This window comes from Sceloporus occidentalis, unplaced genomic scaffold (assembly GCF_023333645.1).
Source record: "Sceloporus occidentalis isolate IW3139 unplaced genomic scaffold, rSceOcc1.0.p SCAF_139, whole genome shotgun sequence".
In the NCBI taxonomy this organism is placed as follows: Eukaryota; Metazoa; Chordata; class Lepidosauria; order Squamata; family Phrynosomatidae; genus Sceloporus; species Sceloporus occidentalis.
The window spans coordinates 1,468,267-1,540,355 of NW_028317119.1; the positions used below are offsets into that span (position 1 = coordinate 1,468,267).

The 72,089-nt window shown below is 40.2% G+C and overlaps 1 protein-coding gene and 2 non-coding genes across 3 annotated transcripts; all 3 read left to right on the forward strand.

Moving 5' to 3' along the window:
* Window positions 1-27,788: 27,788 nt before the first annotated feature.
* Window positions 27,789-27,920, forward strand: LOC149281103 (small nucleolar RNA SNORA84). Its single transcript, XR_016278077.1, has one exon. It is a non-coding gene; the product is annotated as a small nucleolar RNA SNORA84 (small nucleolar RNA).
* A 268-nt stretch (window positions 27,921-28,188) lies between these two features.
* LOC149281104 (isoleucine--tRNA ligase, cytoplasmic-like) lies at window positions 28,189-57,272 on the forward strand. Its single transcript, XM_089499738.1, has 33 exons — window positions 28,189-28,307; window positions 32,569-32,725; window positions 33,699-33,818; window positions 34,103-34,185; window positions 35,567-35,684; window positions 35,804-35,951; window positions 37,529-37,616; window positions 38,098-38,158; window positions 38,286-38,381; window positions 39,482-39,604; window positions 40,782-40,873; window positions 41,513-41,611; window positions 44,406-44,532; window positions 44,827-44,900; window positions 45,377-45,571; window positions 45,656-45,742; window positions 46,493-46,576; window positions 47,467-47,611; window positions 47,905-48,025; window positions 48,129-48,220; window positions 48,348-48,425; window positions 48,589-48,710; window positions 48,813-48,915; window positions 49,035-49,118; window positions 49,821-49,995; window positions 50,094-50,206; window positions 50,510-50,605; window positions 51,269-51,445; window positions 53,301-53,421; window positions 53,758-53,883; window positions 54,939-55,082; window positions 55,172-55,303; window positions 57,190-57,272. The coding sequence occupies exons 1-33, from the start codon at window positions 28,189-28,191 to the stop codon at window positions 57,270-57,272; spliced, it is 3,783 nt and encodes a 1,260-aa protein (XP_089355864.1).
* LOC149281105 (small nucleolar RNA SNORA84) lies at window positions 29,460-29,593 on the forward strand. The gene has a single exon (XR_016278080.1). It is a non-coding gene; the product is annotated as a small nucleolar RNA SNORA84 (small nucleolar RNA).
* Window positions 57,273-72,089: the final 14,817 nt, after the last annotated feature.

Below are 72,089 nucleotides of genomic sequence, written 5' to 3' on the forward strand. Positions count from 1 at the left end.
CCAATATTATATATTATAATGCCTGGTTTTGTCAAAAATATTTATTTATCAATTAAGAATAATAGATGATATGATAGAAAGATAATAAAAAATGAACTTGTCCACAAATTACAGGTTTGCCTCGCATAAATGGGCAACTGTGTCAATCAACTAAACTCCAGGGTACACAGGGTAAAACAAATGTCTGCTGTGGTCCCCGTAATACACTACAGGAGTCACTACAGATTCTCGAATCCACCTCACACTACATTTTATGCACCAAAATAAACGATTAACTTGCTTTATGTAGGTGAGCAATGAGCATCAATCTCAGCCTCTGCTAAGCTAACTGTCCCTGTCTCACACTCCAGCTCTCATCACTCCGTAAGGGCTGTTACTGCCAAAAAAACACTTATATATCTAATGCTTGTCCCTTCCCCTTGTAGATGCTGATGGGCCAGGGTGAAAAAAGTTAGGAACAACTGCCACAGGTTGTTGGACCCATAAATCACAACCATAACAATCAATGAAACCATCCCTCATTTTTCCTACCATCAGTCTCACGCTCTCCTCCAACACAAGGAGTACCAAGACCACTTGTAATGGTGCCAAAGATCACTTGCAATGGTGGCTACATGTGGCAACGAATCCAAACAAATGTTCCTCAATTTTTGCAATTCGGTTCCGTTATTTTAATTGGAGATGGCCCTCGTTTTCGCTGATTCATACGAACTCAAAGCAATTTTCGTTAAAAATAAAGTTTGTACAAAAACAAATGGAGGAGTCTACTAACTGTATTAACTTCTACCACTTCTGCTGGAAGGCTGTTCCACTACCATCCTTTGAATGAAGTAAAACATCCTTACATGGACCCCCTAAGTTTAGACCTCTGGTCCTTAACATTTCTACTCATTTGATCTATACTCCCCTCTTGTACTTGTATTGAATGGCTTGTATGTATTAGCAGGTTCATGTTTCTATCACAATCCGTTCTCTGTTGTGGGACTGCAGTTCCTATCATGCTCAGTAGTTAAAATAGGTGTATCTATTGTTAGATGAACATTCAGTGTTTTTGTTGAACAAATGCCAGAGGACTAGCTCTCAACTAGCACCATTCCATAAAATATTTAATCAATTAAACATGCACCCCTTCATAGTATAATCTAAAAACAAGGAACCAGAAAAAAAGACCAGAAAAGATCAGCCATCCCATGGGCTCTGAAGTTTCATTAAAATATAAAAAAACATGTTGTTATGACACATCAAACATGCCTAGTTTGGAAATCTCCAAATATATTGGAGCAATCCAAACACACATAAATCTAGAGGACCACTAAATACTATTTAAAAGCACCTATCTGAGGCATAAATACTGGGATTCCGTCACACTATACGACCATATATTGCTATGTCAAAGTCATATATAATGCTAAAATAGCTATATTGGCTACCAAGGAGCTGAATCACTGGAATTACACTGCCTTTGTGTGTGTGTGAATATATATATATATATATATTAAAATATTTTTTTTATTATTTTTTTTTAATAATTATTATTAAATTTTTTTATTGGGTAGGTGATATCTCACACAACTGAAAATGAATGTGCAAATAATTGTGAACAGCAGAGTTGATCACAGAGCTCTGTGCCTTGACAAGCCTGATATATCTAAGCTGATTGCCTTAGGTTTGAATGGTTAGAGTAACTAGGGTCATTGTGATGCACTAGTTTCAGATATGGTTGTAGGCACGGTTGGCGAAGCTGGTTGCCTTGGGTATGAATGGTTAGAGTAACTAGGGTCATTGTGATGCACTAGTTTCAGATATGGTTGTAAGCACGGTCGGCGAAGCTGGTTGCCTTGGGTATGAATGGTTAGAGTAACTAGGGTCATTGTGATGCACTTATTTCACCATTTTCAGCTTTGTGTGGATAGACAAATGTGGTGCTAGATGAAAAGTGTCTCTTCGTCACAGACTGTACTGTACTGTAGCTAAGCACCAGCTTATGAATTTCTAGAACTCTTATTCAGTGTCTAGCAAATATCAGCTGGGCAAGGAAGCTTAGTCAAATGATCTACTAATATAACAAAGTAAAATATTTTGCCAGGAATATCCATGGCAATAGGCTCATTGCTCAGTTGGCCAGTCTATTTATTTGTGTACGTGGCATCAGACAGAAACAACTTTGTATTTGAGGTCAAAGAGCTAGATTTGGAGCAATCGCCATAAAAACACAGACTGTCACTTTCCAACTTTGCTTTGGAATTGTCTGTTACTTTGATAACCATGGTTTATATTTTCAATTTTGACACAGAGACAACAAACAAATGTACCCTTAAATAATTCCTTTTTACAACATAGTTTGTAATGTTAAGATAAAAGGGAACTCTAACGAAGTTTTTTAATCGGCTTGCCACCGGTCAAATTCCCGATCCACACACTAATTTAGCACACATTGTAGTTATTCCCAAGCCGGGTAGAGATGCGGATTGCTGTTCCAACTATCGCCTCATCTCCCTGATTAATACAGACCTTAAATTGCTGGCCAAGGTGATGGCTCTTCGCTTCCAACAGTACATACCGTCCCTGATTCATAGGGATCAGGTCGGCTTTGTCCCCGGGAGGGAGGCCAGGGATAACACCATTAGGGTGTTGAATTTGATGACTTACGCCCACGCCCATAAGCTCCCCTATGCGCTGGTATCTATGGACGCCGAGAAGGCGTTTGATAGAGTTGCCTGGCCCTTCCTCTTCCAAACGCTGGATGCTATTGGCCTGTCAGGGAATTTTCTTAATCTTATTAAAGCTTTATATTCCAACCCCACAGCCCAAATTAAGGTTAACGGTATCCTGCCTGACGCCTTACATATCCGCAACGGTACGAGACAGGGTTGCCCCCTGTCTCCATTGCTGTTCATCCTGACCATGGAGCCCCTTGCCTGTGCCCTACGGGAGAATGCCAATATCACCGGCATCACCATCGCCAACCACACCCACAAACTTGCAATCTACGCTGCTGACATGCTCTGCATGATCACGCAACCACATTCCTCTCTCACACATATCGTAGCGGAGCTAGACTCCTTCCAGACGCTCTCGAATTATAAAATTAACTTGCAGAAATCCGAAATTCTGGGCATCAATGTGCCTGATCCGCTTAGGGAGAGCCTCACGCGTTCCTTCCCCTTTAAGTGGCAACCCGTGGCAATTAAGTATCTAGGTTTGATGCTACCATCGGATTTATCCCAACCCCGCCAGCTGAACTTTGATTCCTTGCTTTCCTCTGTTATTACGGACCTCCGTAAATGGTTGGTTTCGCACATATCTTGGTTTGGCCGTATAGGAGTTTTGAAAATGAATATCCTGCCCAGATTCCTGTATTTGCTACAATGCCTGCCGATTTCTCTCCCCAGGGCGTATCTTAAGACTTGCCAGAGGATATTTTGCAGATACATTTGGGGGAATTCGAACCCCCGGTTGTCTTTTACCCATTTGATTAGGCCCAAACACAGGGGAGGCTTGGGGGTCCCCTGTGTGGAGTGGTACTGGATGGCGGTCCACCTCCGCCGCATAGTGGAGTGGTCCTTGGAGGTCCCGAAGCTTTGGGTGCCCCTGGAAAACTCCTTCCTGGTGCACCACATCGCGGCGGTGCCATGGCTTCCAGACAGTTATCACCGCCTGACAATATCTACTCACCCCACTATTTCGGCCACCTTATGTGTCTTTAAATGGCTGACCTCCCGTCGCCTCTTATCGACGTCCCCCAGTCCCCTTTTTCCCCTCTCACACAACCCCGCTATTGACTGCACTATTCAGGCAGGCCTCAAGGGTTTCTGCATACAGCTACGTACTAAGCACATACGCTTATATCAATTTCTCCAAGGTACTGCATTCCGGCCCCTTAGAGATCTCATGAGACAAGCCCCTTCTTCCTTTCCATGCGTTTTCTTGCATCACCAACTCAAACACTACATATCCACTGTGCTGCCGAACGCCCACCTTACCAGACCTCTCTCCCGTTTTAAGAACCTCTGCGTTTCACCTCGCGAGCCTTCCCACCTCCTTTCGCAAATTTACACTCTCCTGGTTGACGAACATTGCAAGACTAAGCCGTTCTTTTTGAGCCTGTGGGAGAGAGATCTTTCCCTGCCTACCCTGATTCTGAATGGGATAAGATTTGGTTGTTGACACATAAAGGCTCCATTTCTAGCAAGATACAAGAATGCTCTTTTAAATTGCTCTCCCGTTGGTATAAGGTCCCTCAGGACCTACACCATTACATACCACTGGTCTCCCCTTTGTGTAGGAGATGTGGCGTAGATATTGGCTCTTATATACATCTTTGGTGGGAATGTAAAGACATCAGGCCATTTTGGGACACGGTGGGAGCGGTGGTCAGGGAGATTGCTGATCCCGACTCCGTGCCCTCTCCTGCGGCTTTCCTCTTCCACCACACCCATTCCTCCTATGGGTCTTATAAACGGTCCTTAGCCTTCCACCTTATCCAGGCTGCTAAATCAATTATTCCTCGATTCTGGAAAACCCCGGGTCCACCTCCCGTTAGTGCCTGGGTATCTAGGGTGAACACAATTTCCCAAATGGAGGACTTAGTTGCTACTTCCAAGGGGGAGGAATATCGGAATAACCTTAGGTGGCTCTTGTGGTCAATGTTTATGTCCTTGCCACGTGTGCGAGAGCTGGGTTTGGTTTAGCTCCCTTACGCCTGATTCAGCTTCCTCTTCCATATGCTGCCATCACCACCTGCTGGGCTCCCTTTCTCGGTTAGAGCTAATGGTTGTATTTTGGAGTATTCCGCACTCCTATGTGGGATGACACGTCTTTGACGGGACTGCCGTGCAGTGTATTTCTTATTTACTTTGTTACATTTTAGTTCTGTTATTGTTTATTATTGTTTTCTCAACATCTCCAGCATCATTTGCACTTAACCACATTTCTCTACAGCGACCTTTTTCTATTTGTATTGCTGTGGACTCTGGCATGCCGTTTATACATTCATGTGACCCTGCGATATATACTTTTGTACCGATTGCAGTGTTCTGCTCTGGGTCGTTTCTTGAGCGTATTATATCTGTGTGATACATTGTGCACATTGTCTGTGTAACTTTTATGTGTGCCTATGTATTCCCATTGTGCATATTTTCAATAAAGGAGAATTGAGAAAACATAAAAGGGGACTCCATTTCTGGAGTAAATATCTTCCACACATTCATTCACATGGATAGTTAAAGCATAGTGTCCCAACTAAAAACAAATAGTATGGATTTATATTACTATGGAACATAATTGACTGTAGGCTAGAAGTTGTTATTGTTTTTAGACCTGTTGACGCCTGCTTTGTGATTATGTGTGAATATGATTATAGGTGTTTTTGATGATATATTTGTTTTTAATTTTATAGTAAACATAGCTGTATTTGCATCCAGGATTACCATAGGCAACAATGCACTCTCTAGAAAAAAATGGTAACAATGCTGTTCAAAGAATGCTTTTATATACCTCTAGGTTCATGAATATATCAGCCATAACATTATGACCACTGACAGGTGTCAGTGGGTGGGACATATTGGGCAGCAAGTGAACATTTTGTCCTCAAAGTGTATGTGAAGCAGGAAAAATGGGCAAGTGTCAGGATCTGAGCGACTTTGACAAGGGCCAAATTGTGATGGCTAGACAACTGGGTCAGAACATCTCCAAAACTGCAGCTCTTGTGGGGTGTTCCCTGTCTGCAGTGGTCAGCACCTATCAAAAGTGGTCCAAGGAAGGGAAAGTGGTGATCCACCGATAGGGCCATGGGCAGCCAAGGCTTATTGCTGCACGTGGGGGTCGAAGGCTGGCTGTGTGGTCAAATCCAACGGACGAGCTACTGTAGCTCAAATTGCTGAAAAAGTTAATGCTGGTTCTAATAGAAAGGTGTCAGAACACACAGTGCATCGCAGTTTGTTGCATATGGGGCTCCGTCGCCAAATGCACTTCTTTATTTCACTGAGTATCAAATCATTTTATAATGTATTTAAAATGCATTATTCTGGATTTTTTGTTGTTATTCTGTCTAATAACCTTCTGTTCAATAAATAAATAAACCTACCATTACAATTATAGACTGATCATGTCTGTGTCAGTGGGCAAACGTACAATATCACTGTATACATTGCTACAGTTACAGTGTTCATACTTAGACCAAAATAATACATTGTCCCCATAAAAGTACCCTTCTACAATTTTCTTAAACTACACCTGACTTAAGGTGGAGTTATGTCAGGGTAACAACATTGCATTTGGGTACAAGTGTTCAACTGGAGCACAGCATTGTCTTTACCTGCAACACATTTAGAGATTGCAATGTGTTCATGCATGCAATCAACAGTTATCGGCCCTCATTAAACACAGGACATTAGCAATTAACCCAGGATTCTACGCCTAGACAGCTTCAAAAGATAGCCATAGAATTGGGCCACTGTGAGTCGGGTGCTCTGTATGCACAAGTGACACCCATTACCAATCCTTCTAGATTAATTCACAAGAAAAAAAAAAAAAATAAAAAATATATATATATATATATATATATATATAAACAAATACAAAAGCAACAAATATAAGCAACAGTATTTAGCGTTAGGACCCACCTACATTGGAGTACTTTGGCGTAGTGGTGCACTTAGCATAATATGGCCATATAATGTGACTAAAACTCCAATTTTGTCATCTTAGAAAGGTGTTTTTAAGTAGCTTTAACTACAGTCATAAGAGTTTATAACCTATTTGATGTGAGTGTGCTGATTTAGAGATTGTATATATGTGTATATATATATATATATATATATATATATATATATATATATATTATAAGGTCAAGGCCTCGTAGATCTTTAATTATCACAAGTAGGTCAAGGATTCATTAGTTACCCAAACAGGAATATTGCTCTTGCATCAATGGTCAATTGTGAAAGGAGGTTGTGAAAAATGTCAATGGACCATTACCTAGCCTTCATGTAATGTTGCATTGTTTACATCTATTCTGGCAGAAGTGGCCTTTACCTTCTTCTGGATCAGATATGGGTGCTTGGGTGGCTTGAATTTGAGGGACTTGAGTATTTTCAACCAGAGTAGCTATGTGGTGGCCATATGTACAGCCAACCTAAATGATTTGGTATAACTTATACTAATAGATACTACTTCTTAAACAATTGCAGTTACTGCACCCCCTGTAGTATAATGTAACCTGTAAAGTACTTCTGTGACTGCTATGCAGATAAAAATATGCGTACAGTACTCTGCAAAGGTTTTAGGCATGTGTGAAAAAATGCCGTAAAGTAAGAATACTTTCAAATATGAACATTTTAACAGTTTAATTTATCATTTGACAAAATGCAGAGTGCGTGAACGGAAGAAAAGCCTAAATTAATTCAATATTTGGTGTAACCACCCATCAAAACATCATCAATTCTTCTAGGTACACTTGTACAGTTTCTTTCAGGAACTTGGCAGGTAGGTTGTTCCAAACATTTTGGATAACTAACCACAGCTCTTCTGTGGATTTATGCAGCCTTACTTGCTTCATGTAACTCGTTCTTCTTCTTTATGCTGCAGGTAGGTTTTAATGACTTTGGCTGTATGCTTGAGGTTGTGTTCCTTCTGCAGAATAAATTTGGGGGCAATCAGATGCCTCCCTGATGGTATTGTGTAACAGATAAGTATCTGCCGGTACTTCTCAGCATTGAGGAGACCATTAATTCTGACCAAATCCCCGACTCCATTTGCATAAATGCAGCCCCAAACTTGCCAGGAACCTCACCCATGCTTCACTGTTACCTCCAAACACTCATTACTGTATCGCTTCTATCCTGCCTTTCGGTGAACAAACTGCCTTCTGCTACAGCCAGGTATGCAAGTGCACCTAGAAGAATTGATGCTGTTTTTAAATGGTAACAAATAAGGCTATTTTTTAAAGCATTCTTACTTTACAGCATTTTTACACTTCCCTAAAACCTTTACAGAGTACCATACATTCCTAACTTTAGCACAATGCATATCTTGTTCCTCCACTTTCTGCTCAAAAGCAGGCTTATAGACCCCTATCACTGCATGCACCTATTATGGAGGGCCAGTACCGTTTCTCCTGCAAGGATAGAGATGATCCTGCATAATGCATAAATCAATAGGGGAGAAATCTGCTTTGACTATACATTATACAGGGCCAGCAAAAATGTTCCTGTAGCAGACATTCATAAAGGGCTGCCTTTCATAATCAATAGTAATGTAAGGGAGCTGAAACCACAAAACTCTTGCCAGCTCTCCCATTAGTGAATAAACCCAAAATAATTAGCAGATTGTTTTACTACTGTGTTATCACCACACCTGGAAACTTCCAAAGGTAACTGGGAGTTGTTCCTTTCTGGGAGAGTGACTTAATGAAGATTTGGGGCTAGTCACACATGAGGTTGAAGCTAGCCACATGTGGGGCTGGTCTTAGAAATCGTTTAGTGTGAGGACAGCGGGCAGGGAGTAGCATGCCTTGCGCCCAATACTGCTCCTCTGTCCAGAAAAGAAGAAACTGAGGGAAGTAGGGTGTCATCAATTGTGGAGACATAAAAGAGATGTTACCACTACTAGATGGTTATCTAATACCTCATTCTACGGGACCCTTACTAGAGGTGGATTTTAACTTACAAAATGCACCATTGCTCCATGATAGATGCATGGCTACTGCCAAAAAGATTTACATAATTAGCATAACACACATCCATTCATACTGCCACTAGCCCCACATACAAAGGCAATCAAAAAGACAAGCACAAATGTCACTATCCATTAGCTGGCATTCATATTATTTGGTATAAATAAGAATCCGCGCCGACAATGCCAAATGCTGGCATTGTTCATCATCATTATTATTCTTGTTGTGTCTTGTCCTCAAGTCACCATGTAAAATGAGCTAACTGCAGCCAGTCAGATACTAATCTGTATAGTGTCCCAAACAATAACAATGTATAGGAAGAGTTAGAGGTCATGGAAAAGTGGGCACAAAACCAATGTTCCAGGATTCATTGCTGTGGTAATGATTTCTGAGATGTTAAAAACGTTAGAAATGACTTCTGCTCCTCCTCCCTTTTCTCATTGTTAACTTAAAAAAACTTGAAAAATAATTGAAGGGCAGTATATAGCTGCTGAATTTGATATTGTCATAGAACGGAGGGGGCTAACAGGTAATACACCAAGTCAACCACGTCCAACCATGAATAGCAAATGCATTAACAGCGCGCCAACAAGGCATAGTAGTTGTATGGTTTTATCATCAGGTGACTTCCAAATCAAACAAGACGGCAGGTCACGGTGCCCTTGAGCTGCACGCAACAGGGAGAGAAACAGGTATCTCCCACCATTTAAAAAATACAGTGGTCCTGTACATTGTGATGCTGTTGACACAGAAGACATGATCAACCATAAAGTAGAATTAGTGGGTACCAGGTCTGCAGTCTGTAAAACGATGCACATAGGACAGGGCAGGTCTACCAGGAGATGGGGTCCCGAGGCAAGTGTTGCACAAGGGTCCTGTGGTTTCTAGTTATGCCTCTGTGTTAAATTTTATGAATTAATGAAAAATAGTGTTTGATATTGTATAAATAAAGGAAGGATATTAAGGTGATAAGGTGAAATAAACGATGTGTATAGAGATGATGAGAAGTTATGTTAGGGAGCACAAACATGGAGGGGGTGATTCCTGATAATGTTTATCCTGTAAACCATTCACCATTTTTAGTAGCAATCCTCTTAACTCTCTCCAAAATGTCAATATCCTCCTGGAGATGGGGTTCCAGAACGTCTTAAGGGAGGTCTGGCCAGAGATCTCTCAATTGGCAGAACCACCTAACTCTGCTGCTCTACAGGTGGCCCTAGCTGCACAACCCAGCACCCCCTTTGCTGCAGCAGGACTACATCTCCCATAATGCTCAGCTAAGGGGCTGGCTGAGGAGGATGGAAGATGTAGTCCTGCAGCAGCTAGAGGGCCGCAGGTTGGACGCCCCTGCTTTATAGCACTGCCTGATTTGACAGAATGTAGGGGCTTCAACAATTCAGATCATCACATAAAAAGCTCTGAATACATTGGGACACAGTTTGCCTCAGATCTCATTTAGTATGATCTTCTGTTTTGGCTCAGCGCAGACAGGCTTAGGTGTTTCTGGTGGGCAGAGTAATGAATCTAGACAATAAATCATCTTTAGGTTTTTTTGTAAATACGTGGCCTTTACCAAACCAGTAAGAGCATTATTCAGCTATTGAAATCTGCAACCAAGTGAATGACAAGACATAAGAGGAACATGTTACAATCTGCAAGACTGATCCTTACTGTAAGGTAGGTAAGGTCTTGCACTTCGTTGCTGGGCGAGGATGTACTGTCCCAGCCCTAAAGAATCTAGCACCATTCAGAAATAGAGGCAGTGGCTCTGCTAGCTCATGTTTTTAGTTATTTGCTATAACGGGTAGGTTTGGGGAGATCAGTACAGGCCTAGTTGAGAACGCCACACAGGGCCGGACTGGGCATATCGGACCTGGCACCTTAAAGCCAATAAAATGATGTAACTAGCTGGCAGCCACAGGCTAAGGGATGGGAGGTACCACACAACTACACTAAATGTATTTGGGAGACACCATAGGGTACTGTCCTGCTGGACAAACCCAAATCCTCATGAGGCTGCAGCTTGCACAGCTGCTGCAGTAGCCCAACTAAATATAATCCACAAAGGGGAAAGTTGGGGGGGGGGGGGTTAGGCAAAATGACGATCATAAAATGTGTCTATTTACACCAGTAAATTAAACCGTATATTTGGTTTTATATACCGGTACTTAAGTATTCTCCTTAAGCCTAAAACACCGTATACAGAAACGTAGCTTTGCATTGATAAAAAACCTGATTTTATAGCCTTTTGTTACAACAAAACATCCTGGAGGCTGCCGTTGTCAGTCATGGGATATTCTGGGGCCGCTTTCCCTGCTCTGTCACCACACTAAGCTATTCTTTATGGCAATGCTAATGAAAAATGTTCCTCCATAGACTTTTATGAGTCAGAGCGTCTAGCTAGGTGATTAAGACTGAGCCATTCTATTGTTTATCACAGGGTGGTATGATAAGGAGGTGAATTAATGGATGTACTGGGAAGTACAAAATGTTTTGCTATATTGTTGAAAATGTTACAAAAAAACCATACATCATATAGTTTGATTAATCCATTATTTTACAAATTTATTTACATAATGGTGTGAAAAATACAAAAACAAACCTCAAGCATAAAAATAAAGTCTACTTTTGGCAAATTGTTTTCATTTTTTTCTTAAATCAATTTACATTGCCATAGCAGGCAACAAGAAGTCCACGGACGGACACTTTTGTCAGATGAATACATACATAATAAACAAAACAGACATAAAGTAGCAAAAAACAAATATGTACAAATTAAGACAATCCCTTAGAAAATACCAGCCTCCATCACTCCCCCACACTGCTAGCTGCTGAAAATGAAGTAGTCCTGAAAAATCGTTCTTGACATTTGCGGAAGTGAAATGGTTAATGTCACGGCTCCTTTAGTTTGTTGAGCGCAAGTGGCCAAATCATAATATCTCAGCCTCACCAAATTTAACATAGCTGCAACAGGTTGACTTTACGTAAAATGCAAAAATAATATGTACGAAAAAAAACAAATCTTATAAAACAATAAAGTCCATCGGCTGTACACCAAGTAGTAACTGACCACTTGCAGATAACCTTCTGTTACCTCAAAATTGAGCAACTTTTCTTTTAGAACCCTCCAGTTCTAATTTCTTAATGTAAATCTTTAAGTGATTCTGCTACAGAACTCATTAAAATCCCTTTCCATGAAGTTTTCACTCTCTATCACATCATCCTCCGACGGGTAATACTGCGAGCTGCACTCCCCACGGAGCTCCAGCATGGCCCCGCCCCCGCGGAGCAGACGCGGTGAATGGGTGGGTGTGGTTATGTTTTTTTCGCACCTCACCTGGCCCTTCTTCTCTGCTCCGCTCCTGAACGGGCTCCAGCACGACCGCGGGGAAGGTGAAAGAGGGGAGGAAGATGAGGAACAGCAGACCCCCGCCTCCAAAGTCTCTGGGGGTTCCAGTAATGCCCCGTGAGCGTTTTCAAGCACTCCAAGGTAGGAGTCCATGTCAAGCGGGTCCATCTCGCTGTCAGACCCCCCACTGCACTCGGTACCCACAGAATCAGAGCGCAGCTTTAACAGCTGGTACTTTTCGCTCATCAGGAACTGGTTGGTGTTTCGCGGGGCCCTCATTCCAGGGGCCCGTTTGCCCATCATATTCACTGGTCGCAGGCTAAGTGGCCGGGGTCGGGTGTAAGGTGCATACCCGTGTTTGCCTCTCTGGTTCCTCCCTGCCCCTCTTCTCTGCCATCGGGATCTACCTCCTATTGGTTCTTCTGGATCCCAGTCTAGCACGCGTGGCCCCCAAGGGCAGAGCACCCCGCGGCCACACATCATCAGCCCCCCTCTCCGTAACATCGGGCTGTCTCACACTGCCATTCTCACCCCTGCGAGGGGTGCTGCTCCGCTGAATGGAAATAGGTTCTTGGACGAGATGTATAGATCTTATACGTGTTTAATCAAAGTATATATGTATATACTGCTTATGCTAGTAACTGCCCTTATTTGATCGCTTTCTTCTCTACCTTTTTACGATCCTCTCCGTCTTTTTCTTTACCAGAGCCCCTGGGCGGTGCATTCCCCGGGGGACCGGCCTGGGGGGCAGCTTGGACAGGTAGATGATCGCCTTGGCGGTGGGAATCTTCGTTGGCTGGGCGCAGACGAGCTGTGAAAGTTGGGGCTGTAGGAGGCGTGTCACACACTCGTGTCACTACTGTCTGGGATGAGAACCAAGCGGGCTGCTCACACTTCAGCAAAGCTCACTGTACTCCTATCGAATAACTTGCCTCCCCCTCTACTTTTTCATTTATATGGCTTGTGGAATGGCCCAACTGCTCGCGTGTCTGCGGGGGTGGCCATCCTAATTCTAAAAAAAAAGTCATTTTGTATTATGTTAAATTTAGGACGATTTACTAGTGAATGTGATGTGATAATATCAGAAATCTATCTTTCAGTGTTAGATTTACGTTATACGGATCAGTCTGCATACATATACAACATCATTTTTGATCTCTTTCCCCTCTTCACTCTAGCAGTGAAGCAGACTTGTTGTTCTCGCCTTCGGCAAGCTACTCTATTCTCAGTCAGATTTTACGACAACGGCAAACATAGCATACTGTACAATTCATTAAGATACGCAAATGACGCAAACGTTACTCATAAATCCCAAACTGTACTAAGCATTTCCATTATAAGACTGAAGAGGGGGGGCACGGCAGTCTTAAATTAAATACATTTTTCACTGCATGTAAAATAAGACGTTTCCTCCGAACTGGCAGAGAGCGAGAGAACTATATACAATAGTTTACATGAATGCATACATTATTGTATATAACGTTAACAATGACACACGAGATGGTTGGTTCCGGGGCTGAAGGTTTATCATGCTTGGGGACTGTATGATTACTGGTGACAGGAGTGGGTGTGATGATGCGAACATGCGAAGGGGAAGGGATGGCCAGGACTCCATGTTGCTGAGCAATGTCATTTTGTGTTTACATACAGTGTATTTTCCAACCGTAAAACAAATGCATATGAGAAGAGCGAGGGCAGCAGCTGCACACACCACGAAAAGTAAATCATGTTAATGACTGTAAGCCTTTGAGTCCTATGCGATTCTAGGTAGAACTTATTTTGCATTTCGGAAGAGAAAGGGTTACAACTACGGTGGGGTGTTTACTGTTTCCATCGATGTTTTCATACGCATTTCCTGTTTTTAATTCGTGGGGTTTGATTCGGGAACTCAAGGGGTTAAGCCGCCCGTTTCACGGGCGTCTGGCACGCAAAAGGTGTATGCTGTCAGTGTCTGGTGCCGATTGTGCTTTGTGTCTCCGGCCGCTGAGCTCTCCAATGCGCCGGAGCTCTGCATGGGCGAATGCAGCCGCAGAAATGCATGCGGAATGCAATGAAATGCTGGGCGTACGAACCCGATCATCCCTATCCGCCGAATGTGGAGATCATTAACATGGGATGGATGCCAAATCCATACAACGACACGTGCATTTTTAGCGCAATCACCATAGCAACCACAACACCGTATCTGCGGTTTGCTCCAGTTGTGCTCTTACACAAACCCCACTATACTGTATTCATAAGACACATTACATGTACACCTATCACAATGTGCCCCATCTGTTGTCTTTCAAGGTCACAATGTGAGCCTTATTGCTGTTTTGCACTTACTTTCTAAACACTACCTGTGTTTGCATCTAAAGTATATATAGTAAAGTGACAATCATTGGACAACCCTGACCATTATATTCAGAGTGCCACAAAAGTATTGGAAATATACACAAAACCTCCCCTATATGTGTATATATATATATATCATATTAGGGTATCATCATTACCATCATCAGCTCATGAGACTGTAAGAGAGCTTTCCGAGTCCATACACTTATATAGTTTGTATATACTTATAATATATAGAAATACACTTTATATATCGTGCTTACTATATGGGATTGACTTAGAGATGTCCTTCTTTACAGACACCACAAACATTTTATGTTCACTATACTAAAAGAATCGATATGTCTCAAAATAAGGCATGATTCCTAAATATCATATTTCTGTCAAAATGGGCTTGGCTGCATTGAGAGGCAATTATAATGCATTGAGACCCTATGATTGTCTTAATATTGCTTTCAAATAGTATATGATTTCTGCTAAGCTCTTCAAGAAGAGTTGGCGACATTTATTCCATTCACAGTAATGCGGATGTTTAAACACAAGGAAGAATTATTATCTCTAATGCTTTTGTATGTGCATAGGTGCGTAATATGCTGTTAGCAGGGATAACTATCCGTTATTGCGACACTGATTTAACACACACACACAATTTAGCCTTCTAAAGTGATTCAATTTCACATTTATTTTTTATTTACTTTTTTGGACACAGGGGTGAAACATCACCAAGTCTGTAATAACCTTAGCAACTGAGAATTCATATATATATATATATATATATATATATTCACACACACACATATATATACATATATACATTTTAACAGCAACACTTTGCAACAAAAATGTTAACAATATTATTATTATTATTATTAATTGTTTTATATAGCGCCATCATATTCCATAGCGCCATGCAAACAGATTAAGCATGTCTAGGGCCTCAATGCTTTATTAGGCACCTTAGATGATAAAGAGGAGATATCTATATAATTGGGACACAAAAGTACCCATAAAATTAAATATATACTGTATAACTCTATAAATAATTTAATATCATCTAATAGCATATAATACTGTGTTGACGGCATTGATGCTGCTGTTGTTTTTCTCTGTAAGATACATGATAATGTTACTAAACGGATGGAATCAGCCATAATCGCATGATAACAGAGTCTGGATGTCGGCGTGTTAGTCATTTTATTGCAGCTAATATGGTTTTTGAAACTGTGCCAAATAAACTTTGTATTTACTAAGCAACATGGTTTCTGTCTATCTGTGTACACGATTTTACTACCAATTCTACTGTAAATCAGATTTTTATATTGAAATGTGTGCAGATGCTGAGTTGTAATTAAGAGTAATGTACATGTTGGCCAATAGGCTGCACAGAAAATCAATTTTTTTAAAACATATTTCTGATTTCTTTGCAAAAGACAAGTAGACTAGTGGAACTTCTCAGGATCGTGTGTATAGAGAGGGTCATTTGCTTCTCGGAACACCCCACTTCTCCGATAAAAGCTTTGTTTGAATAGGACAGTTAGGGATTCTTCCCACGCAATGCCTGCACAGGCCCTGGCACGTGGCTTCATATTGCAGCCCCATATTGGGGGCTAAAACTGGTCCTGGCAGTTTAAGGTCAGGGGTGGATAACATGACATATGTGTAGTAGGGTGACCACATCAGCCATGTTTTCTTGGACACATATCACTTACATATTGCTGACCAGGCCAGATAAAATGCTGCCCTGTAGTATGGGGGATGTATAACTGACTAATTGGTTCCTTTCCATAAGTCTGTACATCCCACATACAACAGGGCAGCATTTTATCTGGGCTGGTCAGCAGCATGTAAAAATTATATGTGTCCTGGCAAACATGGCCGATGTGGTCACCCTACTGTGTCGCCGGCAGCTGGATTTACACATCCGCATTATATAAGCAGAGGATCTGACAGTGTAGTAGGCACAGGATACCCAGACTTTCTGCTTGGAATTCTAAGACTGTTCCATCAGAAGAACTCGTTGCAGCTCTTATCGTTCTGCCAGCATGTGTGTGTCATCATAAATCACATTTACATTCTATCTTTTGGCCATAGCAACAGTGTATAATATGCTGCAAAGAAAATCTAATTTTAACACAAATATTTACTAAAAACAAAAAGGCCTACATTCCTTCTGTATGCAAACGACTGCCAGAATTAACACACTTTCTGTCTCTCTCTCTCATACATACAAAGCAAACAGACCGGTGCTTGAAACAGGCCAGTTGACATCATCAATGTGATCAGAAATTACATATTGTGCTTACAGTGTAGGAAATGTCTAAGGTGTTTAATAACCTAGATTTAGTATGATCTGTATTCAAGTGCCAAGTGATTTTTGTGGTCTTTACTCATTTCTGATTAGATTTACTGTGAATAAATAAATATATAACATGTAAAATAAACGTGTGATGAATTTCCCATGATGCTGCATTTTTTCCAATGAATACAGCAGATCTCACTCAGAAGTGCTGAGTGACATCATGGTTCGATAAGACAGCCTCACCCTGGTATTCTGTTATCTGCTGATTTACACGCTAGAAGGGCGGGAGAAGATTGCTGCGAGTTCTCCAGGGGTCCTAGGGGTTACCAGATCACACAGCGGGCTCAGTAGACCTACATTTCTTGCTGATTACCTGTTGAGCTCCATTATTGGATCTCAACTACCCAGAGAGAAAAAGGATTAGGTGCTGTCACATGAAGGGGGTGGGGGTCAACATGGCAGAACATAGTCATATGGTATATTAACTAGAGTGAACTCTTACGGTACTTTGAATATGAGGTATAATGACTGTGATCACCATGATTAAAATGTAGACACATAAAATCAAACCAATACTAGTGTAAATAATACAGGCGTCACAACACCAGAACCCAGGAGAACACGCTACAGGAGTTATTTAACCTACTGAAGGGTTGGGACTTAGGGTAGGAGACCCAATAGTGTTGAGATTCAGGTAGAGGCAAATAACCTGCCGGACGGCTGGAGACTTCTATATAGGAGATGCCACAGGTAGATGCTCAGGACATGTACCCCAGGGTGGCAGGTCAGGTACACACAGTACAGGTAATCAGCCAAAGCCGGGTTTCGATACACTAAGCGGGTAGTAAGACGTAACTAAAGTCAGTACACAGAGCAGGTCGTCAGAAGAAAGGTAAGGTACACAGGCTAGGCTGAGTGCAGTCAGACAGGCCAGAAGTGAAACACGGCTTCAGGATACAGGATATATAGCACACTAAGGTACTTCTGTATACCAGTTCCAGGTTTTTAAATCCGGAACACACCTAGATATGTGGCCTGTGGCTTGAGTGTGTCATCAGCTTTCCATATGCTGATGAGCTCAGATCTCCTTAACTGGCCCATTGAGTAAACAGTCCACCAGCAAGCCTGATCGCCTAATGGGGTAACTGGCCTCCCTAAAAATACCACTCTAGGCTTTGACCAGATTGTGCGATTGACAAGCACTATTACCAATAGGCATTTTCCCAGTGTACCCGATTGCCAATCTGGGCCTGTTCCTGTAAATCAAAGGAATAAAAACCTTATAATTTATTGTTTATCCTTATGTTTCCTGGATAATTTTAGAGACTCAAGCAGAGAACAATAGACTTATTAGTTATAAAATGTATTTCTGAATTTTAATATGAATGCATTACTTTCGGTAAATATTTATTGGTAGTTCTTTAGCATGAGCATGTGACACAAATGGTCAAAAGGAATCCATTGTGTGCCCTATTGATAAAACAGCCGGATTAATCCGGTCCTCAGCAGAGAGGTCCCCTCCCCAGTGAAGAAAGTTGCAGTGTTGCTGTTTACTTCTCTTTGTCTTTTGAACTTTAGCATTAAGTATGTGGATTTTCATTGTCAGTGTCATCCTGCCATTGTTCTGCAATTAAAAAAGAATGGCTTGGTTTAAACCCACTAATTTAATCATTAGAGATTAGAACATCTTAATTTGTTTTCTATCTTTTGGGGAACAGGATTCAAGTCTAATTTTCATCCTAATTCCCAATATGGTGCGTCTCTATGCTAAAGGCACTGGTTATGTTTGTCTATGATATTTCTGTAAACTCCTACCTGCAACGTGAAGAGCTTCAGTATCTAACCACATAAAATGTAATTACGTTTAGCCTCCGTGTTTATCAACAATTGTCATTTTATATTATTATTTATTATATAGCACCATCATATAGTGGAGCGCTGTACAATCAGAAACCAAAACATAGCAAGTAGTGCATCACATAACAATTTGGATTCAGAAAAAAGTGAGGCCCGGTAATATGCATCCCAAACCATTTGGATAATAATATAAACTCATATTTGTCAAAATGACTGGACAGAAAGTCCTTAAAAGGAGCATGAAAGGGTTCAGAGAGGGTTTAAATGCTATCTTAAGTCATGTAGATAAACCAGAGGCTTAATGTATACATGCAAGTAAAACAAGTGGCCAAAAATGTCCAAATCGTGGCAGCTCAGGGGGTAATATACCCCATGCTTCCCTTTGCTTCCTGGACTGACCATCTGGCATACTGGGCAAATGCCCAATGGGCTGCTGGCTGACAACACAACATACTAACCCTGAACTGATGCTCCAGCTAGATTAACATAAAAATGGGACACACAGCCTGTCACATCCAGGGCTGGTTTGTTATTCCCAGTCTGGCCCTGATACCTTTAGTGTATTCCTTTATTTTTGTGTTTTATGCTCTTAGCCTTTTTAGCTTTTCTATCTATCTAGTGTGCCACTCTCTCTCCTGTGTGATTTATACCTAAATTCATGTTCTAGCATTAGGAAAACATTTGGCCACACTAGAAGGTTTCTCAATGCATGAGCAAAGTTTTCTGTTGGTGGTAGTTATTTTGTTATTATTAAGTAGTGTACCCAGCTGGGGCGGACTGCCCTGAGGGGTGATGGTGCGATCTGGACTGGTCCACTTGCAGAGGTAGGAGCATAGTTGGGTCACGTTGCCATACAGCAAAAGCGTCACCACCTGCGCAGTGTGTGATCAGCCATAAGGAAGAGGTCCTGCCAAGTTAAGGGTGTGATGGGTGTGATAGAGGAATGAGGTGTGACAAAGTGACTATTTTTTTGTGTTTCATTGTTTGTATGTGTAAGTGTATTGTGTGTGTTTGTTAGTGTGAGTGTAATTGTTATAGTGAGTGTGGGTGTTAGTGTGTATGTTACAAAGGACCTGGGGGCAACTCAGCTGTACCTGCCAGTAAGTGCCAACCTTTCCTAGCAATGTGTGTTAAGTAGGTAGTTATTACTACATAGAGTTCTGGCTTTTCCACTGTAACTACTCAGCAACAAATTCACTGCTTGCTACACTTCAGTATCTACTTTCCCAGCCAGACTTCACAGGGAGGAATTAGCCTGTCCTGACACCGTGTATTGTCTAAAATAAAGCTGTGTTTTTCAACATTATGCAGCTTGGATGTGGGTGTCAGATGTAAGTTGTGGCATCCATATTTAAACAATTATGTTGCACACTATGCTGTGTGTGATGTAGTTGATACAATGTTTTTGATCTTCAGGGGGCTTCCAGGTTGTGATGACTAGCACAAGTAGAAGATGACCATGGGCAGGTGAGATTTCATGTGAAACATAAAGGTAAGTGAGAAAATTAATATATATAGGCTTTAGAAAAATCACCTACATGCTTAACTCCCCTTTAAACCTGTTCAGGTTCCTTGGCACCATGTAGCTACTGACAAGTGAAAGTAAAATTCCACTCTTGTAACTGTTTTACTCATACTTGGCAGTGGAGGTAACTGCAACTGTAAAGCTCCAATGTACTTATCACAGTGCATAGTTTGTTCAGCTGGCCTGTCTGCTTTTTTTCCACATCAGCAGGAATTTACATGAGATCTGCTGATTTTCAGTTCAGGCTGCTACATCATGCATGTAGTCTCCTTGCCTGGCTTTGCATGTCTTTCTAGTATACAACGCCTTCTCTACATGCTGTTTAGACCTGTCAAAATGCCGTGTCCTGTTTTGGAAACCTTTGTTTGAGAAAGTGATTTAGAAATAATTCAAAGGACAGCTACTAAAATGGTACATTGTCTTACTAACAAAAAAATGGACGCAAACTGGAAAGAGACAACTGATGGCAGGAGAGATGTTACTGTACTCCGCACATGAAGAGAGTGCTGCACCCCACATGCACAGGGAGTTGGCTTCATGTTGTCTAAGCAGGATCAGAAAGAACTGATTAGATGTGAGGCACAGAACACTAGGATCGTCATATTCTTCAGAACCAAGATCATGGTTAACCTTGTCCAGTGCTACGCTCCATCCAATGACAATGAAAAGGAAAATAAAGAAAACGGTTCCAACAGACTTTTTCAGACAAAGACAGGCCCGGACTGGCCATCGGGCACACCGCGCATTTGGAGCTGCAGCTCCAGGCCCCTACCTTAAAATAGGCTCAGTCAGGAACGGACTGACTGGGCCTATACGGCCGCATTAACGCAGGGCATAAGGGGCACCTGCCCCTTAAGCCCGCAACAACTGCGACCGGGTCCGCCACTCTAGGGGGCCGGCCTTAGGGGTGCGCAGCCACACAGGGCTTAGATTAAAACATTTTTTTTTTTGTTTACTTTTTTAACATGGAGGATGTTAAATAAAGTTAAAAAAAAACAAAAAAACCCCCCGATGTTTTAATTTAAGCCCTGTGCGGCCGCGCACCCCTAAGGCCGGCCCTGGTGGGGGCTGCCCGGCCCCCTAGAGTGGCGGACCCGGTCGCAGTTGCTGCTTACTCCGGCAACAAGGTAAGTAGGATAAGGGAAGGGGGTGCAGTGAGAAGGGGGAGAGAGGTTAGATAGAAAGGGGTAGAGGGGATAGATAGTGAGAGGGGGTACATATTGAGAAATGGGGAAGGGGGTACATAGTGATAAGGGGGAACATAGTTAGAAGGGGCAGATAAGAAGGGGATGGGGAGAGGGGGTAGTGTGAATGCGTACCAGAATGAATGAATAAATGTGTGGATGAACTGTGTGAATGCGTATGAGAATTAATGAATTCATGTGTGGATGAATTGCTTGAATGATTTGTGAGACTGCATTAATGAATATGTGTTTGTGTCTATCATGAATGTTTAAGTGATTTGGGGAAATGCAAAGATGGTACATGAAGGGTGGGCTTTAACAATAAATAAATAAATAAAAATGGGCTGCTCAGTCTTAAATGCCCGGGCCTATTTTTTGTCCCAGTCCGGGCCTGGACAAAGATGTCACCACTCTTATGACTTCAACCCTAAGACTGAGCCCGACAACACAGGACACAAACAAGTTATGGAGACCCTTACACTGGGAGAGATGAGTGAAAACGGAGAGAGATGTGCGGACCAGTGTGGTCACTGGAGGCAGCATCTTTGCTCACAAGTGGATCCACAAGAGTACTGAGTATCCCATTGGTATACTCACACAGCCAACTACACACGGATTAAGATCACTCATTAACATTTAGATAATTATCTCACCTAGAGCTACCATCCAACATTAAACATTTTTTTAAAAATATTTTTATCTATTATCGACAGGGGATGTCTACAGCATAAACTTAGACAAGGGAAAAAGAGAAAAAGGCAAACATGTACTCCAAAAATAACTAGGCATCAAAACAGGTAACTTATGTTAAATATGATGACCTTTATCAATGCTGCAATGCCAACTAGAACGCATGTATGCCCTTGGTATGATAACGCACTTTTATGATGATTCCTCAAATCTTCCAGACATTTCTCCATCAGTTTTCCTCAAATATTTTGATTATTGAAAAACTGTCACAACTTACTCCTCTGAAGAAGCCAGTATTGGCAAAATGCATCAAGTCCTGGACAACAAAACTTGATGGTGTCAGACATAAGCGATTTGTCATATCTTTTAACAAACATTGTATAAATTTTAATTTTTTGGCTTTTTATTATGAAATGTATTTTTAAAAATGAAATATTACATGTATTGTTCTTATACCTCAACTATCCAGAGTTAATATTAGCGCTTACCCCAACACAATACTATTGTACTTGGGTTTTACCAGACAGCGCAACAGAGAACCAGATTGTGTCTGCATTAGCATGAAGGTCAGAAGACCCATGCAGGTGGTGGCCAGATTAAAGCTGAAGTTGAAGAAGAACTGGATAGACCTGTCAGACAGAAGAGCAAAGTACAACATCAGCTTTCTGAAGCACTTCAAGAACAAAGAAAACTTTGGACTGACAACGAAGAACAGGTTTGCAGCACTATAGGAGCTGTTCGAGGATTAAAGTACCCTCAAGAGCTGGCAGAAAATGAAAGGGACACTTGGATCATCATTCCAAGAAGTGCTCAGACTCAAGAAACACCTACAGAAAGAGTGGGTCACAGCAGAGACCTTGACCAAGATAGCAAACAGAAAGAAGAAGGTAGCACCCAACAATAGTAGGACTAAAGCAGCAAATGCCAAAACCAAAGAAGATTATGCTGAGGCCCATTAGGACAGGAGACACTATACGGACTAGCAGCAGAAGCAGAGCAGCCAGCATACAGCGGCAACACGAAACAGCTGTGCAATACCACCATGAGACTGTCTACAGTCCTGGGTGGAGGACTTTGAGGAACCCCTATCAAATCCACCAGATATCAACCCAACCAACCAACCAAGGACCTAACAATCCACTGCAACAAACCTGTGACGGCACAGGGTTAATTGGTGCCGTCTTGGTGTTGGTTATTGGTTGTGATTGCTGTATTTTCTCAAATATATGTTGTTCATGCTTTGTTCTCTCTCACGTTCTACCCTGTCTATGTTTCACAGGCCCTGCCTAAAGACTTTTGTAGCCCAGACACCATCGACCCGATCAGATTATGGAAATAACCAATGGGTGGTGGGGTATGGACCAGGGGTGGCTCGGAGAGTTCCCAGTCGCTGGGACTGCCCTGAGAGCGGAGATCAGCCGGCGCGGTTATCGTACGCATGCCGGCTTTCTCGCGGTTCGTCCCAGAGGAAACTGCTTTGAACTGCTGCCGTTCGGGGTCTCCTTGACCGATTGCGTCTGGGATCCCAGAAGGAAGCAACCGAGAACCGACGGGGGTGACCCGTCACAAAGCCAACCAGAGATGACATCAAGAAAGCCATCACCCTGATGAACTGGAAGGAGGTATCCTCATCAAGATCCCCAAGAAAGAGGACCTCAGCAATTGTTCCAACTACAGAGGAGTCATACTCCTGCTGGTGCCAGCAAAGGTCTTCCTAGAGAGAATGAAGGACTTTGTCTGGATTGAGAGACCCTCTGGAAGCTCTTTCAACACTACGGGATCCCAGCCAAGTTTGTCACTCTTATCAAGCTCACAGATTGCTTTTTGGTGCGAAATGGAGTCAGACACAGATGCTTGTTGTAACCCTTTCTCCTATTTCCGCCATTGATTGATTTATGAAGAGATCCACCAGTGAGCACAGAAACAGAATACAGTAGATGTTGTAGATCCAGCTCTATGACCTGGACTTTGCCAATGACCTTGTACTCCTTTCGCACAGAAAACTGCAAATGCAAGAGAAGACCAACATAGTGGTAGTCACATCATCACAGGTTGGTCTCCACATCTACAAAGACAAAGATCCTCAAGATAATTTCCATCGCCAATGACCCAGTCACACTGAATAGAAGCCCATTGGAAGAAGTGCAGTCCTTCGTCTACCAGAATCATCGACCAGCAGGGTGGCACTGATGTACACATCAAGGATTGGCAAAGAGAGTGGCCTTCTTACAGCCCAAGAAGATCTGGAGCCCCAGAGAGCGGTCTTTGGCAACAAGAATTCAACTTTCCAACTAAGGTGAAGTCAGTCCTTGCATGGAGTAACCAAAACAAGAATCAGGATGGTCCAGACCTTCATCAACAGCTCCAACTGAAGGATTCTCCAGATCTTTGGGAGAGGACTTTCCAACTCCCAGCAGAAGAAATCAGGAAAAGAAGATGGGGCTGGATAGGGTACACTCTACTCAAGCAGCCAACCAACATCACCAGACATTCACTGAGGTTGAACCCTCACGGCAAGCTGAAAAGAAGCCATCCAAGAAACATCTGGTGCAACCTTGAGGCTAACACCCAAAAATATGTGCTACACCCAGAACCAGCTAGAAACAATCACCCAGGATAAAGGACTCTGGAGATCTGTAGTTGGGGTCCCATACCCAGGCAGGGGTGACGTGCATAAGAAAGTGGACCAAAGAGGCATTCCCGCCTCCCTTCGGAGGGAGCTGTTGATGAAGGTCTGGACTGTCCTGATTGTTTTTTTGGTTGCTCCATGAGTTCCATGCAAGGACTGACTTCACAGGGTCAAGGCTGGGACCAAAAATAGACCTTTAGATTTTAAAACAGTAGCCTTAAAATAAACATTTACATGCAACTGAAAAAATGGTCCAGGTCCTATAACAGCAACAGGGATTACCGGTCCATATTCCCTTTTGATTCTTTCTAATGTTATTCTTGTGCTGCTTTAAAGTCCATGGTGCTGAGATATTATTTAATATTCCATACTTAACCTATCTTAACTTTTCGCTGGTTATCAGACAGAAAGCCTAAATACAGCCCAATGTTTCCTTTCTGATATTTAATACCAATCTTCACATGTTGTCAGTGTCTCTGCCATATACATAACTATCTCCCAATTTTCTGTGCCGTCAGCAATCTTTAAAACCTGTTTTGTTTTCCAGGCCTGTTGTATCTTGTTGAATGAAGGACCAAAACATGCTGGATTTTGTCTACAGGCTCTGTTACAGCGTTGCATTGTGTAGAGGTGTAGCTTGGTGCAAATTATTAGGAGGAGTGGCACTTTATCATGTTATTGTTTTCCCGGGTGACCGGAATTAAGCGACCTACCGTATGGGCACACATTTATTTATTCAAGCAGGTATATAATAGTGGATTTTACACAACAAAGTGTTTTTGGATTGAGATGCAACTATATTTGGACATCTTAAGTAAATTCTGCAGTGAGCTCTCAGTGAGTTGGCCCTTTGGAGACTTGCTCAGATCTTTACAGGGTTCAGTAAGTTGAGATGCTACAGACTTCAAACAGACACTGCTTTGTAGCTCAACTCAGGAGACTAGTCTGCGACAATGACTACAAAACCTTAGATTCCTGAGCAGTAGTTATAGGTGGTCTATAAATTAAAGGGAGTTGACAGAAGAGTTTGCAAGCGATACTTTCACCTCATCAGCTTCACAATACATTTTGGAGGTTCAACCACAGTGAGCTTTAGCAGTGATAGGAGCTTGGCTGACTCTCTATAATATGTGGTTAAATTGGTGCGATAGCTCCTAAGTCTCTGTACACATTGAATCATTAACTCTTTTATAATGAATACAACTTTCTTGCAAACCCTTCCTTGTAGTGAATAAACCATTTAGAGTTGGACTAGTATTGGCCACAGAGGATGTCCTTGGTCATGATTTTGGGCTCAGTCCTACCACACCATCAGCAGCCCGGAGACACGTTGAACATATTAATAGCGCCTTGTGTGGGAATCATAGGGAGTTATTAGTTTGATGGGATGGTCATCACAATTTACATTGAAATGCATCATGCACTTAAGCTGTAAAATACTACTTTTGTGGCTGTCTGTAGTGTTTCCATACCATTGCAAGCCTTTGAATATTGTTCACCACAACATAGGATCACATTCTATTTGGTTCGCACTACGCGATTTCTCTGTTATGCAGGCTTTTGGGTTGATCAGATAACAGTTACACAATTACTGTGGCAGGGTGATCTGTAACGGATGCAGCATTTAGTGCCCACATCCTTCCTTTTTCTGACATTGTAGTTGCCGTAGGCTAGTGTCAAAGAACACGTCACAGGCCCACACGAAAGTGACACCCACAAAATAGGCCAGGCATTGGCAAATAGTTTCGTGTTGCTAGGAGACACTGTATCCAATCGTAGCATAGTTCTCATGGGTGCTGAGAAAGTAAAGTTCTGATTGGACATCATCGACACGTCCTTCTCCGGCTTCTACCGTCGCTTCCTTTTCCGCTCATGCTTTCTTCCCGTTGCATCATATTTTCATTCACCGGCGCATAGTGTGTTCGTGATACCGGGTTGGAGAGTTGAAAGCTGGGACAGAGAAGCAGGGCGGGTGAGAGGAAAGAAAAGAAACTATGTTTGTAAAGGAGTGGGAAATAAACTAAGTGTAAAGGAATGTCAGAACCCTAGAGCAACACGGAAGAAGGCAGCGCATGGTTATAAGCGTCAGATACCCTATTCCTTGTAATACGGACCTGGCTCTTAAGTACTTGGCCCTATTGTACATAAACCCCTGTTCTTCTTGTGCAAAATGTATTTTAGTTGACAAGCCTTTCATTTACAGATTGTATTCGCATAAATGCCTGATATACATGGGACCGGTTAGATTTTATTTACAAAGAAGGGTTTAAGAGCAGACACCCCCCCCCTCCAATGCAACATAGGGTTTCTAAGGATGCTGTGGATATTATTATAAAACAGCAGTTACTGGCATCCTTTGTGGTTTAATGCAACGTTTTGTCATTTGGTTTCTTGTTTTGCTGGGATAATGTATAAAAAGTGATTCATGTGCAAAATGTAAGAAATGGGCTAATCAATCAGTGGAATCTTCTTGGTGATTTTACTCTTTGGTCCGTTGCTATGGTAATAAGATCACTTTTAACGCTTTACACCAGAATCACTTTTTGTGCATGACCGTCACAAAATATGTTGTCAGTTTGGAATAATCTTTGTACTGTTGAAGTATATGTGTTGGGTTTTTTTCTAATGATCCTTCTGGGAAGGACAGGTTTAAGAATCTAAGCAGACATCTCTTGTTCCATACAAGTAATTAGACAGAATTGACATATATGTCTTTTGGAACATGAAACACGTAATGTTTGGAGTCCCAAGAAACTACACACAAGTGCGCAAGAGAACATACAGTATGTGTGCCCAAAGCATGCAAGATGGTCATGTTCTGCGTTGGAAACTTAAGATCCTCCGGTTCGTTTTTGGCTTAGAAATGCACACATAATGGAATTTCTATGTAAGCATTGTATATGTGATTGCCCCATGGATCAGTTTGCTGGCCCAAATAGGCAGCTTCAACCCCGTCAAGACAAAGCCTCCTGAACAAGCAAAAAACCTTAAATACCAAATCCCCCAAGTTGATTCTGAGTGATTTTGTATAAAATTACCATCTTGAGGTTCTAAGACACAGACAATAGAGTGTTATATTACATAAGGTTTGGGTCTAAATAGTATTTTGGTGTCCATCCCAATGTATTTGATCAGTTACCTGTTGCATAAGCTATACTATACAAGTTTGTCTGGAATGCCACAATATTTTCCCAGCTTGTTGTAAGAAGTACATCGTAACGTGAATGAACTTATCGCTCAATAGGCCCTGTGGTTACTGGAGTCTGTGATTTCTATACAGAACTGCAGTTAAAAAAGGGCCAATATAAATACTGTGATTTTATGCATGGTGGTTGAGTTTCCTTTCAACCCCCATAGCCCGGTCACAGTAACAGATCATTACTGACAGTATATATGTATGTATATATATATATATATATATATATATATATATATATATATATATATATATACATATATATATACTAACTGTAGCAATCTCACAGTCCACATTTTTCACATGAACAGTAAAGCTTCTTCACATAAATTCAAATAGGTTCTTTTTATAAATAAATACATCACCACTTTTATAGTACATTGATTCACACTTTATTATAAGTAGACGTTTAATCTTACTTTAGAACCTTTTTTATGTAGGTTCCATAATGTCTCAGCAAGTGCCCGAGAACATCAACTTTCCTTCAGAGGAGGAGAAGATTTTAGAGTTGTGGAAATCCCTCGACTGTTTCCAAGAATGTATCAAGCAGTCCAAGAATAGACCCAGGTAAGGCTTAGTCTGGTGCATTACATTATATTTATATAGCGCCAGCGGATTCCATAGCGCTTTACAATCAGTCAGTAGGATGCAGTAAAAATCACAAACAATACCAAACTGGTACAAAAGCAGAGGAGCTTACAATCTAGTCGATTGAGGGGAAAGTGAAACCGTAAGAGAGGACTGATTGCTGGCTAAGAGCGTTTGGAGGAAAAGGTTGTATGCTTCTCGAAAGAGGTGGTTTTTCAGAGAGCTTTTGGAATTTGCATGCGAGGATGAGAATCGTGCAAACCGGGAAAGGTTATCGCAGAGAAGGGGTGCAGCACGGGTGAAATCCTGGATGCGGGCGTGGGAAGAGGTAGAAGAAAGACGAAGGTCATGAGAGGGGTAGGGGTAGAGATATACTTGGGTGCAGAGTTGTTAAGGACTCTGTAGGTCAGGGCAGGCAAATTAATTTGACTCTGAAGGGTATGGGGAGCCAGCGGACGCAGATGAGGAACTGTGACAGAGAAGGATTAGTCTACTGAATTGATGAGGACTGATTGGGAGGGTGAAAGGAGGGAGAGACCGGTTAGTTGCAATAGTCCAGGCGGGATATTGCAAGGGAGTGGATTAGTATTTTGGTCGGTTTTTTTTTTTTTTTGGTTTTTTTTTTGCCTCTTGTGCATCTTTTCTTCATTTAACAAAAATAATAGAGAGTTGCGTGGGAGAAGCTCTGGCTGATAAGTTCACTCTTTTTGTTTCATTGACTAGCAACTTTAGCTTCTGTCATAGCATTCTAGGTCTTAACAGTTTGCCTTTTTTGGTCCGGATACTAGTAACTTTTGGCTAAATTAGCATATTAAAGAGCTTCATGAATATCAAGTATTTGCACTGAGACAAAGAAGTTACACGCGCACAGTGATATAGAACAGGCTTTCTTAGCCAAGCAGCACATAGACCAAGGGTGTCCAACCTGCAGCCCTCCAGCTGCTGCAGGACTACATATCCCATACTCCTCTGCCAGCCCCTTAGCTGAAAGAGCAATATGGGAGACGTAGTCCTGCAGCAGCCGTAGGGCCGCAGGTTGGACACAGACCTTTTTGTAGTGTGGTAAAAATATGCAGACTAATGAAAGGTGTTCTCAGATTTCATGGGGGGGGGGTCATAACCATTTGGACTGCCCTGTGGTAACTGGTCCTGGCATTCCCATACAGTGCACTGGTTCTGTAGTAGGGCAGAAAGAAATGCTGTGATGATTTGCATGGGGACTGCCTTTATTTAGTAGTACCCATAGCCCGGTTGCAGTAACATATGTTGCGCATATATGTTTATATTTAGCTTTTGACAATATGCAAAGTGAGTGAGCAGAAGAAAAATCAAATCAATGTTTGCCTTTGAAACAGCATCAGATTGTAGGCTAGTTTGAGCAGGGCCCTCTTCACTTATTGTTTCGAAGTCAAATTCTTGTTATAAGCTACTTTAGTCCTGTCTACCCATTGTACAGTGCTATGGAATATGATGATATATAAAGCACTAAATAATAATTCTTCTAGGTACGCTTGCACAAAGTCAGGGTTTTTATATATACCGTATTTGCTTGATTATAAGACGAGGTTTATACCCCTCGTCTTATAATCAGGGTCGTCTTATAATCAGACCTCAAATAGGTCTGACTATGAGACGACTAAGATCCAGATCCCCGCACCGCTGCAGGGGACCTGGATCCTCCTGCTGCTAGCCACGCCTCCTTCCGGCTGCAGCGTAAGTGCGTGGGATCCACACGCTGCCCCGGCTTCATGACAGGGAAGTCAGAAGCACCGGTAAGTTTGGAGGAGGGAGGGGGAGAGATTGTTAAATGGGGGGCATAAGGCATTTCTGGAGGCAGAGTGCTCTGTGAAATGTCTTTTAACCCCCTTAATGCCACTCTGCCTCCAGAAATGCCTTTTTAACCCTCTATACGCCACTCTGCCTCCTGAATGCCTTAAACCTCCCTATATGCCACTCTTTCCCATAATATGCCTTTTAACCCTCTAAATGCCAGAGTGGCATATAGGGGTATAAGGCATTTCTGGAGGCAGAGTGGCACATAGGTGGTCAAAAGGCATATTATGGGGCACAGTGGCATATAGGGTTAATAGGCATATCATGGGGCACAGTGGCATATAGGGGGTATAAGGCATTTCTGGGGCAGATGTGCATAACTGGGGGGCAGGTTGGAAAATAGAAGGAAATAAAACCAAAATATTTTTCTAAATCATAGCTTTTATTAAAAAAAAAAAAAATTGTTTCGATGAATTAACATTTACTGGTAAAACCTTTTTCCTATAGGGTCGTCTTATATTCAGGCTTTTTCTTTTTTTCCTAAATTAATATTCAGATTTGGGGGGTCGTCTTATAATCGAGCAAATACGGTATATATATATATATGTTAGGTGCTTGATTAACCCCTTAACTACAGAGCTTATTTACTGTACCCACACAATCTATATATTGGTTTTTTGTTTTCAGGACAAAAGGGCATTTTCAATTGTTTAGATCATATCTATTTTACTGTAACTAATAATAATAATAAAAAAAAATATATAAATATGGTGAAAAATCTTTCACTCATCCACAAAAGCTAATGAAACAACCTGCTAAATATAGTCTACTTGTCCTGAGTTTAGAAATACCCAGTGCTTTTATGTTTTTTTTTTGCAAGTTTCTCTTTCAACTGGCGTTTTTAAACAACCCTAGGGGCAATCAGAAAGAGCCCCTGAAATTTTTTTTGTGTGGCTTAGTGCCTTTATGTCGGCGTTTTAGCTCCCGGCCACTGCCATATTTGAAAGGCATATACAGCCTTTCAGTATGGTGAATACAATCGCTCCTAGGAGCGGTCAAAGCAGGCCCTTACATTTTTTGTGGTGCTGAATGGCTCTCTGTAGACGCATTGCAGAAACACCAGCTGACATTTAACCCCACAACATGCCAGGCAACGTCGATTCTCATTAAAGGGAGGCATTTCGGTCATGTGTCTGGCACATCAATTGTTGTCAAGGGCTTAAACAATTAAATCAACAAGGTGCCAACGATAATCAATTTAATGTGTAGAGTTACACACAATCATTAACTGTAACAGAGACCGCTATGTAAGAGGAATAAAGCCAGGTGAGGAACAGCCAAACTCACAAAATGAGGTTGCTGAAGTCAAAAGTTATACACCATGGAGAGATTGAGCCCTTTGCATCAGCAAGATTTCCCCTCTGAATCGGATGATATCCAGCAGTGCCATCAGCTTAGCATTGGCAGAAAACAGTGGGACCCATCTACTGTCTGGAGAAGCCCGATCAGAAGTGGTCTTCATGGAAGACTGGTGACCAAGAAGCTATACCTCAGATGAAACAAAGCCAAGCAACTCAACTATTCACAAAACCACAGGAACCGGGGTGTTTTGGGACCCAATTGTTTTCTGTAATGTGTCAGCAACCCCAAATATACAGCCAAAGAACTACCTCCAGCATGAAGATGAGCAAGAAGTCCTTGAAGTGATGGCTTGCCCCACACAGAGCCCTGATCTTAACATTGAGTCTCTCTGGGATTACATGAAGAGAGCGAAGCAACTGAGGCTGCTAAATCCAAAGATGTAGAACCTACCTGCTGGGTGTCTTAAAAAACCAAACCGTGTGCGAGTGTACCTAGACGAATTGATGCAGTTTGAAGGCAAATAGTGGTTACGCCAAATATTGATTTTGTTAGATGAAAATAAGCTATTAACGTGACTATTTTTTTAAAGCATTCTTAACTTCACAACAATTACGTGGTCTTTGAAATAAGCGAGATCATTCTGCACTTTTGTTTCTAAGGTGAATACCTGCAACCCGCATTTTTCATTTTTTATATATTTTATTTTAACAGTGCCGTTGGATTTTGCAGTTGTGTTTTGGTTTTTACCCTCAAGCAGCAGATTGAGGTGCAGAGATTTTTGAAGTTTTTCTTTAGGGTGTAGCATCTTCCCAGTAAGGCATTTTGTGTCACTTTTTTTTTTGTAAACCACTACACTTGTATAACAATTCCTTCTAATGTATGTAGGATAAGTAAACTGCAATGCTAAAGAGTTTGGCAGACAAACCCAGCAGTACGTAGTGACATGGTCGAGGCTTTTAGATGGGAATTGGCTGAAAATGGTTAAGAGGGGGTGTTTTTGTAGGGTTTTCCTTTTCAGTAAAATGGTAAAGCTGCTTATAGACAAAAGTAAACGTGTATAGCACCCCCCATGCTTCATTACTTTTTTTTCCTCTCTTCCCATTAGATACACCTTTTACGATGGCCCACCTTTCGCTACAGGGCTTCCTCACTACGGGCACATCCTAGCCGGAACCATAAAAGACATTGTAACAAGATTTGCTCACCAGAGTGGCTTCTATGTGGAGAGGCGGTTTGGCTGGGACTGTCATGGATTACCTGTGGTAATGTTTTCTTCCTAAATCTTGTGGAATGGTTAATGGAGGCTGGATCACAGTACTTGTTTGGCTTTTGTGATGGTGTTACCTAAAATTACCTAAGCAGCCGTTTTGGTTTTGTAGAATTGACATTGTATCATTAATTATAACATGGATACAGCAGTATTGCAAAATAGTTGATATCCCTAGCCCACTAAAGCAGCTATTTGGTTATCGGATACTGTCGCACTCCCGCAACCTTGCCTTTCAATCTAAAGACCTTCATAACATCTATACATTTAGATTTACGAATTTAGAGTATAAGCTGAATTTACCTATTACTGTCTTTTGGAATAAAATAACTCGGTTGTCTCCAACAAAGGTTTTATTTTTCCATTAAGTATATGTACGAATGTTTCAGATGACTTTTAAATTTTACTAAAGATTCTTGGTTGTGTTTTGATTAATTTTGAATAGTTTTGCCTTATCTGTCATAGCAACATCGGTCCAAAAAAAAAATTGCATATTTCAGTTTGAACATTGTCATTGTTTTTTCTTAGAAATCTTGCAGATATACTTAAAGGAACAGAAATATTATGGCAATGAAACGTTAATCTAGAGCCTGCATTATCAACACTTTTTGGTCTAAGACATCTAGACCCAATTCCAGCATATGTATATGTGCGGACGTGCTTGATTTCCGGGGCTCTGCTTTTGTATGTGAGCGACTCCTTGTGAAAAGTACTCTGTAAACGTTGGTTTCAAAGTCAATTGGCATTTGTCGCATAACTTTCAAGGGATCAACAAGTGCTTGACGTGTAGAATACTAGTATGCTTGTGCTACTTTAATATACAGTGAAACGTATTTAATTTTTATTTTGTTTCTTATTGCTGAAACGTTTCTGTGTAAAATAAGTTAATGCGATTTGTCACCTGTGCCATCCTGGGACGTGTGTAAGTTTTTTTTTTGTTTTTTTTTTTGTTCTTTTTTACTTTTCAGGAATATGAAATCGATAAAACGCTTGGAATAAAGGGACCAGAAGATGTTGCCAAAATGGGAATATCTGAGTACAACAAACAGTGCCGTGGGATTGTGATGAGATATTCACAGGACTGGGAGGTATATCCCGGATTTAATTATTGGGCGCTGTAGCACATATTGTCATATAAAGACCTCACACTCAAGTCTGATTTAACGTTCCTTTCACATATCCAGAGGAACATACATTTTTTACCAGAGCAATAGCTAATACCTGTCTAGAACGGGATGTTAAATCCTGTGGCGATTGTCTGACGAGTCATGATGCCTTTTGCTTCCTTCAACGGAAGTTCCGTATCCTCTTCCAATAATAATAATAATAAAACAAACAAAACTAATTACTTTCCCTTCTTCTTTGAATGCAGACTAGCGTGACTAGGCTGGGCCGCTGGATTGATTTCAGAAATGATTACAAAACGCTCTATCCTTGGTTCATGGAGTCTGTCTGGTAGGTTTGTTCGGTGGGGGGAGACTTAAAGGCCACAATTTCTAAATGAAATCAATAGCATACAGCGCGTGAGCACTTTGTGTGGTTTATGCAATGTGCTGTGTGTGTTGTGGCATTCTGCGCTGGTACGTGTATGCACAGACATTTTTAGAGTGTTTCTAATGACATTGGTGACATGTTTAAAGGCCTCTACGTTTGCCCAGTTCTTGAGTTTTTGTCTATACTGTATATTCCTTTCCGATGAGTTACTCTCTATTGCGCAATCCACACCACCCCCTGCTGTCCAATCACAAGCGGTGCAGCTCACGGCGCTTCGGTAACTCGATGAGGCAGCAGAACACGCCGCAGCACCCTGCCTCCATTTTGAGAATAGGCCAAAATGTCTGATTTTGCAAGTGGGACAAATAAACCATATGAATCTTTTTTTTTTTGTAAGCTTAGAATTATTAAAATCGTCATCTAAAATTTTCAACTATTAAATTGTTCTTAATATGGAGACATGTTTTTATAGAGAAATTGATCAAGTTCATGTAGTTAAATGGAATTATAATTGCTCAAACCTCATTGTTGCCTAATAGTTCTCTTAGTGTATTCAGAGATTAGTGGAAAACGGATAAATACTGACATTACAAATGTTTTTAAAAATGTGCTTAAAGCTCTAGGTCACAATACCCCTGTTATTCTGCTCCAAAGGCTGCTGTGTTTTGGCCTACTACCTCTTCCTAGTATGTTCTCGACTGTCCCAGTAATACGTTTTTGTGTAAATGTGTCAAGGGAAAAGCTTATTTAGATGAGTAAGGGTTTGTTATGGAGCGTTGACCCCTGTTTAATTTTGTCAAAATTCAATTTAGCCATGATGTACAAAAAATATATTAGATGTTTTTATTTTGACGTTCCATGATAAAAGTGGAATTCACTTTTTTGTTTGTGTCCTTACGGAGAGAGCTTTGTTATGCAGTGTGCTCTTTTCTCTTTATTTTATTAATATGTCCTGTTATTTGTTTGTTTGAAGAACAAAAGCAATAGCAAAAGTCATGTATTAGGCATTTGGTGGTAGGTTTGATGTTCATAACATGAGCCTGGACGTGTTTCTTGAAAGCAATAATATTACAAGTTATGGATATTAGATTAATAGGGACAGAACGTTGATCCAGGGATTTATTCTGATTGCCATATTTGGAGTCGGGAAGGAATTTTCCCCCTGGTATGGGGCAATTGGCATCTGCTTCATAAGGGTTTTTTGCCTTCCTCTGGATCAACACAGTAGGGACACAATATGTATATAGGTTGAACTTGATGGACTTTGGTCTTTTTTCAACCTTATGAACTATGTTACTATGTTACTATGTTACTATAACAAGTTATTTTGTGCTGTCTTTAGGTGGGTCTTTAAGCAGCTGTATGACAAGGGACTTGTGTACAGAGGGGTTAAGGTCATGCCTTTCTCAACTGCTTGCAACACACCACTGTCCAACTTTGAGTCCCACCAGAATTACAAAGTAAGTGATTCATTTTTAGTATGATGATCTGGAACACTCGGCACACAGGAGCTGCAATAACTTTTGGAATAATGGAATTTTCGCACCCAAATACTTCAATACGTCAATTTTCATTTCAGGATGTCCAGGATCCTTCTGTCATTGTCACCTTCCCACTAATTGAAGACCCTAAAGTATCACTTGTAGCTTGGACGACTACACCATGGACATTGCCTAGCAACATGGCACTGTGTGTCAACCCAGAGCTGATCTATGTCAAGCTGAAAGGTGAGTGATAGAAGGAAAAATGCCACCCATGGAGCCATCATTAGAAGCATACGGTAAAAAAGATGTAGTCTTATTCCCTTTTAATTCTTATGCTGTGCAAATGTTTTCCTGTTAAAATATTTGTGTGCATTGGTCAGCACCCAGATTGCACCCACATGGATTTACCCAGCACGCAGATCGCACCCGCATTGATCTGTCAATTTCAGGGCTCTTGTCATTCTGGCTCAGGCACACCAAGTATTTATTCCATATTCAGCTTATACGCTTTAGGCTAAAAAAAATACACACAAATATACCCTTACTTATGCTTGCCCTTACACATAAACATTCTGGTTTACACTTACCCTTGTGTCCACACACTTGCTTCCCATTAGACATACTTGCCCTAACAGACACTTTCAAAACACACACTCTCCCCACACACACTCTCATAATTTATCTTCCTCGTTATCTTCCCTTTCTTAGCTCTTCTATTTCTTTTTATCTCTCCTTCTCTTCGGTCCCTCATTCTCTTTACCTCTACTCCTTTCTCTTTATCTCTCTTTCTCTTTTGTCCCCCATACTCATCTTTCTCTTCCTTTCTCTTTACCTCACCCTTTTTTCACTACCCCTTTTGTTTCTCCCCTACTTTTCTCTCTCCCTCCTTTTTATTTTCCCTTTTGCTTTGATTATTTTGATTATCTGGCCTTCAGTTTACTCTCTATCACTCCTCCTCTTTATCTTTCCTTCTCTTCGACTCCTTGTCCTTTCTCTCCTTCTCTTTGGTCCCCCATACTCATTCTCTTTCCTAATTTCTCGTTATCTCTTTACCACACACTTTTTCCCTATAACTACCCTTTTTGTTTCTTTTGATTCTTTTGATTATCTGCTCTCCAGTTTACTTTCTCAGTATCACCTCCTCTTTATCTCTCCTTTCTCTTTATCTCTCTTCTTTCTTTCTCTCTCCTTCTAATTAACTTCCCCTATATCTTTATCTCTTGAGTTTGAAGTTCAAGAGGGCCACATCCATGCTTTACTTTTAGCGGTAGGGCTAAGGGATATTGGGAAGTTTCTCGAGAAAGGAAAGAAAAATATATACTTTATTTTTTAGTTTTTGTTTTGAATGGGCGCTGATCTCTCCTGTGTCTGTCACAATCTGATCGTTAAGTAGCCCTTCATTGCCGATCCCAATGTGTGATCAGTAATCAGTTGAGTGTCAAGACATACCCTGCCAGGCCTCTTTTGTCCTCCCGTCACCTTCTAGTGTGTTTCAGCATTAATACCTCCCTGAAGGGAATGCAAAAATGGGCATTCCTATAATAACGGTGCAGCGGCGCTCACGCCAAGCACCATGACGCACTTTGTTAGCAGGAAGCCTACAATGCTGATTTTTGCCAATAGGGAAGAGTCCAAGCTGACATTACCTGGTCTCCTTTGCAGGGACAGAGATGCCCCTACCGCTACAAATAATTGTGACGTACGGGTGCATTCTATGGGCCACCTTTTTTTGCGGCACTATCTGTACGTCTATAGGGATGTTAAGACATTTCATTATGCTCCCCAAAGATGTCTGCCACTTAATTGTGTTGTTTTTCCAGATGAGTCCAATGGGAATATTTATATAATAATGGAAGCCAGGCTGTCTGCATTGTACAAGGCCGAAAATGAATATAAAATTTTGGAAAGGTAGGAAATATTGATTACTTTTCACTATTTCAGTAATTCATCTTTTGTGAGGCATAGCATCAAGCTCATATATTTTCATGGCTGTTAGGAACTGAACAAAATGGTCATGTGAACCTGAGAGCCAAGCTGTAGTAGGTTTGTGACAAGGGAGGGGAGCCAAAAAACTATGTGTAAGTTTCTCTCTCCAAAAAAAGCTTTAATTTAAAACTGACATGTCCTTTTGTCAACTCGTCATCACTTTTGAACAATGCATGCATATCTTCATCTGTACTGGCACCGGAAGAAATAGTTCTGCAACCACTGAGAGGGGCTCAGATAATGTTTAACCCCGTATATTACGGAAAACTCCTGTAAGAAACTGTGCCATGGGGCATCCTACATATATAATGATAAATATAAAACCGGGCACACATTTCAAACTAAATACGTGTGTACACATATAACATACACGTGTACATATACTGTCTTTCTGTTTTAACAGATTCCCTGGAAATGTTCTTAAGGGAAAGAAATACAAGCCATTGTTTGAATATTTTAAAAAGGTAAGCCTACATACACTAGTACCATTTTAAAAATGGGTGTTTTGAGCTTGTGTTCTATGTTCACATTCGCTAATGTGACTAATTTGCGCCTTTTTTTTATATATTTTACTATATCTTCTCGTTTCAGGCTGCAGACAGTAGAGCATTTACAATTTTGACTGATAACTATGTGAAGTCTGAAGAAGGTACAGGAGTAGTACATCAGGCTCCATATTTTGGAGCTGTAAGTAAAAATATAAAAAAATATATAAAGATGTGTTATATGTATACTAGAGTAGCATCACATGGTGGCGCTAGAGTGGCATGAATATTACTATTTTCGTAAGAGTCTCGCTCAAACAGAATAAAAAAACTGAGAAAATTGCATTTCTTGTTTTTATTTCCCAACCTGCCCCCTCAGTTATGCACACTTGAGCCCAGGCTTGCCACACTGCCTCCCAGATATGCCTTATACCCCTCTGATATGCCACTGTGCCCTCTGATATGCCTTATATCCCCTATATGCCACTCTGTCCCCCCAATATGCCACTGTGCCCACCTAATATGCCTTATACCCACTATATGCCCCAGTGCCCCTGATATGCCACCCCCCGCCGATTTAGCCCCCCGTGCTCGAGACTCCTTGGTGTCTTGTGGGGGCAGCTGGTGGCCGGCACTTTCGCTGGAGCTGCCGGCCACCAGTGGAAGTACCGGCAGTAGCGGAGGATGCCTGCGCGCATCGCCAGATGCCCACTGGCTGCCAGAGAGGAAGATCCAGGTCCCCTGCAGCGCTGCGGCCGATCCTCCTCTCTGTCTCTGACAGCCGGCGAACGTTGTGTGCAGACAATCTCCGCTGTGCTGGCCAATACTTCCGCCGGGGCTTCTATGGTGCTCCATCAGAGAAGCCCTGGTGGAAGTGGAGGACAGTAGCGGAGGATGTCTGTGTGCATCGTACAGATGCCCACCGGCTGCCAGAAAAGAGGATCTGGGCCCCCTGCAGCGCTGTGGGGGATCTGGATCTTAGCGTTATTATGCGACCTCTAAACGAGGGGTATTTAAAAAAAAACCAAAAAAAACTAATCTTATAATTGATAAAATCTATTAAACTAATCGATAATGAAATTCGTTGGCAACCATTTTCATTATCGATTAGTTGTTGCAGCCCTAATATGGATTATGATTTAGGATTATTTTGGCACGGTGCGATTTACCAAAACTGACTCTTTATTAGGCCAACATAGAAAAAGATGCAAGCTTTCTGGACATCAAGGCTTTCTCTTATTTACCCATCCACAAGGTAAGCCTAACTGTCCTGTTACTAACTGTCCATTTCGTGCATTTCAGGATGACTATAGGGTCTGCATGGATTTCAACATCATTCAAAAGGATTCTGTTCCGGTTTGTCCTGTAGATGCATCTGGATGCTTTACCCAGGAAGTGACTGACTTTGCAGGACAGTATGTCAAGGTTGTAATTTTTAATTTATTTGCGCGTGTGTGTGTGTGTGTGTGTGTATCTGAATACTATCAGTTGTCCTGGATCTAAGACAGTGGACTGATAATGGTCAGAGCTTCTGCGTTTTCTTTTTTGTTACTTAAAACAGGCAGACTGGGTGTGCCATATTGTTCTGCTGTCAAATTATATGTTGATGTTCAAATCCACGCAAATATGTGACCGATGCCTTTCTGTTGTACTTGTGCTCTCACCTATGTTTGTTTTTTTTGAAATAGTTAACTTTAGTGCTAGAGTCAGAGTGTGTGTGTGTGTGTGTGTGTGTATAGTGCTAGAGTCGGAGTGTGTGTGTGTATAGTGCTAGAGTCGGAGTGTGTATAGTGCTAGAGTCGGAGTGTGTATAGTGCTAGAGTCGGCGTATGTATAGTGCTAGAGTCGGAGTGTGTATAGTGCTAGAGTCGGAGTGTGTGTGTATAGTGCTAGAGTCGGAGTGTGTGTGTATAGTGCTAGAGTCGGAGTGTGTGTGTATAGTGCTAGAGTCGGAGTGTGTGTGTATAGTGCTAGAGTCGGAGTGTGTGTGTATAGTGCTAGAGTCGGAGTGTGTGTGTATAGTGCTAGAGTCGGAGTGTGTGTGTATAGTGCTAGAGTCGGAGTGTGTGTGTATAGTGCTAGAGTCGGAGTGTGTGTGTGTAGTGCTAGAGTCGGAGTGTGTGTGTATAGTGCTAGAGTCGGAGTGTGTGTGTATAGTGCTAGAGTCGGAGTGTTTGTGTATAGTGCTAGAGTCGGAGTGTGTGTGTATAGTGCTAGAGTCGGAGTGTGTGTGTATAGTGCTAGAGTCGGAGTGTGTGTGTATAGTGCTAGAGTCGGGGTGTGTGTGTGTATAGTGCTAGAGTCGGGGTGTGTGTGTGTATAGTGCTAGAGTCGGGGTGTGTGTGTATAGTGCTAGAGTCGGGGTGTGTGTGTATAGTGCTAGAGTCGGGGTGTGTGTGTATAGTGCTAGAGTCGGGGTGTGTGTGTGTATAGTGCTAGAGTCGGTGTGTGTGTGTGTGTGTGTGTAAATGTAGTGCCAGATTCAGTGTGCATAGTGTTAGATTGTGTTTCATGAGTAACCGTTTAACATTATCCACAACGTACCTTGTTCTTGTGAATTTCTTTGGGACTAAACTGACTTTCACACACTTTACCCGCACAGGATGCTGATAAGAACATTATAAAGCTGCTGAAGGAACAGGGTCGGCTTGTGCATAGCAGCTCGTACAAGCACAGTTACCCCTTCTGCTGGAGGTGAATGATGTTTCCTGTTTAACAATACATAAGGGGCTTATCCTCTAAAAGGAGATTTGTAGTTTCAACTTATTCACTTCACTATTAATTATGAAGAGCCATGTTTCCGGCATGTTTCTCCACCAAGAAGGGCTTCATTGGCCCAGCGTAATTTTTATGTTAATGATCATGGAGACTGAAGAAATATCACTGATTTAACTAAACATACAGGGCCAGCTAAGCTCTTTCTAAAGCAAAAGCTCACCATAGCAAAGGCTATCACCTATATAATAAGGGAAGCAAACTCCTGCTTTAGACAAAAACCCCATAGCGGTTATCAAGTTAGACTTTATATTTGCATTAGTGAATAAGTCAATATAATCTAAAAATGCCTACATTCAGTCTTAACCGAAAGTTATCCGGTTATTGGAAGAGTTAATCTATTATTTTTCCTTTAATAACTTTTTTTTTTAAAGTATTTTTAAAATATCTTAAAAATCATTTCGGAACCTGTTTTTCTGAGGATTTCTCTGTACGGCATTATTTTGTTTATCTGTATATAATGCATATTATTGTACACACACACACCAGAGCTTTGTGTAACACATTTAGCCCTTCCTGCAGAAGTTGGATTAATATTTATTTGATGTTACCTTTCAGATCAGAAACCCCCTTGATTTACAAAGCTGTCCCGAGTTGGTTTGTACGTGTTGAGCACATGGTTGAAAAGCTGCTTCAAAACAACAGTCAGTGTTACTGGTAAGGAAACCTGCTTCCAAATGATTGAGTATGCTTGTCCCGTAAGAGCAGACCTGGGCAAAGCACGGCCCGCGGGCCACATCCGGCCCGCTGAATAGCTCGGACCGGCCCGCAAAGAGTGTCCTGGTGACTCACCAATGAGTCCGGTGTCCCCCCCCGCCCCGGTCACTTACCTTAAACTCCTGTGTTGGAAGCGTTTGTCTCGGGTGCCGGCGCTTTACGCTGGGCGCCGGCATATGACGTCAGACGCCGGCGATCAGCAGTGAAGCGCCGGCACCCGAGACAAACGCCTCACGCTTCCAACACAGGAGTTTAAGGTAAGTGACCGGGGCGGGGGGGGAGATCCTGAGAAGGGGGGGTTAGGGAGTTAGAGGGGAGATACTGAGAAGGGGGGGTTAGGGAGTTAGAGGGGAGATACTGAGAAGGGGGGTTAGGGAGGGAGGTCTTACTGTGTGTGTGTGTCTTACTGTGTTTGTGTGTGTGTGTATCTTACTGTGTCTGTGTGTGTCTCACTGTGTCTGTGTGTGTCTTACTGTGTCTGTGTGTGTCTTACTGTGTCTGTGTGTGTCTCACTGTGTCTGTGTGTGTCTTACTGTGTCTGTGTGTGTCTTACTGTGTCTGTGTGTCTCACTGTGTCTGTGTGTGTCTTACTGTGTCTGTGTGTGTCTTACTGTGTCTGTGTGTGTCTCACTGTGTCTGTGTGTGTCTCACTGTGTCTGTGTGTGTCTCACTGTGTCTGTGTGTGTCTTACTGTGTCTGTGTGTGTCTTACTGTGTCTGTGTGTGTCTCACTGTGTCTGTGTGTATCTTACTGTGTCTGTGTGTGTCTCACTGTGTCTGTGTGTGTCTCACTGTGTCTGTGTGTGTCTTACTGTGTCTGTGTGTCTTACTGTGTCTGTGTCTCTCACTGTGTCTGTGTGTCTCACTGTGTCTGTGTGTGTCTCACTGTGTCTGTGTGTGTCTCACTGTGTCTGTGTGTGTCTTACTGTGTCTGTGTGTGTCTTACTGTGTCTGTGTGTGTCTCACTGTGTCTGTGTGTGTCTTACTGTGTCTGTGTGTGTCTTACTGTGTCTGTGTGTGTCTTACTGTGTCTGTGTGTGTCTTACTGCGTGTGTCTTACTGTGTTCATAGCTTATTCAGTTATTGTAATAAATATTTTAGCCCATTTTTTAGCTCAAAATATTTTTTCCTTTTTTTTCTCCTCTAAAATCTAGGTGCGTCTTATCAGCAGGTGCGTCTTATAGAGCGAAAAATACGGTATGCACTCCGAAGCCTTGTTCATTTTGTTCACTTCTGTGCTGTGCTAATAGTTATTCAGGCCTTACTTATTCAAGCACCTCTACCAATGACGTAGGCTTGAATAACTTTATTAAACAGCACATAAGTTAACAAAATGGACAAGGCTTCGGAGTTTGTAGTTTGTAGAGGTCTGGCCCTCTAAAACCATTCCAATTTCTCATGTGGCCCCATGGGAAAATTAATTGCCCACCCCTGCGTAAGAGAGTCATGTCGAAAATATCTATTAGAGCTTTTAGTGGTGCTTGAACGTTTTGTTAAAAATAGATGTACAAATATCTAGATTGTATTCCAATTTCTCTTCTGGATGTTTTTAACTGCATAAACCTTGCTTAACTAAGTAGACAGTGGCTTGAAATAGCTTTTGTCCATGAATGCTGTGATTTAATGAGTGATGTCATGCAGACAGCCCCCAAATCATTTAGAAGCTCTGTTTGGTGAGATACACTTTGCTCTTTGATTCCTCCATAATATGCCTTACCTGCCTTTTGGATTCCGCGTCCTCTATATGCCTTCTAACTACTGAGGGATTTGAATTAATGAATCTAATTAGGGTCTTGAATTCTTTCCTGTGGGTAACTTGTAAAAGAGGCCACTTCTTTTGATCCCAGACTAACTAGCTAGGGAGTAAGAACCGCATTGTATTAATAGAGGACGGTGCCTGCTGTGCTTTCTTTCAGCTGTATTAATAACCCATTTCTCTGCCTAGCTGGGACAACATTCTATTCCTGTGCCTTTTTCTGGGCAAATGATACCTCTGCATAATTGGTTTTCTAATTAGCTTTGTAACTATCTGACATTAGCTGCAGAGGAAAACTTTGTGCAAACTTGGCAAAGTCTGACCTGAATATACATATCTGAACTAAATCATATTTATTCAAGCGGTGATGGAATGCTCTATCCACTGTCTGTCCTTATACTGATGGCAAGCCAGAGCTTGGGCTCGGTCTTTAAACTGCACGCAGCTCAGCTCTGAGTATTAAAGGTATTTACTGAAGTACCAAACTAAAGTGGACTAAAACCTTTGTATCTAGTTATTTCTTAATTTATGTTATAAATGACTTGCTTTGCATTGATTTATATGTTGCTATCAGAAAGCCATAATGGCTCAATATGCAGCTTCATATAAATTTTTCATTTCTTAAACTTTTTTTTTAATCTTAACACTATAACTTCACAGTAGCCCTGCATGTATTGTTTTGCATGTGAGTTTTGGGTAATAAGAAACTATCAGCTGTCCTACCCAAATATGTGTTTATAAAGTACAGAAATACAGTACATTATATGTTAACCAGCTCTGATTAGACACTTATTTGTGCAGGTTTTTTAACTGTACAGTGCGTACGCGACGTCAAAATTGTATCCTACAATTTGCACTTTTGATACATAAAGTGCTCTGACCAATAACCATATTTAATGATCCAACATCTGTAGTAGCTGGTACCAAAGGAATAGCGTGACAATAACTAATTTGGTTTTGTCCTTGTGTTGTCCACCAGGGTTCCTGAGTTTGTGAGAGAGAAGCGTTTTGGTAACTGGTTAAAGGATGCCAGGGACTGGGCTATTTCCAGGAACCGTTACTGGGGCACCCCCATCCCGCTATGGGTTAGCGAAGACTTTGAAGAGGTTTGTATTTGTATTACCATTTACAAGAAAAACAGTGGGGGAAAAAGGCTAAAACAGTCTGGCAAGATGCTTTTTTTTTTTTTTTTATGGATTGGCCTTATGTGTTTAGTTATTGTGTGTTTGTGTTAAATATGCTTTTCTGTACAGTGGTGCTGTAGGGATATACCTACACCCACCTTTCTATTCAAAAGCACACTGCTAAGACTTGTCGGTCCAAAATAGAGAAACTCTACCATGGGCCTGGCATGTCTTGTGCTTATGCTTTTCTGGTATAAATAAAATGCTTGTGTGCAGGTTGTGTGCGTGGGGTCATTGGCAGAGCTGGAAGAGTTGACTGGGGTGAAGATAACAGATCTGCATCGAGAGAAGTGAGTCCGACCCTTGGGTCTAATCTCTACATACCGTTTTATGTAATTAAATGTTTTCTCGTGAGTAATCTGACATTTTTTTAATTTTCTGTTGATTTTTCACCCCATGCTTACACAAAGATCCTTGTCCTTGCAGACCTGTGTTGATCTTAATTTCTGTTTAATTCAAAATGCTGTTCTGAAATAAACAGGGAACTGTATCTTATAACTGTACACAGACCACACGATGTTTTGTGAACTGTGGAAAAATCAGTTGTCAATCATTCAATTGCCATTGCCATCGTTTTTACCCTTTTCTGTGTTGAGTTCATTTTTTTAAACCAACCTTCTATTGTTAACACAATTACATGGATATTTTATACCCTGGAGTGTTACTCCTGAGGCTTATTTGATCGAGCACTAAAGAGGCTGCCGTAGTTTGTGACAAATTACATATCTCCGTTATACATGACTGGCTTCCTTCTCTCACGTGCCAGTGTGGATAACCTCACGATACCCTCACGACTTGGGAAGAGCCCCCTGCGGCGTGTGAACGAAGTCTTTGATTGCTGGTTTGAGAGTGGCAGCATGCCGTATGCCCAAGTGCACTACCCATTTGAGAACAAAAGAGAATTTGAGGACTCTTTCCCTGCTGATTTCATCGCTGAGGGTATTGACCAGACCAGAGGATGGTAAGTAGACTAATGCATAAAATATTGTACAGTTTTTTTTGTAAAATTTGCCCCTGATTGTGTTTCTCATGTGCCTTTTACCAGGTTCTACACACTCCTGGTACTCTCCACAGCTCTCTTTGGCCAGCCACCTTTCAAAAATGTCATAGTGAATGGTCTCGTCCTGGCCAGGTAAGACCTTAATGCTTCACACCAAAATACTCTGTTTTATTAAAATACATTTCAGTTTCATGCTGCCAAGGTGAGATTTGCTAACCTTCCATGATTCAGATTGATCAAGTAATACAAAAACAATGCATTTTAAAGGAGGTCTGTCACAATAATACAGTGAGTGCTTTGTGATAAAATAATTTTATTAATTTGGGGTCTATTTTTATAAAGCACTCAGTGGGCCCATGAACAGCGTAGTAATTAAGCCTTTTGTTCAGCTGTTCACTAAAAAGTGTCGGCTAACCCCTCTTGCAGGGGAAACTCACCTGGTCTCTCGTTTTCTTGGACGCATATTGCATTTCGTCATCATGGGAACTTTGCAGCAGCTCAGGTGTTGGTGAAATAGATCGCTGCGGAAATAAGATACTACATTTGCAAAAACGCGAGAGAGCCTGGAGTTGCTTGTTACATAGTGACATTATGCGTCAATCCTTCAAGATTTCGAGATTAGCGAATTGACCGCTGTTTTAGAAAGAGGGGTTTTCGGAAATGTTTCACAATAGCAACTGGGATAAGCAAAATCAAACATTTCTTTGACATCATTTTAGTCTGGTTTGTGTTTGCCACAAAGTTTCTTCAGTTATTCTGTCCCACTGGCGTTACGATATCTGCCAGGTTCATTGTCTTGTTGTATAGAAGACGGCCTGAAGTTTCTATTTTAAAGTATTCTTTAACATGAATACAACAGATCTGTTTTTCCTTTTAAAACAGCGATGGACAAAAAATGAGCAAAAGCAAAAAGAATTACCCTGACCCGATGAATGTGATCAACAGCTATGGAGCAGATGCACTCAGGTTAGAACTCATATGTGGTTGAAGTCACATCTTTTATTCATCACAACATATGCCAGCTGGTGTCTTAGTTGCAATACTGCAAACCCCTCTCCTAAGTCACCACGGTTTAGTATTGTAAATATTTTGTTCTATATGGTTTGCAAATCTAGTTTTACTTACAGGGCTGGAGTGTTCCACTAAATGTAATATTCTTTTTTTTTTTAAGATTTCCATACTACTTGGGTAGTTTAGTGCAGTGTATCGCACCATATATCCTAGATCTATTTTATAAGCCCATTTGAATAAAAAGCATTCTCCATGCATTTTCCAGGTGTCAATCCCCTATTTGGTGTGTGTTTGGTGTTACCCTACTTGCCCCCTTCATTTCTGTTTTTCCAGTTCTTAGATCATAGAAACACAATGGAGTGTGTTTTCCATTTAATCTTCTGCTTTCCTTTCACTTGCCTTCCAGACATTGTCAAAACCTGGCTTCCTAACTGTTTATATACGAGTGGCAAAGAACTCTTTCCAGGCAGCAGCAGGGCTTTCCTCGCCATTAAAGGACAATCTGTATTCAGCCTGATCTAACACATTTGGCTTCCAGCTCTAGGGGAAAACCCATTGCTGATTGATGTAACTATAAAAAGTGGAGAGAGAGAGAGAGCGGTTCTTATTTTGGCAGTTTTTTGAGAGCCGGCTTTATTATACGTCAGCGGTAGTTAAGTTGGAACATGGTTAACCTTAAGTGTAACGGAATAGGAATAGCAAGAGTGTTAATAAGAATGCCATTAACCAGCTGAGTACCAACAGTATTGATATGCAAGTCACATCTTTATTTATACAGCTTGATCTGCATGATCAAAATAGTCTTATACGTAGCTACCATGTGGTATATTGTGTCCTTTTTGCAGATTGTACCTAATAAATTCCCCAGTGGTAAGAGCAGAGAACCTGAGGTTTAAAGAGGATGGGGTCCGAGATGTGTTAAAAGACGTGTTCCTTCCTTGGTACAATGCCTTCCGCTTCCTGATGCAAAATATCTACAGGCTGAACAAGGTACAAACAATCTCTAAACTGTGAAGATAAAACAAGCTTAGGTTTTGCATAATGTATCCATGCATAATTACCCAAATCATTGCATTTTTTTCAATCATGTGACAACTTGGCCTAGTTTCCTCGTGTGTATATAATAAGTATAGCGGCACTGAGGGAAAACAATGTATAAAGTTTTACTTTTGTAGACAGACTGGTGTAACTTCGCTGTGTCTGATGTGAGAAATGTTGCTAGAGAACCCCTAGGCATCGTAGAGTAGCCATGGTTTGTGATCTCCCATGTATTTACTTCTCAGGAAGAGAACATCCAGTTCCTGTTTAATGAAAACACTGCAAGACCCAGCAGCAACATCATGGATAAGTGGATTCTTTCTTTCACTCAGTCGCTCATCCAGTTTTTCAAAGCTGAAATGACGGGTATGTAGGTCATCTTGGAGGTCTCTCCTGGGACAATTTATTTCTATGGCAGTAAAACATAGTATTAGTGCTGAGTCTCAGTAGATCTAATTCTTTGCTACAGCCTACAGATTATATACCGTGGTCCCGCGACTGGTTAAGTTTGTTGACATGCTTACAAACTGGTACGTACGGATGAACCGCAGGCGATTAAAGGTAAGATTATTTTTTTTTGTGAAAAAAATAGTTGGTACTTGCCACAAAACTACCTATTATTTAGCTTGTGCCTCTGTCTTGTCTTAAATGGATTTGTGAAGTGAGTGATTTTGGTGTTTTTCCTCAGGGTGAGAGCGGCACAGAGGATTGTCTGATGGCTTTGGAGACCTTGTTCAGTGTTCTGTTCTCTATGTGCAGATTAATGGTGAGGAATCAAGTAATATCTTTGCGACTGTTATACCTAAAAATCTTGGGTCCAAACTTTTTTATAGGAACAAGCTCAAGGCGCATTTTTTATTAAGTCAATGTGCTCATAACCTTCTCGCATCCTCCGTTAAAAACTTCCGATGTTTATATAACTCTTTTAGGCTCCCTTCACCCCGTTCATCACAGAGATGATGTACCAAAAGCTGCGGTTGCTGATTGATCCGGCATCCATGCAGGATAAGGACACTCAGAGTATCCACTACCTCATGCTTCCGGCTGTCAGGTGATCATTTACATTATATAGTGAGATATTACACACAGCCTTTTCTCTGTTTTAAATATTATCAAGTATATGCTAACGGGTTTTTGTTTTTTTGGAACATAGAGAAAATTTGATTGACAAAAAGATTGAAAGTGCAGTGTCCCGCATGCAGTCTATCATTGAGCTTGGTCGAGTCATTCGAGACCGAAAGACAATGCCCATTAAGGTAGTTATGTTATTTTTTTCTTTAACCTTGAATTTCCTGTTTGGATTACAGTTAGGTACTATGTAATTCACATTGCTCTTTTGTTTATCACAATCCACATCCCATGTCCTCCTCCGCAGTATCCATTAAAAGAAGTGATCGTCATACACCAGGATCCAGAGGCCCTGACGGACATCCAATCCCTGCAGAAGTATATCTTGGAGGTGAGATGAAATAGCCCACAAACACACACACACACACACACACACGTACACACGTTTCACTGCTACATCAAATCCCTCAATGCAGATCTGTTTCTTTGATGTTCCGCAGAATTAGCTACACTCTAGATTATTAATTAGTGATATGACATTTTAGGTTGATTGCTAGAGGGAAGATATTTTTAGCAAGCTCTGGATATTTTCAGTGTCATATTTAAATTTTGCTAAGTTGTCATTTATACGCCTTGCCATTTTAATACTATTTTTAAAGCAAAACGTCTGCTCCATACTTTCCACTGTTCAAGCACTCTCCACCTCCTTTAGTCGCCTTTATTTGTGCTCTCTGGAGATGAAAACTGTCAGATGTTGTTATCCTGTCGGAGCCATATAACTAATTTCAAGCACTCCTTTTCACCAGGCTTTGGCTAAAGTATCACCTACATGATTAAGCATTACATACACTGTGCCGGCTTTGGAGCTTTACTGATAACTGTTCTTCTTATTGCTACCTGTACAATATACTATAGTTTTATTGGTGTATAGTCATGATGTAATATGCATTCTGCTTAGTTTAGCCTGCTTTTCCGACTTCTTCAAACTATTATTTGGGTGTCTACAAAGGAATTCATTAGGAGCGGATGTTTAGTCCACCGTCTGCTAGTCTTGATCTCATTTCCAATATGTGACACTACTTCCCCAATGCAGGAGCTGAATGTTAGGCAAGTGACTGTTTCCACCAATAAAGACAAATATGGAATACGCTTGAGGGCTGAACCGGATCATATGGTGCTAGGGAAGAGGCTAAAGGGGGTATTTAAATCTGTCATGGCTGCCATCAAAGAATTGCAGAGCGATCAGCTGGAAGAGTTCCAAAAGTCAGGTAAATTGATCATCTTACACAGCTTTCAATGCGTTTCCCTAGAAAATAATCTTGGTGTTTAAAAATAATGTTTGCTAACTTATCACTTTTTCCTGCAGGCTCCATAGTGGTTGAAGGCCATGAGCTACATGAGGAAGACCTCCGGTTACTGTACTCCTTTGAACAGGTGGCTGGAAGAGACGCTCAGTTTGAGGCCCACTCTGATGCTCAGGTAACAAAGTCCAACCTTCTCTCACACTCACTCTCTCACACTCACTCTCTCACACTCCCTCTCACACTCCCTCTCACACTCCCTCTCACACTCCCTCTCACACTCCCTCTCACACTCCCTCTCACACTCCCTCTCACACTCCCTCTCACACTCTCTCTCTCACTCTCTCTCTCACTCACTCTCTCCTTGATCAGCATTTAACATGTCTTATGGGTGTCTAGTTCAAACTCGTCAGATGTGATTTAATGTTTGTAGCTGTAATTCACCCCTTTTGCCGCTCATGACCTTGTCTTCTCCCTGTAGGTCCTGGTTCTGCTGGATGTCACACCAGACCAGTCAATGGTGGATGAAGGTGTTGCAAGAGAAGTTATTAACCGCATCCAGAAATTAAGGAAAAAGGTTGGTCATCTCTTCTGCTATTAATGAGGCAATGTTTCAAAAAGATGTATTCTTTCTTGAAATTTTCAAATATTTAGGTTTACATGGATGCTGTCTCTTCTTGCAGTTAGAGTTCTACACTATGCTGAAACAAATGTAATTTGGTTTTTATATAATTGTCTATTGTAGTGGCACTATCAGATAATTGCTCTCCTTTTAAAAGAATATTAAAAGGAGACGCTTGACACTATGCTTTACAATTTTTGAACTGTCCTAACGCATTGCCAACAGACATCTAAACCTTTCACCCTAGACACAAAGCAGACCCATTCCATGGAGAGAGAGAGAAATTTATTCTGCCAATTGTTCATTTAACAAGGACATATTTTGGGTGGCTGCTTATTTTAATGTGCAATAATCTACTATTGCCACTGTTTGATGTATTGAAAAGAAATTCACAGACAACTACGCACTTTATTGAAAGGGATTAAGCAGGGCTATTAAACTGATATAATTTCCATCAGGTTATTGTAAATGAAACTCTTTCATGAAGAAAAAAATATAATTTGAATGACTTAGGCAAGGACTTTTCTTGATTTATATCAATCGGCATAACGGTCAATGTTATGTTAGCGTTACTTGCATGTTTCTCTTTTTGTGTCTTAAGTGCAAGGTGTTTTTCAGGGAAATTTGGTCCCAACTGACGAGATCACCATTTACTACCGGACGCAGCCTGAAGGCGATTACTTACACTCAGTCATCGAGAGGCACACAGATTTCATTCTTGCCACAGTCAAGTCTCCTCTCAAACCTTACCCAGTGCCACCCTCATCTAGTGTCATTATCCAGGAAAAGACACAGGTAGGAAGAGCCACTGTGGCGTTGGCACCTGGACCTGTCTACTCATGTACTGTTAGGGATATTAATGAGACAAAATAGGCAAAACCAATATTTTATCACATACGCAAAATAATGACGCTACCAAATATTGTAGTACCACATCCACAATATAAATTTAAGGAGATACCCTATATTTTATCTCCGATCCTAAATTCTTTCAGATCGCCGAAAATTATAATTCAAATTAGATAGATATCGCCACGATAGTCAATCAAAAATATTTATTTATTGTGAATACAATTTATCAAATCTATGTATGAGTCACACAGTGCATAATATAAAACACAACGTTCTTAAAACATGTCAAAATTGAATCAATTCAAATACAATATATTGTCGATAGTTATCAATATGAATTAGTACTATATGAGTCTAACACACAATTAATTTCCAGTCCACTCAGCAACCAAAAATTGATAATAATCTGGGCAGTAATAAAGATATCACTATCTCTCTTATATTAGTTTAACTAATATGACAAATTAAAAAGTAATTTAATAATGTCTACGAGTATTAGTGAAGTTCCTAATAAATGCAAATGTTGTCAAACTTCATCTACAGGTAAAAATACCTTTTCATTATTGTTATTATCACGGGTTATAAGCTGCAGTCTCACAAGCCGTCATATACAATAATGCAATATATTATTTCCCAGAAACAGGGAATTCTATATGAAGAAGACAAAATTCATCTCTATTCAGAATAATAAAACAATTATATTTACCACCACTTGTTGCTGTTGTCCCACCGGTCCTTGTAGAAATTAATCCAGGTTCATTGGCAAGAAATTAAGTGGAAAAGAATATAACTTTCTACCAGTTATATAGGTTAGAACTCAAAGTAACTCCAAGAGTGAAATATGGTGCCAGAATCTTAAGATTCCAATTCTCTGGGGTAAATTTGGTGAATAAGTCCGTCCTTTTCCTTTTTCTTTTTTTTTTTGTAATTATCCAAGACATAAGCTTAAAAACAGAGCTTATTATCATAGCCTCCACCTCTTGATTGGAATTCTCCAATCATGTCGGTGGGTTTTACCCATTAAAATTAGGATTTCTACTCATATTTACACCGTTGTAATTTCTTAATTTACCTGTGAGAGACGCTCTGGTCTCAGAATTAATTTAAAACCATTACATATGTGTTTGGAATTTATCCTTGGTCACCCTAATCGGCAGGTGTTACCTCCTAGATAGTAACTCAGGCCTTGGTAGTCTTCCCATGTATCCCCCATTCCAAGTTACATTTCTAAAGATATGCAGCGTCTACTCCTTAACTTTCTCATGGAAGATAACATTAATTGTATCATATATACGCTGAAACATCATTATACATGAATACTCCTTTGTTCTCAATTATAGAGGGAACAAGGACAAAAAGAAATAATCACTACATGATTAAGTAAAATAAAATGGATCTGACTCCATTTTGTGTTCATGTAAAGTACAGAATATATGGAATACATGTTTTCTATGATAAAATATCTGACAGTACTATTATTCCTTTATGCTAATAAAATAATAATAATAATTCTGCCCTATACAAAAATTCCAAGGTACTTATATCTGCTATATGTTTTATATTATAAGTGCAATATCGGTTACGTTTTATTCACAGGACTGTGAGGTCTGTGAAATACATTTCTCAACTGATTAGGAAACAAAACGCTTTATGTATGTTTTGATCTAGTGGAAGTCTTTTGGTAGTATCTATTGAAAGTACATCTGTACATTGTCTCTCAATTGTTACGAAGTCATAGTACATAGAAACATAGAACCATTTTAATTCCATTGTTATGAATTGATCACATTTTGTTCAGTTGAAAGGCTCAGATCTGGAAATCACACTGGTCAGGGGAGCGCTGTTTGTTGCCGATGAAGCATCTGGACCCGCCTGTGCTTGTGTCAATCTACAAATAGCTGTTAATGGTGCAGAACACAGTAAGAGCTGACACTTGTTTCCTTAATCTCTGTTTTAAGTTCTTTTGGGGTGGGATTTCTCGGCATCCATGACAGTTTGTGGTGCTATATTTTACTTTGCAAATGTTTCAAGATCTGTTAATGCTTTGAATTTGAGTGTGACTCAATTATAATTAAACAGCCCAAATCCGTTCTGGTTTGTAGTCTTGTAGGGTCTTCAAACTGCATGTCTAGTAACTTAAATGATTCTTCTTAAGAAAGATTAGGTCAGTTATTTGCAGCATGGAAAGGTTGTGGTATAAAGATTTCTAATTGTATTTAATTCATTTATTAATGTTTCATGTGTACATTTTTCAGATGGTTTTCTCCTGTTAGAGAACCCAAAGGGTGATGCCATTACTAGTTTTTCAGAGCTGAAGTCTGCTGTCTGTAACATATTTCATCTGAAGACTACCAAGCTGGCCGTGTACAATGGAAACACAGGTATATTCAATAGGAAAAAAAAACAAAGCTTTAAAATAGTATGCTCACTTGGTTTAAGATACCCCCCCCATAGAATATTTTGTCTTATATATTAAAACCTTCTTGTATTAGTCTTTACAACTACTGTGGATAGGCAGTCTTACTGAGCAAAGCAATATCATAGTATTTACAAACATACATGCTGTTGTGGTTGTGGCCTGTTTTATGCAAAATTATGCTAATATTTAAATACACAATTTAGACAAAACACATCTAACAATACAACAATAAATTTGATTCAGGAATACAGTTAAATTATGTAAAGACGAATACCAACAGATGTTATGATGTATAATGATATACTTTATTAATACCTCTAGCGGTAAAAACAATATATCGAAAAAGGTTACCATAACAAAGTTACAGACAGTCAACAATTATATTCTAATAACATTGTAATAACATATGTACTTAACTTCAGAGAGTATCAGCATATCAAATGACTCCTTTGGTGTTCAGTTTCCAAAATGGCTCTAGATACCAGGATCATATAGAAGACTTTAAAGGATTCTTTCAGTAGTTGTTTTCTAATTCTTAGTTACAATACTAGGCACTTAACTAGTCCTAGCTTCTTGGCACTTAACTAGCCCAAGATGGAAGAGCAGCTTTCTATTTCATACTTTTCTCTGGCAAACTTTCACAGCTCCCTTAGCTTCTGCCATGCTGCTTCCTTCTTGTCCTTCCAGTCTCCTCTGCTCCTCCCCCTTCTTCCTGGAGTTCCTGATATCCCATTGTTCCTGGCATAGCCCACATGGCTTTTCATGTAGGTAGCCATTATCTATGGTCTAGATAAACAATAGATGTACACATCACTCACTCTCTAGTGCTACCTGGTGGTAGAGGTAAGGCACTTCTTAAACAATAGAACTAATTGGTATTGTAATGTATGCCACAGTTAGGGGAGTGGTTTATCCAAAGGGAGATACAGATATTGCGTCTGTGACGTGAATCGCTAATAATGGACGATGCAATCCATGTCCACAACACATGCTTACTTAATTTTCCTTCGTTTGCAGAGCTGCCAGTTGATACCAACTTGCAGAACCTGAATGGGAAGACTCTGCACATTACATCTGGGCCTCCTCCCGCCATATCTAGTGCTGCCAGCCAGACAGCCTGCCAGTATATCAACTTGAGACTTTTAAATTCAGGCGTGCAAGGTAAACATTTATATAAGGGCACCTTTCCTAGCAGCCTTGATGAAACATGCCAAAGAAGTATGTTGTAATGTCTACTATTATCTCTTCAGGGACATTGTTGCTTGAAAACCCTGTTGGTCAGAATGGTCTGACTTACAAAGGTCTTCTCCATGAAATAGCTAAGGTGTTTGGCCTGAGGAGTCGGCGGTTCAGACTTTTCCTTGATTCAGCACAAAATGAAGGTGAGTGTTGTGATCTCATATCCCGCATGCTTTTTTTTAAGCATAAAATGGACCTCAAGCTATCCTAAATCTGTACTAATTGAAATATACATATGTGTGTGTATATATAATATATATGTATATGTATAATGCAGACCTACACACACACACGTACATACACACGTACATACACACACACACACATACACACACACACACATACACACACACACATATACACATACACACACATACACACACATACACATATATATATTACATACATACATACAGTGATGTATTTAGGCTGAAGGTTGCCCAGGGCTGAAGGGTATTTCCCCTGTGCCACTGCCCTCTGCTTTGAGACATTATTCCTCAGCATTCTGTCTCTTAAGGGCATGGGACACAGATACCGCATACAACGGAGACTGTGCCAGCTAGGGAACTCTCAGATCTCACCGACCAACGCATTAAGGAGCTTGATAGCCTTTTTGTGACCAGGGTTCTGCCCCCAGCCCCTTGGATGTATTATTCCATATTTATTGGTACCGCTCTTTTACACAAACCTTTGATTAGTTAGTCCTATGTGATGCAGTACAGCCAAATGTTATGCTTTTATTCAAGGTTTTCTTGCAAATTGGGACACAATGAGAATGCAGAATCTGGGCTGATGCATCAAAATAAATCTCAATTCACTTGCTGTCTGAATCAGTTTTCAGTTTGTGAGGCCAAATGTAATTACTGCTATCTGGTTTCCCATCCAAAGTGATGTTGGTAAAATGAAACAGATATATCAAACAGATTTATCTATCCGCCTAACCAATGATTAATATATTTTATTTGTAGTGCAGTCAACAAACCAACCTAGCTTAGTAATGTCCTCTCAAAAACTGTGATTAGGCCCCAAACGATCAGAGAACTTAACTCTCATGTCCCCAACATATACTGACACTAGGGCTGCTTGTCAGTGCAACTGTTGTATTCTTTCATATAGTATGCTTAAAAAAACATTTTAACATTAGTTATTTCAGGGTAATATACTGTGCCCAGTAAAAATGACAAAACTGCAGCACCACACCGTCTAGTGTGTCACTACTAGAAAAAAGTAAAAATAATACGAAAGTTGGGTTGGTGCGCTGTAACCATAAAAATAATACAGTAACTTATCTCATAATTTCAATGTGATATAGGGAGTGGGTGCACATTGCATGCATATATATATATATATATATATATATATGTGTATGTGTATATATATATGTGTATGTGTATATATATATGTGTATGTGTATATATATATATATGTGTATGTGTATATATATATATATGTGTATGTGTATATATATATATATGTGTATGTGTATATATATATATATATATATGTATATGTGTATATATATGTGTATATATATATATGTGTATATATATATATATATATATATATATATATATATATATATATATATATATATAATAAAAGAGCAAATACAAACATAATGTTCATAAACACCAGGGTTAAAATAACCCACTCAAGTGGCCACTCACTTTTTACCGAGCAGTTCACTGCTCAGGTTATATACAGGAAAATATAAAGTACCTAAGTCAACATAAGTGACAGTGATCACCACATAGTCCAATGCTCGCTATAACCACCTCCATAGAAAGCAACCGGTATACAGGTCTAGTGGATATCCCAAATGAATATAAAAGCATTCATACTTGCTGTATCCTTTAGGTTAAATAGCAGTATCTTCCATGTCACTTTTATCTCAAGAGTTTGTCCCTGCAGACCGTGCTCCTGAATGTTCCGCTGCATTATATATGAAAAGATTGATCTCCATTATACACTTGTTTTGGATTTATTTCAGAACTGCAAGGTAATTATTTTGTTGATCCTTTCTCCACAGAATTGACCCCAAGTACAGCTCTGCCAAGTCTTAACACGAAGACACTTTATGTTCATGTCCTCCCAACAACGGCCGAGTGTTAATAGCGTTTCCCCACTACCTGATGTTGAATCACGTGGGATCAAATGTGACATCACCATTTAAACCACACAGATCCGGAGAGATTTGAATTATCAGCTGGGTTATAATAGACCCTTTTCTTCCTTTTGATGTGCGCCCATCTGTTGCCCCATGCTGTATGGGAAACTGTTAAGTTTAATATCCATACTGAGTCTACTTAAAGTGTTTCAGAATACCTCTCTGATATGAAATAACTGGTGACCATAATGTGGCAATATATATATTTATTAAAGCATATCTTCCCTTTCCAATCTACTGGCTGCGTATGTTTATATTTATCTGTAAGGGGTCATTTTGGAAAAAAATGTTTTGGAATTTGTGTTCATCCGTTGGACATGGTGAAATTATAAGTACATAGGATTTGAGTCAAAAAAGAATAGTGTTATAAATCAGTTTGATCATATTTCTCATAGAAGATTGAGCATCTTCTCACGTTTCACTTTTGTGGGACAATAAGCAATGAGAGTGGAATCATCTCTTCTTTGTGTTGCGAGGCTGACTTTAAAAGGGTTGGGTATGGAGTAGATCAAACAAAATACAAAAAAAGCTGTACTTCTGGGGACGTACTTCAGCTTTCCGTTTATCACAGGAGGTTTTGGATTCTGCCGTGCGGGTTTCATTCAGTCTGGTAGTGCTTTCGAGACCCAATGTGCATATTTGTTTTCATATAGTCTCATTCACAACATTATCAAACAGACATTTCAGTGTGAAGGATTTTGTTCTGTTACTCAGTCCTTAAGACTTATGTATGACCAATTTTAAGTAAAATTAGGATTGAATGCATTATTTTCACGGTGGTTTTTGAATAGGCCCAATTTGGAGAGAGACAATGAAGCAGGGCTAGTGAAGATGTGAGCATTGGTACTTCAGAGGGCCGCAATGCATTTGTGTTAGGCATTTTTTTACTGTATTAGCATTGCAACCGTAAATATTTTGGACAAAAAACCCCAAGAAAACAACATAATATAACTTGCCTGATTTTCTGTTTCGATACCTGGTTTTCACATTGGTTTTGACTAGATCATTTTTGTGGGTTGGAATAATACATATAGTGGGAGGCTGACAACAGATGACTCCAACGTTTGGTGTGTGGTTCACTTATTTGATGTGCTAGGTAAACAAAGATGCAGTATTCTGTGCAAATATGTTATTGCGCTCCCTACTAAAGTCGGGCAAGGAATTGATATGGGTCAAGTGTTTGAAGACCTTGGAAACAATCAGGCCTGATTTGGGCCAGTCCTGCTCAATATAAATCTGCTTAATGTTGTTCATGACTCTTATCAGAAATGTACTGGGTAAAATTAGGCAAAGAAAACCCACCTGAATGTTCATCAAGAGTACAGTTTAGTCAAAAGTAGACTTGTTGGGCAAAAAAGCCCCTATTCTGTCTACTAAAAAGCTAATGCATACCATAAAACCTCATACCAATATCAACCTAGACCTTACTAAGATACCGCGGCATAAGTGAAATGAGCGGTTCCTCATAGTTAAAGTAGTCTGTATAGAGGAGTGCCATCATGCAAACGCATAGTTGCCGTTACAGCTGCTGACAATGTTTCTTCACTTAGGTTCTCTTTATGTAATCGTTCTTGGTTGAAGGCAAAAATAATGCACCAATGCTGGAAATCTGACACTTTCTCATGCAACTGTACATGCTATAAGCTGAGGTCTGACATAGAATGACACTAAACCTAATATTGGAGACCATTTATTTCCAGAGAATAGATACAGCGCGGGTGAAGAGAAATGCAAGTGATGTGGGAAACCAAGAGGGCAGTTAAAAGTTTATTAATATAAGATCAATTATATAAGGGGGTACTGTATTACAGTCTCAGTGTTTTAATTCTGGAGTGCATCAGAAGTCCTTGGGCAGGCAGAGCAGCAGATGACAATAAGAAATATAAGACAATTAGTCTGGTAGATGTGTTCAGAATGATTGGGGCAGGAAAAGTGGAAAAGGGTAATGCCAGCTAGTAGGATGTTTGTATAATCCACACACTATCACAAGGACATAGACTGGTGTTTTAGTGGTCTGACAAGGGAAAGATGCCTTTGAGAGATGCTTTGCAGTATTTGATGAGCAACTGGATGAGGAATGCCTAGTTAAGTGTAACATTAAGGCAGTGAACTTGGTATGTTTAGTAGTTGTCAGAAATTGTAGGTAGAGCTGACAAGAAAATAACCAGAACCCCAGTCTTAAAGAAACAGGAGAGCAAAAGTAAATTAGCTCATTGTTTTACTATATGGTGGCTACTAAAATCCAAAAGAAGAGATTAGTTTTCTATGGCAGAAGGTATAGAATAGTGGTGCAAGTACTGAGCCTTGTGTAACGCTAACAGATAGTGGTAGAGGAGAGGAACAAGTGCCAGAGCAACCGCTTTTATATGTAGAACAATGAGCAGCCGTCTTAAATTCTTGTTCCTAGGAAATGTATGATTATGGCTCAACAGCAGCTGATTGTAGCGTTACATAGTGCTAACATAAAACTAACAATGCAAAAAAGGGTAGGTACAACATGTGCAGTCGCATATGTACAGTAGCCATGCAGACTTTGACTGGGGCACAGTAGTTATGTATGAGGAAAGGTGGTCACTTGCACAAACTGCTTCCTTGTACTAGGACCTTCCTATAATACTGTTGGTTGGCTTGGTGTGAGTTGACGGTGGATGTGCCTGGCCAAGTGCTGCTTGAGTATGAAAACGTAATGCCAAATGATGTAAGTGCGGCTGATGTATGATGATGTAATCATCAGACTTCCAGAACCCCAAATTAAACATCTTCAGAAGAGTTACCTTGATTGAACAACAAAGCTATGGGTAGTTTTGTAATACTAATGCTGTTTGTGAAAGCGACTGTTTCCATTTAGAGCGAGAACCCTCCTGCATTTCTGGTGCGTGTCTTCTATTGACAGGGCTCTACTACAGAAAAATCCATCTGAATTAGTTAAAATTAGTTAATATTTCATTAGCCGAGAAGCACAGCCTACTGAAAATAGATCAGACTAAGTATGCACGGTTACGTTACGCTGTAATAGGTCTTCATAATTCAGATTGACAGTGCAATTGAAGTGGTTTGCATTAGAAAGTCCTTCAGTAGTTAAACCTTCTAATGCTATACAGACTAACACAACATACACTATTCTACCATAAAAGTGATTAAATGTATATGATTGTTGCCACAGGCATTGTTGACAGTTATAATAGACCCACATATAAAGGTTCATTACTGGCAGTCTTGGTACGCCACTTTTCCAAACCTTACGGTTTTCAAATAATTATACTTAATACAGTTAGACAACGTTGCTTCCTTCCTCTTTCACCCAATATAGCAGACAGAAAAGGGGCAGCGGGGCTAGCCCGCATTGGCTAAATTGCTTAATATGCTTCCACCACCCAGAAATTAATAACGAAAGCCCTCAGTAAATTCCCATCTCTGAATATATGTACGAGGAACCAACCCATAATATCCTGCTTGGCACACTTATCCAAAAGGGAACATTTTAGCATAACCAGATTCATTAATTAAAACGACCTATTCTTGCCAATCAACACAATTGTTATTGGCATTAACATAATGTGGGCTTTTATAACTAATACGGTGCTTATTTTTAATTTGTAATCACAGTTACGTGGATTTATTTAGCGGATAGAACTGTTAAATGTATGATTTGGGAAATGTGACAAATCCTGTTAGAAGGATTTCCAAGATTACCCACTTATGAAATATCCAATATGCAACCACGGTAAGGGAGGTTAAGAGTGAGAGGACTGATGGAGCTTATTCCACATAACACCACTATTTTGTATCAGTCAGTATTTTGATCGATCGCTCTCTCCAGGACCTGTGGCTCTTGTAGGCATGTTTCCTGATCACTGTGTCATCGTAATGCACAGAAATATCTGCAAAATCTTTATTCGACAAGTTCATGCTTATTTTACTGTTAATAATTGCCCTTTCTATTAGAAGAATATTAACATCTATCAATTTTGGTCCTTTATAATCCAACATATAAAAACTATAATACAGACAATAATATACGTTATCCTCCTCGAGCACCAAATGATGATTTGTTATATATTAGATTACTCCTGCCACATGAAAATTACTTAAACTGTCAACAACAAACTACTGTTCCTGAAAAAGTTAAAATTAAAATTGTGACTTGAAAAAATAAATCTTATTTATGACACACAATGATTACAATTACGCTGGTTGTGTATTACATTTATTTTTGCATTGGAGCATTTGTGTATTGGAATGAGTATCGGTCCCGAAACCGGCCCTCAAAATGGTTAAACGCTCTACAACTTTTGCTCCTTGCCTTAAATGTACAAGCCATGTCATTAGCCCCCCTTTTTAAAGGAATTATTGATGGAGCAATTTCTCTTAACTCTAATGAAATGACCTATAGAGATCCCATCTTTTACTATTCTCTGAAGGAGCCTATAAAGTGCAACAGATTATTTACTGTGTTGGCCTTGCTATATTGATTGGCTTCAAGACACACCTCTAAGTCACCATAATGAAATTGTCTGGGAAGGAAGCCAAGTGCTGATAAGAGGTATTGGTTTATGTGATATCAGAATGAGTGCTGTCCAATAAGCTGCCAGGCTTTGCGTGTGTATGTATATGTATGTGTATATATATATATATGTATATATATATATACACACACACACACACATACATACATGGCCGCTGTGTCATCAAGTATTCTTTTATTTTTTATTTTCTTCTAGATAAAATAATATTACCATGAGAAAACGTGCAACTTCATTATTTCCCTAGCATCTATCCAGTTGTGAAGCAACAAAACTGATTTCTCTATATACCTCGTTTTATAACAACTTCTTGTCTGATGAAGAATTAGATGCTCTGCCTGAATGAACTATAAGAGATCAGAAATGGATGCCTCACAAGGAATCAGTGGTATGGATGAGATACTACCGTTTTTCGTTGAGGTTCGACCTATTATTTTTTAGGTTCTCTTAGGTCAAGATACAACAGTTCTCTAGAAAGCAAGGTTTTCAGACCTCAGCTTATAGCATGTACGGTTGCATTATTTTCAGATGCTGAGCTTGTTTCATTCCCCAAGATGCAGCAAGGCCCCTAAGTGTTTGTCATTCCGCTGCAAAGCAGTAGGCTCAGATTTTTTTTTAAGACAGGGTATTTTGCTTGCGGATGAGAAGTACCGTCTCCAAAATCTACCAGCTAGAATTTCAACTCAGACTTACAGATGTCTCCTCATCTTTCTCAAAGAGGAGCCTTCTGTTTCAAGCTATCTTTTGTTCCCTACGGTTTCTGAGAAGACACCTAATATACTGTATATGTATCAAGTTCAATATAGGGCCTGTAAAATCCACTCTAGTGACATGGCATCAATAGCTTTGAAGGATGCTTACCTTCATGTGCCTTTCAGTACTTCCTCAGGATGGCCATTCCATGGAAGTAGGAGGTTCTTCATGTACTGTTACTTAGGTGTTCCCATTTAGTCTAGCATCAACCTGAAAATCTCCAATAAGTTACTTGGTGTCATCACAGCTTGCCTCCGACTTCAAGGACTCTGGCAGTCATCCTCTACCCTGAAGACTCTTTCTTTTCAGATACTTCAAAGCTTAGACTGGAATTTCAATCAAGAGAAATTGCACCCCCCAGTGCACCCGAGAAGTCTATGAGAGTTTTTTTCTTCCTATGTTGGGCGGAAAGTTTTTTCTCTTCTCTAGACCATTATGGCCAGCTCCCTGCTCATGTCATGTTGTCCCTTCAATGGGGAATTAAGCGGGACCAACTCATCACACAAATATTGGTCTCCCTCAACAAAAGAAATCCTAAGGTGAATGCAGGCAGGATAGGGTGCGGTTTATCAAGATAGATATGTCCAAGGCTACTGGTCACCACAAGAATACATGTTCCTCTCTAATTGGCTTGAGATATTTGATGTAGAAAAAGCTCCATGATGTTCTAAGCAGGGTGGAACCAAAAGTCCCCTTCTTCTAAGATCTTTCCTGAGGATCTGTCTCTTGGCAGAAGCTCATTCCACTTCACTGTCCTCGGGTTCACATCAGTGGAGTCAGGAATTGACTGTTAGACTTCCTCAGCAGGGTGCCTCTACGTCCAGGAGACTGGGGTCTTCATCACATAGTTTTTCCAGATGATCATATATAGAGCATGTCTGAAATAGACCTTACGGCCTCCAGGTCCAGGGCTCAAGTCTCGATCTCCTTTTTGCTAAAGTTGGAAGCTCATCGGCTGTGGAGACCTTTTTTTCAGAAGTGGAATTTCCACATCTCCAAAGTTGTCTAGAAAATCTTAGTAGTTCCAGATCCAAAGGATTTACTATGCAGATTTGATCATGCTCAGATGTGACGCTCAGTTAAGGCTACCGAGTGTAGGAAAGTCTCCTTTAGCAAGGCCCTATATTCCACCCCAATCCATGAATGGTTCTTCTGACGGATTGGCAATAAAACAAAAACTCCTGAGGAACAAAGGGTTTTTCGCATGCAAGCCTTCCTAGCAAATAAAAAAAAATATTAAGATATCTAAAGACCTGAAAAAGGTTTTGTTCCTGGTGTGAGTCAAAAGGTTGTTTTGCTTCAGCTTGTCTGGGACAGCACTTGTGTTATTGATGTGTAAATGCTTCTAGGTGCCACATTATCAGAGATCACCTGTGACAAATACCACGACAGATTGCCAAAGTGCCAGTGAATTGACAGATTATTTTTTTTAACCAATCAATCAAATACTTTCTATGCCTTCTCACTGCAGGGAAATGATCCACCAAGGTCACAGCTACACATGTCTGAGATTTTTTATCAGTACCAAGGCTGTACAGTGATACACAAGGTCATTCTTAGGTCACTCAAGCACCTAATTTATGATGCCGTAACCATTTGCTGGTGTAATAGAAATTCTGAACCTTTCCTGGAGAAATTTGGATACCTGTGAACAGAGAATGTGATGAATTATTTGCTCCATTAAATTTGATGTTTCTTACTTGATGTAAAAACCCAGTATTGATGTTTGTTCATAACGATGTTAGACTCATCTGAAATTATATATATATATATATATATTATTTGATATATGAGGTTTCTTAAAAAGAGTCCCTAGGAGGGACTGAAACATTAAGTTTTGTCTGTACCACAATGAACACATAAATAAAGAAATTTCATTATATAAATCTTTGTTGTACTTGAGAACTGCCTTCATTCTTCGTGGCATACTTTCTACAAGGTGCTGGAAACATTCCTCAGAGATGTCGCAGCTGGAATCGAGACTCATCAGACCAGGCAACGTTCTTCCAGTCTTCCATTGTCCAGTTGTTGAGCCTGTGTGAATTGTAACCTCAGTCTCCTGTTCTTAGCTGACAGGAGTGTCGCCCGGTGTGGTCTTCTGCTGCTGTAGCCCATCTGCTTCAAGGTTTGACGTGTTGTGCGTTCAGAGAGGGTATTCTGCATACCTTGGTGGTAACGAGTGATTATTTGTGTTATTGTTGCCTTTCTGTCATCTCAAACCAGTCTGCCTATTCTCCTCTGACATCAACAAGGCATTTTCGTCCATACAACTGCCGCTCACTGGATATTTTCTCTTTTTTGGACCATTCTCTGTAAACCCTGGAGATGGTTGTGCGTGAAAATCCCTGTAGATCAGCAGTTTCTGAAATACTCAGACCAGCCCGTCTCGCACCAACAACCAAGCCATGTTTAAAGTCACTTAAAGCCCAGTGTCTTAAAGCTGTTCTTTTAAAACACTGGTCAGAAAATGGTCCTGAGAAAGAGGTTCAGTGAAACGCAGTGAAAGACAGAACAGAGAGTTAGAGCTTTGGACCTTGATTTTTTATTAGTTGACAATACGAAAAATAGTAAACCACACCTCAGGATTTCCAATGCTTTCCATTAAATTCATGATAATATTGTTTTATATGATATTATAGATTAGTCCTTAACCAGTTGCAGTGTGTCCCAAATCATGCAGTAGAATTTGAAAGCCATTGTAAAGGGTAGCCTTATTAATACGGGCAGATGGGGATGTTATGCTTCATTTTCCCATTGCCTCAAGGTACAGTGCATAATCTTGAAGCTAAAGTTATTTTTGAATAGTGCTTTTAGACAAACAGATGCAGTTTTTAAGCTACATGCTGGTTTCACTGTTTGCTATGCACTCAGCAGTGACCCGGACTAAATTCCCCTTTGCCCATGGAATCGAAATTTATTGTAATTATTTTTGAACCGGAATTGATTGATTATCAGACTGGCTGGTAGTAAATGAGACATAACACAATTTTTGTTCACTGATGTTGTTTAGCAGAAGCTCATGATCAGAGAACAGTTTTAAATTATACATTTTTATTATAAATCCAAACATTTGTTCTATCGTCTTAAATAATACACTTTTTTCCATTAATCTACTCAACACTTATACTAAACCTTGTATAATTGTTATGTATTATTTTTGCATTTGATTTATAGAGTGCACACAGATTCCACAGCACATTATTGTGAGTGAGAATACAAATGTAACAATATGAAACAAAAATGAACAAAATAAATAATAACATGAACAAATATAAGACATACACACACAGACATGCAGAAGTAGGTAATGACTCCGCTCTTGAGAATTTACAATCTAGTTGAAGGTTGAGTGGGATTGACTGTCACTAATGGACAGTTTGGAATATCTTATTATTGATAATTGTCTCTTGTTTAATTCTATTTTATTAGATTGGTTATGTCGCCGCAAATATAAGCAACCTTTGGTAAAAACTGAACCCAAAATCATAAAAGTTAAATTCCCTACTCCTGAGTAAGCAGAACTCCTTCTCAGTGCCACAGCATGAGACAGATTTCTTAATGTACTTTTTGAAAGAGAAATGATGGCAGTTTTATTTTGCTGTGCTCAGTCTGGAGAATTATATATACAAGTAAATGTTGAAAGAAGGTTGATTGACTTGTTTTTATAGATTTCTCTCCCTGTTTTATAATTAAATGCTAACTCGCCTGGAAACCTTTTAATCATTATGCAGTAGCAAATCTTGCATACATCTGAGCTGTATTAAGAGGAAATCATACAACTGTGAAGCTGCTTTGTCCAATATGGTGACAATAAAAATAGTTGAGACACGGAGGTAATTTTCCTCTGGGCTGCTGTTAATGTGAAGATTTTGGCCCACTACTTGATGGTATATTATATTTTAATTGCAATTCCACATATAGCCACCAGGGTGACAAGATCGAGGACTGCCGTTTAATATAGAAAGTCCTCGTTATTTATATTATTCTCATAAGAAAACTTGGTATTAAAATCTAGGACAGGAACATTGCCCATTTATATATACCGGTATATATATATATTTCTATGTTAGGATTGACTTTCATATTTTCCTGGAAACTAACCCAATGTAAGTATGAGTTTTACCTGTATAACTTAGTTAACCATTAAGTCACCAAGCAGCTGCTATAACCAAATGCATTTGGTATATTGTTTTCTTGATTTTGTCACATCTCTGTGTATTTAATTCTCTAAACTAATTATAACTTAGGTTATTTATGTTTGCTATACATCAGAAACAGACACTTATTAACATTAATTATGCTTTACTACAATTGCTGTCTTTTTGGGGACTTAAACAGGCACACTTGTTAAAAATGTAGCTTGAATGGCAAGGAACTGAGAACCAAAGTCAACTCTTTATTCCAGCATAATTTGCTGTGTCTTTTGTCACTATTCTGTACATTACCAAGTAAAAACAGAGAAGAGTGCATTACAGTGTGCAGTGTCGGTAAGATTTATAAATAGGTGTTAATAACATCTATTGGCTTTTAGGATTTAAAGGCTTCTTGGCAAAGGCAGTATTATACAACCCACGCAGTGATATTGCCATTATTTGGAAAACACTGAGCAGGAACAATCAGTTTCTATGTGCATTAACTGAGTAGGTAGGGAAATATAGAAAAACTGAACACAAAGGAGCTTATGTTACTTAGCATAACCCAGCAGGTATCCCATTTCTGCAGCTGTAGTGGAATGTTTAAGTGATTTTATAGATAAACTACTACTTAGAGGAAAATAGAATCTGTCGCAAAGCAGTAGGCCGATCATATGTATGAGGCATGCGATATCTTACGGCATGTCGGTTATCACTTCACAGTTTATTGCAAGGCCCAATTCGCTTTATTATGTCTGGAAGAGTCAAAGCAACGGCGTTTTAAGGCTAGTACTTAGAGTTTCCATGTGCAAAATATTCACTTTCAAGACAAAACAATATTGTTTGCTAATGGATGTGAAACAAACCTAACCTCAGGCATTTATGTTTATTTCAGCTTTAAGGGGAATTTTTATCTCTGAAGTGTAAAGCATCCCATCATTGCTTTTCTGATGAATGTTTTCATTGTAATTTGTATTTTTTTTCATCTTTAATGACTGTGTAAAAGCAAAAGAGTTTCCATGCATTTTAAAGGTTTGGACAAATAAAACATCAGTAAGTCACAGTCCAGGAACTCAATTATTTGTCCAGAAGCATCTCGAGGCATATGAATTGAGACCTAAATTAAAGAAAGTAATTGTGTAATATATATACGGTGCTGTGAAAAAGTATTCGCCCCTCCTCGATTTCTTCTGTTTTTTGTTTATTTGTCACGTTTAACTGTTTCAGAGTATCCAAAAACAATTAATAGAAGACAAAGGTAATGTGAGTAAACACAAAATTCAGCTTTTAAATTATAATTTCACTTGTTGAACCCATGTGAAAAAGTAATTGCCTCCCTAAACCTAATAACTGATGGTGCAACAAGTGCAATTAAACATTTGAGGTAACTGGCAATGAGGCAACATCGCTGTGGAGGAATTTTGGCCCACTCTTCTAGGCCGATTTGCTTGAATTCAGTCACAGTGGAAGGTTTTGGAGCATTAACTGCCTTTTTTAAGGTCATACCACAGTATCTCAATCGGATTCAAGTTAAGTATTTGACTAGACTACTCCAGGACCTTGATTTTGTCTCTTTTGAGCCATTCGGAGGTGGTCTTGCTTGTGTGCTTCGGATCATTGTCCAACTAGACTTTAGGTCTCGCTTTAGGTCACGAACTGAAGGCTGGACATTCTTCTTCAGGATTTTCTGGTAAAGCGTAGAATTTATTGTTCTGTCAAATATGGCAAGTCGCCCAGCTCTTAAAGCAGCCCATACCATCACACCACCACCACCATTAAATTTGACTGTTGATATGATCTTATTGTGGAATGCTTTTTTAGCTTTACGCCACATGTGACAGTTGCACTTTTGACTCATCTGAATATTATCCCACAAGTCTCTGAGTTCATCAAGATAACATGTGCAAAACCAATATCCTATCAATTATACAAAATTCTGGTACTATAACTTTTTCTGGGACCACATCCACAATATAAATATGACGAGATACACTATATTTTATCTCTGATCCCAACTTCTTTCAGGTCACCCCAAAATGTATGATTCAAAATGAGATATTTATACCACAGCCATACTTAATAAAAATATAATTGTATTGTGAAAACACAATGCACAAAATATCTATATGATCTGTGCAGTGCAAAAGATAAAACAGAGAAATTATAATGAAAATATGTTTAAGTATATCATGACATAAAATGCAGTGTATTTTTGATCAGTTATCTGGTATGAATCAGTGGCTTATGGGTTTAACACATACAAGGATGCAAACAGTGAAACATAACACATTGCATAAACATGTCAGATTAATCAGAATGATATCACCTTAGGGAACAGCATGTGTTAATATTATCTAAGATTTCCACAATGGCAATACATGTTTCAAATACATTTAGCAACAACAAAGACAAAGCAGAATGCAATAATTAAGGTGGAAACAGTGGCGACTCTAGAAACAATATATAGGGGGGCACACAAGATACCACAGTCAAACTGGGGGGGCATTAATAATTTCCACCATTAAATCATAACACTGAAAAAACACACACATATATATATATATATATATATATATATATATACACACACACACACCGGTATATATATATATATATTGCCAAAAGTAATGTGCTATGGAATGATACTTTTGTTATTGGACAATACAATACTTGATCATTCAACATGGGAAGCCTGAAGCCACAATTTAGTACGACTAATCCTTGAAATCCTTTAAACAACACAATACCTTAACTTTTGCACTAAATGATTTCAGGGCCTAATATTAGATCCTGCTGCTGATATATATATATATTAGCCCCTGCTGCCCATATATATTAATATTAGTCCCTGCTGCCGATAGATATACCGTATTTGCTCGATTATAAGACGAGGTTTTTTTCAGAGCAAATGCTCTGAAAAATACCCCTCGTCTTCTAATCGGGGTCGTCTTCTAATCAGACCTCAAATAGAGGTCTGATTATGAGACTAAGATCCAGATCCCCCGCACCGCTGCAGGGGACCTGGATCCTCCTGTCTCCCCCCCCCACACTTACTTACCGGTGCTTCCTGCTGTATTGCCGGGGCAGCGGGTTGACGTCTACGCGATCCGCGTAGACAACGTCCGCTGCAGCCGGAAGGAGGTGTGGCTAGCAGCGGGGGTTGTCTGCGTCCGTCGCGGATACCTTCCCCGACTGTCAGAAATCAGAGTTCCCCGCACAGGTGCCGGAACTCTGATCTCTGACAGCCGGGAAAGGTATCCGCGACGGACGCAGACAACCCCCCGCTGCCAACTCCACCTCCTTCCGGCTGCAGCGGAAGGAGACGTCAACCCGCTGCCCCAGCAATACAGCAGGAATTTGGAAGCACCGGTAAGTGTGTGTGCGTGTGTGTGTTAAATGGGGGACATAGGGCATTTCTGGAATGCCTTATACCCCTATATGCCACTCTGGCACTTAGGGGGTTAAAAGGCATATTATGGGGCAGAGTGGCATATAGGGAGTTATAAGGCATTTCAGGAGGCAGAGTGGCGTTAAGGGGGCATTTAATAGAGCACTCTGCCTCCTGAAATGCCTTATAGAGTGCTCTATACAATGCCTTTTAACTCCCTTAATGCCACTGCCTCCTGGAATGCCTTATACCTCCCTATATGCCACTCTGCCCCATAATATGCATTTTAACCCCCTAAATGCCAGAATGGGATATAGGGGTATAAGGCATTTCTGGAGGCAGAGTGGCACATAGGGGGTTAAAAGGCATATCATGGGCCACAGTGCCATATTGGTGTGGCAAGCCTGGGGGCAGATGTGCGTAACTGGGGGACAGGTTGGAAAATACAAGGAAATAAAAACAAAAAAAATATTTTTCTCAATCATAGCTTTTATTTAAAAAAATAGTTTACATGAATTAACATTTACTGGTAAAACTTTTTTCCTTTAGGGTCGTCTTATATTCAGGCTTTTTCTTTTTTTCCTAAGTTAATATTCAGATTTTGGGGGGTCGTCTTATAATCAGGGTCGTCTTATAATCGAGCAAATACGGTATATAAATATATATATATATAAATATTATATCCTGCTGCTGATAGGAGGTATAGATCAACACATTAACACACAAACCCAGCTTTGCATGTATAGATCAATTGAAATTCACTTGTGATCTCAGCACTGAAGGTATATATCAAATAAACAGAATCAGACATACAAATCCTGTATTTGCAGGTATACAATAATAATATATGAAATGTAGCATTGCAGGTATAGATCAAATAAATACATGGAAACAGCATTGCAGGTATTAATCAACTGAACAAGACATACAAACCCTGTATTTGCAGGTATACATAAATAATGTATGGAAACATAGCATAGCAGATATAGATCTACAGAATAACACAGAAACCCAGCTTTGCAGGTATAGGTCAATTGGAATTCACATAAAAACACAGTATTAAAGGTATATTTTAAACCCCCTAAATTACATAGAAACATAGAAAGTGCGGGGAAGTGGGGAAAGTAGAGGCAGAGGACCGCAGCGGCTCCTGACTGGTCTGTGGGGGGAAGCAGCATCCCACCGCATACCCACGCTTTACCCGCCGGCAGGTATATCTGGAGGTTGACCGTGGTGGGACGGTAAGCACCTGATAGGGATGTGTGTAAACTGCATGAATTATCAGAGAGAGTGAATGTGTGTGTATGTATATATGAGTAAATGTATAATGTTAGAGTGGCTATGTGTATGTATGTAAGTATGTATGTATGTATGAGTGTATGGTGTTAGAGTGTATGTGTATATTTCAAGAGTTTGTGTATGCATCTATTTGTAAAGTGTTATTGTGTATGTGTATGCATGTTTGTGGTGTTGGAGTGGCTGTATGTATATATGTATGTGTTAGCATAGACAGTGTCCTGCTGCAGGAGAAAGGGGGGTGCAGTTTACTCAGGGCCCTGTAGAGGTCTGTAGAGGTAATTTAATGCACAGCTTCTCTTACAGACACTGTTTTTTTAATAATAATAAAGTTCTTAATTTAAGGAGGACTTACTTTACTGAGGGGCTGGTGGATATGTAGAATCTCACCCCAGCAGAAGAAGCTAGAGGTCCATAGAACCCCTAAGGTTTGTACTTTTGTTTATTTTATTTGTTACATTTATTGGATTCCTGTGTGTACCCACTTTAACCCACAAACACATTTTCTGGGAATGCTGCCAAAAATGCTAATCTCAGCTTGTTTATGCCTGTCTGGCAACAGTCCTAGAAAATGTGTGAGAGGAAGCGATGACTCTCCCTAGAGATCCCACTGCCCAAAAAAAGGCTTTTGCATTGCTGGTATATAACTTATGCCAGCATCTGCCTTAA

Bases quoted from the DNA above. Each gene is read 5' to 3' on its own strand.
- LOC149281104 (XM_089499738.1), top strand. From the start codon at position 28,189: ATGTCTCAGCAAGTGCCCGAGAACATCAACTTTCCTTCAGAGGAGGAG. The intron at 48,026-48,128 runs GTATGTAGGTCA...TCTTTGCTACAG, and splicing joins TTTCAAAGCTGAAATGACGG to CCTACAGATTATATACCGTG. The intron at 55,083-55,171 runs GTAAACATTTAT...TTATCTCTTCAG, and splicing joins TTTAAATTCAGGCGTGCAAG to GGACATTGTTGCTTGAAAAC.